The sequence below is a fragment of the Garra rufa genome, chromosome 17 (genome assembly GCF_049309525.1).
Source record: "Garra rufa chromosome 17, GarRuf1.0, whole genome shotgun sequence".
NCBI classification, from domain to species: Eukaryota; Metazoa; Chordata; class Actinopteri; order Cypriniformes; family Cyprinidae; genus Garra; species Garra rufa.
Window position 1 is genome coordinate 22,625,465 of NC_133377.1, and position 72,089 is coordinate 22,697,553.

Sequence of the window (72,089 nt, forward strand, 5' to 3'; positions counted from 1 at the left end):
TCACGCATACACACAAACACAAAGGCTTTATCATTCTCATTTAAAAAACCCATCTCCTCTATTTTTTATTTTTTGACTCTTAACATCTCATCAGGACCATGAAATGTGTCATGGATGAAATGCATATGAAGTCAGAGCAGGCTGGCGTTCACGATTCCGTAATATATCACAAGCTGTTTCAAAGACACCGTGCATCACTGTCCGCACACAGAATGCGCGTTCCTATGTGGTTGAGGAGGGATTCCTGGCTTAGAAGCATCATGTAATAGATGTGGATCAGTAGTGGCACACCATCGTTCCCCAGGGGCAGCGGCACACACGCTGGAACTGTGCACTCAGCAGAAGGAGAAATAAAGCATTAAATAAATCCTGCATCTCTGCTCTGTTCTCTCGGGCCAGATCAAGCGCTCCATCAGGGGAAATGTGAGAGGAGCAATATTGTAATAGGCTCCATTTTACACTAACCTGAGGAGACAAAAGTCATGGCAAAGGGAAGAGGTGGAGGCAGGCATGCATTACTTCTGCTGCTTCCCTAAAGCGCTCATGATTCACTCGGAGTGAGCCACTCACCCACCTCTTAGTCTGCAGTCGTACACTTAATGCCGCAGAACAGGTGCACACCAGCCTGGAAGAGATGGATTTAGACATGCAAACATGCAACATATGGATTTGCAAAACAGACAATATTAAAAAAGAGAAATGGTAACTTTTAGCAGATAGCAATGTGTCAGATCAACAGTGGGTAGGAAGACATAATGTAGATGTTTCCAAAACTCAGAACCCTTACAAGAAAATAATATAGTGTTATATAAATAAATGTAACTTTAAGTGTAATATCTACAGAAGGCAAAATCTGCAGGCTAATTTTGAATCTTATCAGTGCTCCACCAATTCTGTTTATTATTAAGTACCTGCTGTGGCTCATTTATCAAGCAGCTCAATAAGAAAAGTCAAGCCAAAAATAATCTCTCCATAGTCCTGCATCTCTCCACAAAGGTACAAAATAACGCTTGATATAAAAGCAGCCCATTATCCAGGCTGACTTCAAACTCGCCCTAAGGGATATCAGACAATAGCTCACTAAAACTTTATAGAATATATGTCCACATAACAGGCTTTTACATCCCATTACCTTGAGTAGAAACCATTGTTTTGAAAAGTTTGTGTTCACATTTCGGTTGATTTACTAAGCAGTTCTCTTTGGTTTGTTCTGGGACGAAATCCAATTTAGTTTTGTATTTTGTCTCAGTGAAGGTAAGAGAATTACAGTCACTTAAGTCAGTTAAGCCAAAATGACATTTCTGTCACCAATTTCCTACTGCAGAACACAAAAGAAGATATTTTGAGTCAGTAGGGTCCAAACAACATAACAACATTGATGTTCAATATATGAACAAAAAACAGACTTTTATAAACTTTAAAATATCTTCTTTCTACAAACAAAAGAAAGTCATACAGATTTGGAATGACATGAGGGTGTGTAAATGATGACAGAAAGTAAATTTTTCACACAAAAATGCACTTTGTATTATTTTTTTGTGGGATATAAAAGGAGAAATTTTACAGAATTGTACTTACTTTTTTTTTCTCATGCCAAAATGTACTAATCTAAGAAAAACAAAGCTATTACATGCATACAGAATATAGCATACTGGCCATATAGACCAGTTTTATTACAATATTATTATTTGTGGGGTCATTTTTAAGCCTTAAAAGTCTTCCTGATCATTGTAATTGCATGGAAGAGTAACCAGCACATTTCTTAAAATTTCTTTTTTATGTAATTGCAATTTAAATGTATTGAGGAGGCAAAGTCTTCAAAGTTTTTTTCATTAATTTACTTTTTAAATCAAATGTAAATTAATGTCCCAGTCACAGTTAAATAAACATTCCTTACACTATCAGAAAAAAAATATATATAACAATAAAATTTAATTCTATATCTATGTAATCAATATTTAGTTTATTAAAGCCAAGTATGAAATATTAAGAATTAAGTTAGTGTTTTGAAGCATTTTACATTTACAAACAAACAAACAAAAGAATTCCAGGAAGTAACAATTTAAATAATATATTTTATTCGTGAACTTAACCATTTTTTAATTTTTTCATCAAATTTTTTCATCATTCATTGTCATCAAAGCTGAGTAAATATTGGTCACACAGCATTTACTTAAAATTTCACCAAGCTTATTACTCACTAAAAACTCCAGATCATGTTTTCATGCCATTTTAAGTCTTATTTTAAGGTAACAAAGTGGTAATCTAAATGTTTCTTTACTTTGTTTATTTACTATTTAAATGTGTCTTCCTATTAACGCCATTAATTTGTTTATTCAGACCGATTCACAAACCTAAAACGCACACAAACACAAGAAGCAGGATTTATCGCATGAACCATTCACAGCAGAACATAACCAGTCATATCCAATCATATCGCATTGAAGGCAATTACCCCTCACCTAACTCACTGCACACTTTAGGGGGTCTGTTAAAACTCAATGGGCTCAGGGGAAGCAAAATAGACAAACTCCTGCTGTATATATACAGTATATAGTATTTTACATCAATTAGATTTTTAAACAGTATAGGATAGATTAAAATCACTGTGCGTGTGTGTGTGTGTGTGTATGTGTATGTGTGTGTGTGTGTACTTCATTATCACTATCCAAGACTTCAAAGGAACAGCACATCTGTGTATGAAAGAACGGTGAGTGGATGTGTTTTCCCAGAGAGCAGAGTACATGCAATGCTTTTTCATGTGATCACTTCAGTCAGGTGACAGGCTGATCCCTCCACCCCCACACCTCAGGCTCCACGAACAAGTGAGAAATGATAAAACGTGATAGAAAGCGAAATAGACCACAGTTCCTTTTTAAAACAGAACAGCAGGAGGTATAAACTGCACATTACAGTTCAATCTTCCTGCAGCACCATGGCATTTCTCCCATCATTACAGTAACATGTCTCTGTTACTCTGTGCTTGCCACAATAAATCAAAGCTAAAGGCACTCTTCTCGCACCACGTAAAGCTACACAAACCTAATCAGGTTCAATATCAGGATGCATGCAGACAGAGCTGCTCATTGTCCTGCTGAGATGATGCAAACATTTTTTTAGGCAGTTTAAAACGTGGAGTAACAAAAAGATGCAAACGTTCTTGGCATTCAAAGTCCACAGAAGTCATTAATCTGAGCTAAACTCATCGTTTACACCCGCAAAATGACTAGTTTTATGCCAACTCACTTGACCTTTCTCACCAACTCCAGTCATCAGGGGTTTAAATGTCACAGGCGAGCTGCTACAAAGGATCTAGCACGAGAGCAGCAGAAAACAGCCACTCTGACATGGATTCACATGTCTGTACAGCAGCATGATACACGTTATCAGATTAAAATCTGAACAGGGGGGATAAAAACAGAAGAAAGATAAAAAATTAAATGGGGCACAACAAAGAAAACACATGCAAAATGGGAAAAAAACACAGTCTAAAACTCATTTATAGTGAATTTTTAAGTCTTCCTAAAGTTCAAATCATTTTGGGGGTGACAGACATGCACTTAAATACACAAATAAGATTTATATAATTGTATAATTTTTATACGTATTTTAACAAATAATAAATTACGTCAACTAAATTTTTATATTTATTTATTTACTGACATACTGTATGTCATAAGTTACTTTATATAATGAGTAACACAATATTGTAACATGTTACTTTTAAATATATTCAAATAGAAAATATATAATATACATTTTATTAAACGGAACCCGGGTATTAAGAATTGTATGGCCTAAAATATCGTAAATGGTGTATCTTACTGAAATACGTAGTAGAAAACCCATGAAAGATTTATATCATTTTAAAAAATCCATTGTTTTATACATATTTTGGACTATAGTGAGGCGCCATTATTTTGCAGACATGAAATGGTTGCATTTGGTAAGCTACTGGCGCTGCCTGTTACTATTTTTAGGGCAACACAACTCTTAAAATAAAATAATGATACGATGCCACATTGTGTGGCTTTTGGTTGCAATTTTCAGTCAAAGGGCAACTGGAGAATGGATATAATTCTTCACAGTTTTCCTAGCGATAAGAAGAGAACAATGGGAAGATGCCTGTGGATGAATCAAACTTCCTAAAGACCCATGTCTTTGCACTGACCACTTTAGACCTGATGCCATTTGGCTTTTTAGTAGATCACAGCTACTGAAAGAGCTTGCAAACGGCAGAAACAAGAAACGCTAGATACCATCCTGGCAGGATGTAAACATTCTGAAGCTTGTCATGATGCTGCAGCCACTGAAGGAGTTTCTCAGCGCAGATTTAACTCGATATCCAGAGGCGTTTAGACTCCTTGTGAGGAAATATCGACAGTACAGCATTTGGTTGAAGCCGACACTTATATCCATCACCACTTGTAAGTTCTTTCAGGTCACTGTATCAGTATTTTATTTTTCAAGTTGTGTTGTAATAATAATAGCAACAAGTAGCGGCAGTAGCTCACCGAGTGCAACTATTTCACATCATCGTAATAATGGTGCCCCCCATAGTCCAAAATATGTATAAAACGATGTGGATTTAATTTTTTTTTTTTTAATCTTTCATGGATTTTCTACTACATATTATACTGCCCTCCAAAGGCAAAGCGCAGTAACTACAGTACACATTTGGTCAAAATTTAGTTAAGGCTTAAAATGGACTTTGTGACAACTGTTTTGTCTTGTGGCAAAGTCTCCTGGTTCAATTTTGTCCCGCTTCAGAGAAACGTTCAGAGAAACGAGAGTGTCAACATGTATGACTAGCTGTTGTAAAAACTTTAAAGGCATTTTTCTCCGTTTTAGTGTTCGCATAGTTACTGCACTTTGCCTTTGGAGGGCTAGTAAGAGACATAATTAATGTTATTTTAAGACATACAAGTCCCCTCTGGGCCTCCTCATTAAGGGGTCACACTTGGCTCCCTCGCGGTCAAAAGTGACCGAAGCCTTAAAAAGTAACTTTTTTTTTTCTTCAGGAAAATCAATTAAATATATTTTTGTTCAATAATATTTTGTCATTATTATTTAGAATTTTGAGCATTTTTTATGAATCTATGCAATATTTATACAGTTTTAATGAGCAATTTTTTCCCAGTAGATTTATATTTTATATTATATTTTTTAATTAATTATGTATTTATTATTTTTCAATAAATACAACATTTCACATTAAAATAGAGTAAAAGCATTTAAAATCCATTTTTTTAAAGTGAAAATTGCACCATCTAGTGGCATAAAAAATAAAAACTTGTGTAATGCCATGTAAACTCCTGTATCTCCCTATATACATATACACAGGGGCTTTGGGATTCCTATTGTTTTTTTTCTTTTTATTGTTTCTTCATTTTATTAGGCTTTGCATTTAGAAATATATTCAGACATTCTAAAAGATACATTTTGGCAAGGTTTAGATATTTTTTTGATTGGATAAATATCAGGTTTTGCATTTTTCTGCTTATTTCTGTGTGTCTGTGTGTGTGTCTGTGTGTGTGTGTGTGTGTGCGCGTGTGTGTGCGTGTGTGTGTCAGTTCTGTACTTTTGTTATTTTAGAGTGTCAGTCCTTGCTTGCTGAACACTTCTTTTCAGCACAGTTGCTCATTTGTAGCTTGTATTACCAAAAGATTATCTGATTTTATCACATTTTTTCGTATTTCCCATTCATTTCCTATGTCGGTCATTTTTGACCGCAAAGGAGCCAAGTGTGACTATTTTTTTTTTGACCCTTTAACATATCCGAATCATGTCACTGATTTTTTTTTGTACTCACATAGCTAATGCAACAAAAGTCACCAAGTGTCATCTCATTCTGATGAAGCTACGATTTTTAAAAATTCAAAACATAAAATTTTTCGGTCAAAAATGACCGAAGAGGCCCAGAGGGTTAAAGGGTTAGTTCACACAAAAATGAAAATTAGCTCATGATTTACTCACCCTCCAGGCATCCCAGGTGTATATGACTTCCTTCTTTCAAACGAATCCAACCGGAGTTATATTAAAAATGGTCCTTGCACTTCCAAGCTTTACAATTGCATAGGTGGGTGTTTCTCTTCATCAGTCCAAAACAAGTCCAATAAAGTGCATCCATCCATAATAAAAAGTTCCTCACAAGGCACACTGAATAAAGGCCTCCTGTAGCGAATCAATGCATTTTTATAAGAAAAATATCCATATTTAAAACGTAAGAATCACTTTAATCTTGTGCAAACTGGCCATGCCTGGAAACAACTTGTCAGAGGATTTTGATATAAACTTTGCTCCTGTAAACAAATGTTAGTTTTCACGAGACTCACAGGCGCATGTGCAATGTCGACATCCTACGTCAATTGCCTGTAACTGCTTCTGGGTATGACCAGTTGACGCAAGCTAGATTAAAATGAATATTAGGTTTTAAATATAAATATTTTTCCTACCAAAACACCTTGATTCGCTACAGGAGGCTTTTATTCACCCCCGGAGCCATGTGAGCGACTTCTAATTATGGATGGATGCACTTTATTTGACTTTTTTTGGACTGATGAAGAGAACCCCACTTATGCCATTCTAAAGCTTGAAAGTGCCAGGATAATTTTTAACACTACTCATTTAAGAGAAGAAAGTCATGTACACCTAGGATGCCTGGAGTGTGAGTAAATTGTGGGCTAATTTTCATTTTTGGGTGAACTAACTCTTTAATACCCAGGGTATATACAAATGCAGTTATTAGTGGTCTAATTTGTGATTAAATTAAATGTAAAACACTCAAATTTTACTTTTAAAGCAAATGGCAAATATAACCTGATTATTGCAAATAGAAGTAAAATGACTGAAATTAATTTCCCATTCTTTCTTTTTCTCCCTCACGTTATTTCTTCTTTCTGCAAATTAATCCATCTCATTTTTTTCTCTACATTAGCAGTGTCAAAGCAGTCTCATGTTAATCGGCTCTTTCTCTCAGTATTTTCTTCTCTTGGCCACATGGGTACCTGAGCCCATCGGGCTGGAACAGCAGTCTGACCGCGGTCACGCCCAGGGGAAGCGGCGACGGCACGGAACCATCTCTCACTGCACACCTGTCATGTGTTTCCCACCACTGGAGACAAAGAGACAGAGACAGAAAGACACCGGCTGATAGAGGGAGCAAAAATTGTTCGGAAAGAATAATATTGCAGTAGCTAATGCCAAAGCCAAAAGGGAGAGTAACATATTACATTAATAAAACAGAGGCAGGCTATATTACAACAAGAGGGTTTTCCTATTAATTTAGCAGAATTAATTGTGTTTTCAGATTCGCAAGGGTCTATATTAAGCAGTGTTCCAATATTTACAGTCCATTGTAAGTTAAACTAAAATGACAAATTAAATGACGAGATTATTTGAGCTGTACAACTCATTAATTCTTTGTTAGGTTAATCATCTGATATTAGACGTGGCTGTACAGCGTTCTGCATTTGGCTTAAAAAAACACACACTAGACACCTGAAAACAATGTGAACCGTAACAAATTCTACAGACAACTGGAACAAATGGGCTTTTCGCTTAAAAGGATATTTTAATGCCACAGGCTCTCTCTGTTTTTCTTTTTTCCTCTCTCAGATGGTCCATACACAGACATACTGGCTTGGTGACAAAGTGAGCTCATTTTCCAGGCTTCCTGGGAATGGCGGTGGATCCTGTTAGGAAAGGGCACTGGGCATCACGTATGAGCACAAGACATAATCTCCCAACGCCTGTGACCTGAATCACATCATGCTTATGTTGGCTGTGTGCACCTCACTTCACTACAGCAATCAGAGAGCTGGAAATCAAATGGTGGAAAATGGAAATTGCAAATGGGCTTTTTTTGCTGCAGTGTCGTTATGAATAAAAGATCAGGGAATTATTCAGTCTTATGAAGGTTTATATATGTTTCATGTGAGTCTCTGTATTTGTTAGCATGCGTGTAAGAGCATGTGGGTGTGTAAATAGCGGGAAGCAGGAGCCATTTTATTCAGTTTGTTCAGATATTCAGTTTATTTCAACAGACTGGTGCAAAAAAGATTCAATTTAAATGTGTATCACTCATTCGGGTCTTAGAACTCCCTGCAGAAGATTTTATGAAGTGAGATTTTATTGTTTGTTTTAAAGAAATTAGTACTTTTATTCAGCAAGGGCTAATTAATTTGATCAAAAATGACAGTGAAGACTTTCATAATGTTACAAAGGATTTCTGTTTTTAAATATAAGGGGAAAAAAATCTGAAACAGAAATAATGATCAGCACCAAATCAGTATTCTCGTAGCTTCATAAATTTAATGTTGAACTACTGATGTCACATGGACTATTTTAATGATGTCCTTACTACCTTTCTGGGCCTTGAACATGTCAGTTGCATTGCTGTCTATGCAGCTCTCAGATTTCATCAAAAATATCTTAATTTGTGTCCAAGGATGAACAAGGGTCTTACAGGTTTGGAACATGATTGGTGAGTAATTAATCACAGAATTTTCTTTTTTGTGTGAACTATCCCTTTAATGTACAGTAGTGGCCAAATGTTTTGAGAATGACACAAATATTAGTTTTCACAAAGTTTGCTGCTAAACTGCTTTTAGATCTTTGTTTCAGTTGTTTCTGTGATGTACTGAAATATAATTACAAGCACTTCATACGTTTCAAAAGCTTTTATCGACAATTACATGACATTTATGCAAAGAGTCAGTATTTGCAGTGTTGGCCCTTCTTTTTCAGGACCTCTGCAATTCGACTGGGCATGCTCTCAATCAACTTCTGGGCCAAATCCTGACTGATAGCAACCCATTCTTTCATAATCACTTCTTGGAGTTTGTCAGAATTAGTGGGTTTTTGTTTGTCCACCCGCCTCTTGAGGATTGACCACAAGTTCTCAATGGGATTAAGATCTGGGGAGTTTCCAGGCCATGGACCCAAAATTTCAACGTTTTGGTCCCCGAGCCACTTAGTTATCACTTTTGCCTTATGACACGGTGCTCCATCATGCTGGAAAATGCATTGTTCTTCACCAAACTGTTGTTGGATTGTTGGAAGAAGTTGCTATTGGAGGGTGTTTTGGTACCATTCTTTATTCATGGCTGTGTTTTTGGGCAAAATTGTGAGTGAGCCCACTCCCTTGGATGAGAAGCAACCCCACACATGAATGGTCTCAGGATGCTTTACTGTTGGCATGACACAGGACTGATGGTAGCGCTCACCTTTTCTTCTCCGGACAAGCCTTTTTCCAGATGCCCCAAACAATCGGAAAGAGGCTTCATCAGAGAATATGAGTTTGCCCCAGTCCTCAGCAGTCCATTCGCCATACTTTTTGCAGAAGATCAATCTGTCCCTGATGGTTTTTTTTTTTTTTTGGAGAGAAGTGGCTTCTTTGCTGCCCTTCTTGACACCAGGTCATCTTCCAAAAGTCTTCGCCTCACTGTGCTTGCAGATGCGCTCACACCTGCCTGCTGCCATTCCTGAACAGGCTCTGCACTGGTGGCACTCCGATCCCACAGCTGAATCCTCTTTAGGAGAGGATCCTGGTGCTTGCTGGACTTTCTTGGACGCCCTGAAGCCTTCTTAACAAGAATTGAACCTCTTTCCTTGAAGTGCTTGATGATCCTATAAATAGATGATTTAGGTGTAATCTTAGTAGCCACAATATCCTTGCCTGTGAAGCCATTTTTATGCAACGCAATGGTGGCTGCACGCGTTTCTTTGCAGGTCACCATGGTTAACAATGGAAGAACAATGATTTCAAGCATCACCCTCCTTTTAACATGTCAAGTCTGCCATTCTAACCCAATCAGCCTGACATAATGATCTCCAGCCTTGTGCTCGTCAACATTCTCACTTGAGTTAACAAGACGATTACTGAAATGATCTCAGCAGGTCCTTTAATGACAGCAATGAAATGCAGTGGAAAGTTTTTTTCGGGATTAAGTTCATTTTCATGGCAAAGAAGGACTATGCAATTCATCTGATCACTCTTCATAACATTCTGGAGTATATGCAATTTGCTATTATAAAAACTTAAGCAGCAACTTTTTCCAATTTCCAATATTTATGTAATTCTCAAAACTTTTGGCCATGACTGTATATTATACAGACTTTAATGCTGCCACACTAAATATTGGATGCTATCAGCAGACATTAAATACAGAGAGAAAAAGTATAGAAGACTTAAAGAACAGAAAACAAAGAGGAGATCATTTTGATTTGGAAAAGTATTTTCAGTCTAAAGACCTCTGGCATAGTAGGAAGAGATAGAGACAGAACTATAAGGGATCCAGAAGGATGACACTAAGGACCTGCAGAGGGAGGCATTATGTAAAGTGGATAATAAAAGAGTTATATGAACAGCTGAGTAGGTCTGATGTTTTTAAACGCACCATCTGAGGCCTCTTAGCATGAAAACACACACATACGCTATGTCTAGTTTATGAGCACGCTCACAGCGGCAGTCAGCCGTAACATATCTCACACAGAATGCATAAATCTCGCTCACCTAAAGCATGAACGGTTGGACATATCCTTATTCATCGATCGGATGCCATGCATACATAATTTATACTATAGTACATGGATAATAGAGCCAGAGTAAGCAGTGCAGACCCCTGCTATAGACTATACAACATACAAATCTCATAAAGAAGCTGAATTAAAGAAGAACGAGACACGGACTGATGCTATTTTCAATAGTTAAATTTGCTTTCATTCGTTTACTCCTGTCAAATTCAGTCCTTGAAAGGGATCAAGATAAAATCTTGAAGAGCAGCACACTCAAAAGAATGACACATATTGAACTTCTCCTCATTTAAATACATTCTTATGAGCGAGCAGAATTGTCTGTAGATTACACAGTCTTAATATGGAAATCTCAAGGTAAACCTTTTGGGTTAAGCTCTTTTCTTCATTTATGGAAATGTAGATTGGATGAACCCACATCAAAAAATGTATGTTTTGATCTGGAGATCAGGTCTGTACTGGAGTATTTGATAATTTTCAAACCAAAGCTGAATGTTGACCAAAAATATCATAGTGGAATACGCTTTACAAGAAAATAACATATCAGTCTTTCTACTTCTAAATTTCATGTTTGAATTAGTGCATTGCTGTTTCTGTGTAATTAATTGTGGAATCTACAAGCAATCTCTAAATGAAAAAGGTCAATCAGGGTCAGAAATGAACTTTTCCATTAATATTTGCCCCCTGGAATTGATTTCCAGGAGCATTTTTTTTTACATTTGTAAGGGCAATTTTTTTATAATTATAAAAACCTTATTATTATAAAAACATCCTAAGTTGTCTTTAATGTCAACTACTTACATTTATCCAATCAATATTTTCAACTATTTTAAAACTGTATCCAAATTATACATGTAGGCCTAAAAACAGAAGCTCATAGGGCTGCAATATTATGACAAAAATCATTATTGTAGTTATTGCTCTTTATTTAGTAATAATGATTATTAATATTGATATAGAAAACAATATAAAATGTTTTGTGCACGTCACATTCTAGCTTTACAGACAAACATGTTCATGACGTTAGTCTAGTACAATTTATGCAAAACCTTTCATTATAATCACTGAAGCTACAAAATGAATCTTTTATCTACATCAAATCTGTACTGTGTTGTTTATGATGAAGAAAATTCAACAATCGCTCCAACGTTTTCAACTAATCTAGGCGCCTCTGATTGGTGCGTTTTCAGCTCTGACTAATCTAAGTGTGTCTGATTGGCCAATGCATTCCTAAGCTCAACAAAAATGCGTTTGACTGGTTATAAGGCTCAACACTGCACAAAACGCAGTGTAAAAGCAATCTGATGCAGAATAAGCCAATCTAAACTTTGAAAGAAACTTTTTCATTAATATTTGCCCCCTGGAATTGATTTCCAGGAGCATTTTTTTTTCTTACATTTGTAAGGGCAATTTTTTATAATTATAAAACCTTATTATTATTATTAAAAAAAACATCATATGTTGTCTTTAATGTCAAATACTTACATTTATCCAATCAATATTTTCAACTGTTTTAAAACTGTATCCAAATTATACATGTAGACCTAAAAACAGCTCATAGGGCTGCAGTATTATGACAAAAATCATTATTGTAGATTATTGCTCTTTATATTGAAATAACGATTATTAATATTGATATAGAAATCAATATAAAATGTTTTTGTTTTGGGCATGTCACATTCTGGCTTTACAGACAAACATGTCAGTTCATGACGTTAGTCTACTCTAGTACAAGTTATGCAAAACCTCCCATTATAATCACTGAAGCTACAAAATTCATCTTTTATTTATATTGAATCTGCACTGTGTTGTTTATGAAGAAGAAATTCAACAACCGCTCTGACGTTTTCAACTAATCTAGGCACCTCTCATTGGTGCGTTTTCAGCTCTGACTAATCTAAGCATGTCTGATTGGCCAGTGAATTCCTAAGTTTAACTGAAATGCGTTTGATTGGTTATAAGGCTGAACACTGCACAAAACGCAATGTAAAAGCAATCTGATGCTGAGTGAGCCAATCTAAACTTTTCATCCACTTTCACATTTCATTTTAATCGCAGCCATAATACATTGTTAGCCCTTGTTGTTAACACTCATTAATTTCTGACCCTGTTGTCAATATGAAAAGTTCATAAATTACACAAACAACATTGAGTTTCTATTTAGTGCTGACTAACCTAAGTGCCTCTGATTGGCTCGTTTTCAGTGCTGACTAATCTACTGTAAATGCGTCTGATTGGACAATGCATTCCTAAGTTCAACAGGAACGCGTTTGATTGGTTATAAGGCTCAATGCTGCACAAAACATCACACACAAGCAATCTGATGGAGTGTGAGCAAATCTAAATGTATATATTATTTCATTTTAAACGCGACAGCTGTAATACGTTGTTAGCCCTTGTTCTTCGCACTCATTAATTTCCAGCCCTGATGTGAATGTGTTTTATAAATTATACAAACAACAGCACACTGAGTTTCTATTTTGGACCAAAACAGTGATTTGAGGGTAACATCATTCCTGTTGACCCATTTCAAGGGTTCAAAATGAGCATATTTTAAATTGTAACACATTTTGTTTGATATAATTATTCTTACATCTGTCACTGTCAGTCACAGGATTTTCTAGGTCTGTGTTCTTCCATGGAATGGAATGTTTCCCAATGAAAAAAAAAAAAAACGGACATGATATTTCATGGTATATAATTGGTGAGCGACAGATGGGATGGATTCACGCAACATCACACTTGTTCTCCTCAAGTTCAACATAATACAAAACAAACACGAACGCCACTTGACAAGACAAGTGTATTACAGCACATCCAGAACAATTGACGAGAAATACTAAAGCAAACACATCCGTCTATCACTCCCTACAGCCGTGTCAGATGGGGAACATGCATCAAGTTCATTTAAAAAGTCACCCAAGCCTTTGTGCCAACAGTTTGAGCAGTCAGCAGTTTTATTCTTTGAAGTGCTGCAGCTTTTTTGGAGCATATTGTTTACTGTCATTTGCATCCAAATAATTACCCCATCAGGACAACGGGAACAGTATCACAGCCTGGTTTAATTATTCTCTGTCAAGCCCAGCTCAGAATTTAAATTACAGATTTAGGATTCTCTTGTTTGCATCTGTAGAAAGCTTTGACATGCATTAAGTTTACATTACACACTTGTACAGCCTTCTGTCTATTCTCAGATGTCAACTTCTGTTTGTTAGATGACAGTCCCATCTCTGCTTAATATTCAAATATAAACATGATCATTTTGTTTTCCCAAAATCTAAGTGCTTTACGTTTCTAGTTTTATGCACATAATCATCTGTAATTTTCATATTCATCGTGATAGAATAATTAGCATCCGCTTTTCTGTTTGTGTGCTTTGCGAATGCATTGCTTAAATTGCAGTACTTATGTTAGATTCTTTTTCCACATGTTTTTGTCTCAGTTCACTTTCTTACAAAAAAAAAGACTTGCTTAAGTGTTATGACGATGGTTATCTACTGGTAAAGTAAGCTATTTTTGCTCTCCAGCCGTTTGTGGTCTTTATTCATGGCTTGTACGCGTTGTAAGTGCTTCATTTTGCAGATGCACTTCACAGTGTCCTCATGTTCCACAAAGCCAAAACCAATCACAGAATGCAGAGCTGAAACACAGGATTTATCCAAATGCTCAAATTCCACTGAGGCACTAACAAGCCAAATCACAATATGCAAAAATTGAGGCTCAGATGTAATGTAGTAATGTAGAAAGAGGTTACGATAATCTACAGTGTCTGGGAAACAACAATTACAGCTAAGAAACACTTTACAATGTTAGTTAAAGAAGTTGTTCACTTCTAGAACAAAAGTTTACAGATAAATTACTCACCCCCTTGTCATCCAAGATGTTCATGTCTTTCTTTTTTCAGTCGTATAAAGAATTTATGTTTTTTGAGGAAAACATTTTAGGATTTCTCTCCATATAGTGGACTTCATGGTGCCCACGAGTTTGAACTTCCAAAATGCAGTTTCAATGCCGCTTTAAAGGGCTCTAAACAATCCCAGCCAAGAAGGGTCTTATCTAGTGAAACAATCGGTAATTTTCTTAAATAAATTAATATTTATACACTTTTTAACCTTAAATTCTCACCTTGTCTAGCTCTGCATGTACTCTGTGTGTTCCGGTTTAAGGCAGTTAGGTTGGGTCAAAAACTCCTATCTCATTTTCTTCTTCAACTTCAAACAAAATCATCCTACATCGCTGTTTTACCTTTTTTTGTAAAGGCCGTTTGATCTTCTTTGCATGTTCACTTTGTAAACACTGGGTCGGTACTTCTGCAGCGATGTAGGGTGATTTTGAAGTTGGAGGAGAAAATGAGATGAGAGTTTTTCGACATAACTGTCTTGAACTGGAATATACAGTGTTCGCGCAGAGCTAGACAAGATTAACAGTTGATGTTAAAATGTACATAAATTATTATTATTATTATTATTATTATTATTTATTTTTATTTTTATTTTTTTAGAAAATAACCGATCTGTTTAGTAGATAAGACCCTTCTTCCTCGGCTGGGATTGTTTAGAGCCCTTTAAAGCGGCATTGAAACTGCATTTTGGAAGTTCAAACTAGTGTGCACCATTGAAGTCATAAAGCCAAAAAACATAATTTCTTTACAACTGAAGAAAGAAAGACATGAACATCTTGGATGACAAGGGGGTGAGTAAATTTTCTGTAAGTTTTGGTTCTGGAAGTGAACTTCTCCTTTAAAGGGGACATTGGATGCCCATTTTCCACAAGTTCATATGATTCTTTAGGGTCTTAATGAAAAGTCTATAATATACTTTGGTTAAAAATTATCAATAGTAGTTTAAAAAACACCCTTTTACCTTGTCAAAATCAGCTCTGCAAAAAAATCAACTAATTTTATTGCATGGTCCTTTAAATGCAAATAAGCTCTGCTCGCCCCGCCCCTCTCTGCCTGGGATGATGAGCCGTAATGTTTACTTTTGCCGCGTTTAGCCGCATTTAGCCGCATTTAGTGAAACTTGCCAACAAGCACATTATTAAGAAAGGCCATTTGCAAAGATGCATAAAAAACCCCTTATACTCACTTCTGCTGTGGGTGAAGCTGCATCAGGAACGATTCACACAAACATAGACGCATATGTAGATCGGGATCGGCGCTTTTCTTTAAAAAAAAAAAAAAGAAAGTAACGTTATCCTCTGCATCTTCAGCAGCTCAGATGTCAGGAGTAAATGACTATTGCTATGTTCATTATTACATCCAACAACAGAACACCTCAATCGGAGATATTCTCATCTTCCCCTGCACCTGAGTCGACACAATGGCGATCGGAATCAAACTGTTTCAGCTTGGTGAGGGCGAGTCTAAGCTAAGCCTCTGTCAGTGTGCCGTCACACCGGCAAGAAGAATGACCTGGTTTAGACCCTGGACCACAAAACCAATCATGAGGGTCAATTTTTGAAAATCTAGAATCTGGGGGTGCAAAAAAATCAAAACTCGCCCCTAAAGTCATCTAAATGAAGGTCTTAGCAATGCATATTACTAATTAAAAATTAAGTTTTGATATATTTACGGTATAAAATTTACAAAATATCTTCATGAAACATGATCTTTACTTAATATCCTAATGATTTTGACCCATACAATGTATTTTTGGCTATTGCTACAAATATACCAGTGTTACTTACGTGTGGTGTTTAGACAGCAAGATCTAAACACCACACAAACCTTAAGTCGTCAACTAGAAAATCACTGAAAAAAAAAAAAGAAAAAGGAAAATTAGTTCAAAGTGACAGGGTGTTGCGGAGTGCCTGACAGCCCCACTAGAGGGCACTCCAATGTGGACTGTTTGTTATGTGTTCAATCAACCCACCATGCTTTGTCCTTATGTGTCATGTTCTCATTGGTCCCTCTGTTCCATGTGTCTGTTCCCCATTGGTTGCTTCTGTCATGTGACCCCTAGTGTTTGGTAAAGCCTTCCCTTCCCCCTCTGTCTGTACGGATCGTTGTTTAGTTGTATATTCCCCTTGTTTTGCGTTATCTAGTTTCTCTGTGTTTTGACCCTTGGATTGTTTTTGTATTTTTGATTCTTGCCGCCTGCCCCTGACCATTTTTGCATGTCTGTTGGATTAATCTCTGGATTATCTTCGTTGTTGTTGCTTGCCGGTGTTCGACCCTGTTTGTTCGACCTCGTCTTAATAAAGCTTTGCATATGGATCCGCTCGCCTCTCGCTTCTCACTCCCTGTTACAGAACGATCCGTCAACCAGGATCCAGCAGCTTTATCTCACCAGCAGCATCACAACATGGACCCAATCGACCAGCTTCTAATCCTCCGACAAAGAAACCTCCCCATCAAGGAATATGTTCACCGTTTCTGTGAGTTATTGCATAAGGTACCATTTTTTGATGAAGTTTACTTTAAGGACACATTTCGTTTGGGATTAGATGAGCCAATCAAGTCGATGTTGCCAGGAGGGAAATTCAAATGCTCATTAAAGGATTTTATGGACTATGCATTAATTTTAAGCGGTTCTGCATTCACTGTGGAGGTCACTGAGGAACATTGCACCACACTAGAGCTTTGTCACAAGCCTCATGTCATGTCTGCTAGCCCAGAGCCACAGCCCAAGATGTCTGCTAGCCCAGAGCCACAGCAAAAGATGTCTGCCAGCCCAGAGCCACAGCCCAAGATGTCTGCTAGCCCAGAGCCACAGCACAAGATGTCTGCCAACCCAGAGCCACAGCCCAAGATGTCTGCTAGCCCAGAGCCACAGCACAAGATGTCTGCCAGCCCAGAGCCACAGCGCAGAATGTCTGCCAACCCAGAGCCCCTTCACAAGATGGCCGCCATCTCAAAGCATGTTCATAAGATGGCCGCCCTTCCTGAGTCTGTTCACAAGATGGCCACCCTTCCCGAGTCCGTTCACAAAATGGCCTCCGTTCCTGAGTTCCCGGTCAAGATGGCCACCACGCCAGAGCTACTGCACAAGATGGCCGCCACGCCAGAGTCTGCACTCAAGATGGCCGCCACGCCAGAGTCTGCACTCAAGATGGCTGCCGCCACGCCAGAGCCTGTCGCAAAGATGGCCGCCACGCCAGAGCCTGTTGCAAAGATGGTCGCCACACCGGACCCACGCCAAGCCATAATCCTGATGCCAGCACCAGCCTACACGAGTCTGCTCCTCCAGAACCAGTTCACGCTAACACCACGTCAGCCGAGCCAGCGACTGCTAATGTCACGTCTGCCAAACCAGCACTCGCTAATGTCACGTCTGCCAAGCCAGCGCCCGCTAATGTCACGTCTGTCAAGCCAACGCCCGCTAACGTCACATCTGCCAAGCCAGAGCCCGCTCACGTCACATCAATCAAACCACAGCCTGTTCATGTCATGTCTACTGCTCCTGTACAGTCAAGTCACGTCACAGCTGCTGTTTCTGCCATGCCAAGTCAAGCCACAGCTGTTCCACTAAAGCCAAGTCAAGTCACAGTTGTTCCTTCAAGGTCAAGCAAGGTGACACATTCGCCCAAGCATCCTGAGCCACGCCGCGCCTCATCTGAACTGCCAAGGCCTTGGCAGGTTTTGATTGCCAATATCATGGACCCTCCTCTAATGTCAGTGCGGGCTGTGGGCAAACCCGCAGAGCCTACGCTCTCAAGCCACGCAGAGCCAACGCTCCCAAGCCACATGCTCACAAACCCGTTGGGCCTCCCACTAACCACTGCATTTCCTGTGATGGCAATTGCCATTTTGAGTGTGTGGGCCGCACACTGCGTTTCAGAGGCCTTATCCGTCCACATGTCCGCTGCGCCTATACCTCTTTTGGAGGTGGCGTGCATAGCGGAATTCCCTGCTCCACCAGCTCCGCTAAGGCTCCCTGCTCAGCCTGCACCGCCAAGGCTCCCTGCTCTGCCTGCACCGCCAAGGTTCCCTGCTCTGCCTGCTCCGCCAAGGCTCCCTGCTCTGCCTGCACCACCTAGGCTCCCTGTCTGCCCTGTCATGGCTATGGAGGCCGTCTTTGAAGTACTCGTCTGCCTAGTCATGGCACAGGAGGCGGCGTTCTCCCATGAACTCTCTGCTTCTCTCCTTGCTCTGCCTGCCTCCTCTGTCTCTGCTCTCCCCAGGTCCCAGTCCATGAGGCGTCTGCCTGTTCCGCCCTGGAGGGCTCCTGCGCCTCCTGTTCCGCCCTGGAGGGCTCCTGCACCTCCTGCTCCGCCCTGGAGGGCTCCTGCTCCACTCTGGAGGATTTCGGTCTGGCTCTGGTGGTCATCTGCTCCACCGTGGATACCCTCGCTCCCACATGTCCTGCTGCGGGGGGCCTCAGCTCTCTCTGATCTGCCGGTCCTGCCTCAGCCACTAGGTCCTCCACCGCCACATGGACCAGGCCCTCCTTCGTTCCCCTGCTCCACCTCTGCCCCCCCCCCCCCCCCCCCCCAACCGCCCCAGGACTGTTTTTTCTAAGACTTTTTGGAGCGTCTGGAAGCCGCTCTTTGGGAGGGGGCTATGTTACGGAGTGCCTGACAGCCCCACTAGAGGGCACTCCAATGTGGACTGTTTGTTATGTGTTCAATCAACCCACCATGCTTTGTCTTTATGTGTCATGTTCTCATTGGTCCCTCTGTTCCATGTGTCTGTTCCCCATTGGTTGTTTCTGTCATGTGACCCCTAGTGTTTGGTATAAAGCCTTCCCTTCCCCCTCTGTCTGTATGGATCGTTGTTTAGTTGTATATTCCCCTTGTTTTGCGTTATCTAGTTTCTCTTTGTTTTGACCCTTGGATTGTTTTTGTATTTTTGATTCTTGCCGCCTGCCCCTGACCATTTTTGCATGTCTGTTGGATTACTCTCTGGATTATCTTCGTTGTTGTTGCTTGCCGGTGTTCGACCCTGTTTGTTCGACCTCGTCTTAATAAAGCTTTGCATATGGATCCGCTCGCCTCTCGCCTCTCACTCGCTGTTACAACAGGGTATACTAAGTGACAGGGACAAAAACAGACTAAACCAAATGGTGGTTTATTTTCTGTGGTGCAAAAATATTTACAATAAATAATATCTTTTCTTTAGCTTCAAACTATAAAAACAATTTCTGTAATTCTTCTGTAAATAATCCATCAAAGTAACTATGAATAGCAAAGCAATTTCTCAGAAATTAAACAGATGGCCATGGTATGCATTATTAATAAAAGAAAAACTTGCAAAATATGTTATACTTTTTTTATTATTAGTAGTATTTTTTTTTTTTAAATCAAGCTATACCGTACTGTATAATAGTGCAGTGGCTCCAAGGACACAAGGTACTTCTTGTGTTTGATGAAGCTGGTTCTTTTTTAATAACAATTTTAACACCTTTAGGTTTTTTTTTTTTTGCTGCCAAAATCATTTGAGAACAAATTGAGAAATATCTCTCGTCTCTTTGACCATACAAAGAAAGTCAGCGGGGTCTAATGCTGTTTTGAAACTCATTGACTTTCGTTGAATAGACAGTGAAACAGGTGAAACATTCTTCTAGGGTGATTAATTAGGAAAATGAAACCTAGATATTTTAGACATTTAATTTAGGAAATCACAAGCCAGAACATGTCTGGGAATAAGAAGACGAAAAAGAGAAAGTAAGTTATTCAGGTTTTGAACAAAAAGACATGTTCTCAAATTAAGACAACATTTTCATTTTAGGTTGAACTATCCATATTTTAGGCTTCCAGTTATACTGAGGTAAGAAATACAATTATAAAATCAGGGGCCTCATTTATAAAACTTTCTTACGCACTGATTTGATCTTAGAGTGTTCGTACGATCAAATCCACGTCAAAGTACAGATTTATAAAAACCGTCTTTGACGTGGAAAAGTACTTATCTCCACGTCAGATTCCAGCTTGGCGTACGACCGTTTCCTTGTGGTAATGCCTGGTATTGCAGATAGTTCAGCCTCACTATAATTTGATTTCTTGCGCTCCTTTTTACTTGCCATTGTCACAGAGTTTTTGCTTTAGGAATGAGCTCATTTTATATGTTAATTAATTAAGCAGGGGAGTTTCGACGGCGGAACATTCAGCTGCACACAATTCCACGATCATTTGTGATTTATAACCGAATGACTGGCATACGCATGGATTTCGTGGTACGTTCGTTTTCTCTGAATCGCTCTTACGATCAAATCAGAAAAGTTCTTAGATAAAATCAAGGATGGTTTCTACGCAAGTCTTTATAAATGAGGCCCCAGAACTTCAGTGTGAAATCAAAACATTGTCTTTGTATCCGTCAGTTGTCAAACTGTGCATGCAAAGGTGTTCACAAGATTTTTTAATTTGATTATCATTCTCTCTATCCTTGTAAAAACACAATGCAATGCATGCAGACATGCAAGCTAAATTAAATCAAGCTTTGACCTGTACATCAACAAGCCTAATTGCTGTGATGTGACACTCACACACGCATGTGCACTTACATACAATGTACTTATAATCCTCAAACAATCATTTCTGGTCCCAGGGCTTCTGAAACCCACCCAGCATCTTTAGATTGATCATAATGGCTGTGTTTAGAAATAAAAGGGCCCAATTAGCCATTCAGCAACTCTTGCCCCCTTTGTGCACATTACACTTGCAAATAATCCTATTATCACAACGACACAGAGTAATACAGAAAGGCTCCTGAATATCAATAACACAGCAAATAAACAATGCGTTATTATTAATTTAATCAAGATCTGTCAATTGCGATAAACTCAGAGAGTGTGCGGTTTTTAAATTGCATGCAATTTATCCGGGGAGACAGAGTTTAACATGTTGTAATTATGCAACAATTAGTGAAAAAAGGCGACAGAACAAGATAACTGTGAAACAAAAGAAATCAAAACAAAAAAGCGGAATTAATTTGTTGACCCATCAACAATGTGTCCTGCATAAATCAATTTTGACTTATTCTAATGTGTATTCAATGTTGTTGTCTCCCACAATAATGTCATTTGACAAATTCTATTAAATTCATGTAATTACTTCAATTGATAAACTGAATCAATAGTCTGCCCTTAAACATTTTATTTGGTGACCCATTTGATTACAAGTAAATCAAAGGTTAAAGTGATTAATAGTCATGTAGGAAACATTGGTTTTGTATCATCAAAATCCATTCATACTGGTGACTTGATGTCCAGTGTGCAGTCAGGTGAGAACAACATGACTGTCAGTTTATATACAGAAGAAAAATAAACGGAAATCTTTTGTTTAACAGTATGGAGAAATAACTAATTGCACCAGCCGGTGACATTTTATCTGTACAAAAAACACACACATATCTGTCAGTACACGCCGTGTGAAGTTCTGGGATGTATTGACATACCAGGATTGGACAGCTGGGTATTCTCTGTGGCGTATGTCACACCTGCTCCCCAAACAAGAGTTTCCAGCATCTGGACAGGTCAGCGCACACGGCCCGCTGACAGGACTGCTAACAAGCTTAGTTCCACAACAGTCCCAGAGCCCGAGATGATGACAAGACTCACTACAGCCACATGACATACTACTCTACACTTTACAGTTTGTTTCATGTGATTGTTTTTCTGAATCAAAGGGGGTCTACAGAACCTGCAGAAAGCTATCTGCTAGCATTCCCATTCACCTCAATGACACAGTCTGGCTGGTGCAGGAACCCCTGAAGTATGTTATTTGAAATCTGTCAGTGTAGCTCATGGGCTTGGACGTTCTGACCTGTAAAAAGAAGAAGAAGAAAAAAAAAAAACTATGACAAACTTAATCAGAATCCTCTTCACATTTTGGCATTATGAGCTCTGCCATAGAACTGAGCTGTTTACGAAACTGTTCAGAGTTAAATCTTAGAGTTGTCATCTTATAATTGTAGTAATTATTAGGGATGCACTAAAATGAAAATTCTTGGCTGAAGCCAAACAAAATTAAACACTGGGCCGAAGGCCGATTATCGAACTTGGTTTTTCATGCTTTTCCCCCCATTTTGCCATTTTTTTTTGACCATTGCATAAATTAAATAGCCAAAGTGTGCTTTTTACAGTTTTATCTTGCTTTTCAAAAAAAAAAAATCTATTACTAAAAAAACAATTTGAAAATATTTACTTAACACTGAACATTTTGAACATTCTAGCCTACCAACAAAGCACAATTTAACTTTAATAAGTTAAAGTAATATTCCTTGGCCATTTTTAAGATCCCCTTTTTGAATCAGGTATGTGTTTTTTAATGTACAAATAAATGCAGCCTTACTGAGCAAAGGAGAATGTTATAATTAATGTATTAATAGAGCTGTTGTAATGATTGTTATCATTATTTCTGTCTTACTTTTTTATTTTATTTTACAGAACGACAGTAAAATTACAATGCTAACATTAATGAATGTTGACTTTTATTTTGGCGAAAAACCACAAAAAGACCTCAGTACTACTTTTTGCTGACAGCAGCAGATTTATGTATGATTGTCATTACGCTGTTTCAGTGCAGATTTTCCTCACGCTTTGGACTTTGAACCTTGGCTAAGGAGCTTGTGCAGTGCTGTCAGAATACATACAATTTGTGAGTGTATTAGACAACATAACGTTCTGTAGTTTATTTACTAATGGTTTAAGGCCAGTCATCATACAGTAACCAGCAACAACCACTCCTTTCTCTTCTCATCGAAGACATGCGATGCAGTTCTAAACAGTCTCTCGCTGTTGGTGCTTGTAATGATTTTTGCGTCTTTCTCAGACAGTTTTAAATGCTTTCACACTGTCGGCATGTTTGCTGCATTAGTGCACACCTCTATTTGATCACGTAATTTTTCGGCCTTTCCGCTTATTCGGCCAAACACCAAACATTTTTTTTTTTGCTATTTTCAGCCAAATAATTTCGGTTGCTGAACATTTGGTGCATCCCTAGTAATTATAACTCAAATTGAACACTGCATAATTACTCTTGAGCCACAGGAAAATTACATAATGATAATAATGATTGGCTGACGCACCAAAAGAATGCAAGAACTAGAGACTTAAAGGGAAAGTTCACCCAAAAATGACAATTTACTCACCCTCAAGCCATCCTATGTGAACATGACTTCTTTCAGACAAATACAGTCGGAGTTATAGTAAAAAAAAAAAATTCCTGGTTCTTCCAAGCTTTATAATGGCAGTGAATGGGTGTTGAATTTTTGAAGTTCAATAAACTGCATTAATCCATCACAAAAAAAGTACTCTAAATGACTCAGAGGGTTAATAAAGGCCTTCTAAAGTAAATTGATGCATTTGTGCCAGAAAAATATCCATATTTAACTTTAGAAACTGTAATCTCTAGCTTCCGTTAACTGTCGTACATGTGTTAACAAGAGAATGATGTTACAGAGGATGACATGGCGTAGGCGTAACATAATCTCCGGCAGGAAGTGATGAATGCGGAAGCGCAGAGGAGAAAGCAAAACAAAACCGTCACAAATTAGAAGTATAAAACGAGGATTTGTAAAGGAAAATGTTGGAGGATTTTGATATAAGCCAGGAGGAGACTGGTTTTCCTTTGCTGTAAACAAAACTTGTTTCCCGAAAGACTAGGAAAGGAAAGGACGTGTGTATGGTGTTCCATGCTCGGAATTTGTGCTCTGCATTTCACCCATCCAAGTGCACACACACAGCAGTGTGTAGTAAACAAACACACACACACACACACACACACATGTTGGGTTTACATGTTTTATGGGGACATTCCATAGGCGTAATGGTTTTTATACTGTACAAACCGTACTTTCTATGGCCCTACACCTACACTGTAAAACTTTTCCCTGTAAATTTACAGTACAATACTGGCAGCTGGGTTGCCAGCCACATTCTGTTTTTTTACAGAAGTACAACTGTAAACTACATTTACAGTATTGTACTGTAGTTGCGAGATACAGTATCATGCTGTAATTTAATTTTTGTTTACAGTGTATACTGTAAAATGTTTCCCTGTAAATTTACAGTACAGCACTGGCAGCTAGGTTGCCAGCCACATTCTGTTTTTTTACAGAACCACAACTGTAAACTACATTTCAATTTCCATTCTGCCAGCATGACTTAAGTACTGTATTATACTGTTATGCCACTTAATTTTACAATATTGTGTAATGTGTTATTTGTCTTATACATTGCATTGAATTTATTGCACAGAATATAAGTTTCCTTAAAACAAGAAAAAATGTTTACTTTTTTTCTCCATATCAGTTGTCTCAAATGAAAACAAAAGTCTCAGAATTTAACATGTTTATTTCTCAAAAGCAAAGGCCAGAAAATGTCCTTATATAAACATGTTGGCTGTAATGTCAGCTGTATGAAATAAACTCACTTAACAGTTAACAGTACATTACCAAGTACTGTCCACAAATTAACTTCCAATGAATGGAAAGGTTTTTAATTATTTTAAAATTGTGCAAAAAAAAACAAATAAAGTCAGGAAGGAAAAAACGCATTATATAAACATGTTGGTAGAAATGCCAGCTGTGCTTCTGTATTGCAATTAACAGTTAACAGCATTATTAACCATGCAGGAACCTTACTTCCCTTTTCAGTCCAATTACGGTGGATAGTGGAAGTGTCTAAACAAAATTCCATTCAAAGTCTGTAAGTTTTCTCAGAAGAGAGGAAACCTGTGGGTTCACAGTAGTGTTCTTTTTTTGCACAATTTGGCCAGTCGTCTTTGAAGTAACTTTCCCTTTCTTGGCTTTAGATCCACGCTCTGGGTTGATGTCGAGAAAGCATCTACAAGGCAGAAAACAAACAAAAATTAGTATTGTGTTTATGCCTATTTTTATATCTCGCTCTTAACGAGATGTCTTTCAAGAATTTGTTTGGATATAGTTATATAGTTACACCAAAATTAAAATTTTATGCTACAGTCTTTGCACTTTACTGAAAAAACATGGATCAATCAAAAGTTTCTATTTTGTCTACTCTAACCATATTCTGCTATAAATATAAATCACATACTTCTGTGTACTCCCAGTTGCTTAACCAAGGCTGAATAATGTGAATGAAAGTTATGCATAATACAGGTATGTGCCAAAAAATGAGAATATCGAGGGAAAGTCCATTCATTTCAATAATTTGTTTCAAAAAGTGAAACTTGTATGTTATATTAGTTCACTACACACAAAGTGAAATATTTCAAGCCTTTATTTGTTCAAGGTGCGTGGCATGGAGGCGATAAGTCTTTGACACAGTTGAGGTGTTATGGTAGCCCAAGTTGCTTTGATTTTAGCCTTCAGCTTGTCTGCATTTCGGGGTCTCTGTTCCCTCATCTTCCTTTTGACAATACCCCATAGATTTTCAATGGGGTTTAAGTCAGGCCAATCAAGTACAGTTATTCCATGACTATTAAACCAGGTACTGGTAGTTTTGGCTTTGTTGGCAGGTGCCAAATCCTGCTGGAAAATAAAATCATCTCCAAAAAGCATGAAGTGCTCTAAAATTTCCTGGTAGACAGCTGCGTTGACTGTGGACTTGATAAAAGACAATGGACCCACAGCAGCAGATGACATGCTCCCCAAACCATCACTGACTTTTGTGCCTCTCCAGTCTTACTCCGGACTCTGGGACCCTGATTTCCAAATCAAATGCAAAATTTGCTTTCATCTGAAAACAGGACTTGGGACCACTGGGCAACAGATCAGTACTTTTTCTCCTTAGCCCAGCACAGATGCTTCTGACATTGTTTTTGGTTCAGGAGTGGCTTGACGCATAATCAAGATTTTTGGAGATGATTTTAATTTCCAGCAGGATTTGGCACCTGCCCACAAAGCCAAAACTACCAGTACCTGGTTTAATAGCCATGGAATAACTGTACTTGATTGGCCTGACTTAAACCCCATTGAAAATCTATGGGTTTTGTTTGGATTTGTTTTTTTTTTTTGTCTTTAGTCCATAATCATTAAAATCGAAACAAATAAAGGTTTGAAATATTTCACCTTATGTGTAGTGAACTAATATAACATACAAATGTCACTTTTTGAGACAAATTATTGAAATAAATAGACTTTCCCTTGATATTCTAATTTTTTTGCATACCTGCATTGTTATTTTACACAGTTATTTTGAAAAACAAATAAATATTACAAATAAATAATAGTAGTAATAGTGCAACTGAACTGTATTATTAGGTGTCAACAATTGTTAACTGGGGAAGATCAACATTCTATAAAAAAAAAAAAAACTTTGTTCAAAATTGAAATCTGAAACATTAAAATGGTTTCGGTGTAATTTTTTATATTTAATGTCCTGAAAAACATATGTATTTTAAAATGTTCTAAAGGACATTACTAAATAATAAAATATATAAACAAAACAATATACATCATTTTCAGAAATTCCAAGTGTACTTAATTTTTCACTTACCCTGTGTAGCAAATGAGACTGGCTAATATCATGGTTGTCCTGCTGCCCCTGAATTACCGACTGAATTACAGATGATGGGAGAATGTGCTTTACCTGCAATTTGAGATAAAACAGAGCCATATTCTTCAAAAAAGTGATTTGTTTGCATTATCTGCCAATAGTGCAATATCCAACTGCTCTTCACCATCACCACAATACATAAACAAATCACACAGTGCATTTGAGTCTTCAGCCACATTGCATTCCTCACCATGTGGTCTCTGCACTAAAAAGTTCAAATGTAGTATATTATGATGAAGCCTATCTGCTGAGGAGTTGCGGTGATACCTGGATATATGTGAGGTCTGTGTTGATGCAAAAGAAAAGCTTTTATTTCACTTAAATGGCCTTTGATATGAGACTTCAGGGGCCTCATTTATAAAGATTTGCGTAAAAACCATCCTTGATTTTATCTAAGAACTTTTCTGATTTGATCGTAAGAGCGATTCAGAGAAAACGAACGTACCACGAAATCCATGCGTACGCCAGTCATTCGGTTATAAATCACAAATGATCGTGGAATTGTGTGCAGCTGAATGTTCCGCCGTCGAAACGCCCCTGCTTTATTAATTAACATATAAAATGAGCTAATTCCTAAATCAAAAACTCTGTGAAAATGGCAAGTAAAAAGAAGCGCAAGAAATCAAATTATAGTGAGGCTGAACTATCTGCAATACCAGGCATTACCACAAGGAAACGGTCGTACGCCAAGCTGGAATCTGACGTGGAGATAAGTACTTTTCCACGTCAAAGACGGTTTTTATAAATCTGTACTTTGACGTGGATTTGATCGTACGAACACTCTAAGATCAAATCAGTGCGTAAGAAAGTTTTATAAATGAGGCCCCAGGTGTAAAATGAAGTTTCTCAAATCACTACATCTTTCCTGACAGATACCAATGTCACAGACTAAAGTGTACGCATTACCTATTAATTGCTCAGCAGACGTCTGTGTGTCCCTCTTTTTGTGATCCCTCAACATATGAGCCTTAAAAGCTGCTAACTTTTTGAATCTTCTGGGGCAAACAGGAATAAGTTACCACATTTAAAACTAGCATTAGGAACATGACTATGCATTTCCATGTGCTGACAGTATGATAAGACCGATTCAAATGCACTATCACAGAACTGACACCACATTATTTTTATGAACAAGTTAATTATAACTGTAAGGGTATGATAAACTTACCTTAGCGCTCCGTTGATCTTCATCAGATTACTCAGCCTGAAATAAAAAATGAATCGAAAATCAAACACAGGTCGTGCAAATGGCATGATAAATGTTTACATTTTAAATGATATATCAAAGTTAATTGCTGAATAACGTCAGTTGACAACAGACTGAACTGTTTACCCGAGGTTTATCCTACGTGTACAGGCTAATTCACAACGAGCTGACCAAAGAGGAATGTATACCACGTCACATTATGTGTAACGTTACAGGCTAAACTACGTAAATCACAACGCTTATTTCGGCCATTATAATTTTGATGTAACGTAGGTGTCTAATCGTCAAAAACGACATGATTAAAACACCGATCCAAAAACAATTCCACTCGTGCAAACAGTTCAGAAGAATGCAATCGAATAAAACAGCAGTGTCTTACCGTGTCGATGCTCAGGCAAACAATTATTCATCTGCGACCAACTTCATTTCTTCTTCGTCATAGACAAAATGTATTCTCCCCGTCTTTTTGCTGCATTATCCTCTAATTTTTAGCTGCGCCCGTAAATTCACAGGCAGATTAAACGGCACATTTTAAACCTTTAAAACTATAAACTTTAAAACTAACTTAAACTACTAGCATGTCCGGTTTTCACACAGTATGTAACGTTGTTCCTATTTTGTTCGTATGAATATCCAACTAACAAATTAACTGCTTCAGTGGCACTTCACTGGCTCTGCTCACATTTTAAAAGAAAATGAGCGCGAATCAATCCCATAATGCAACATTTACAGCCTGATACTGTATTACGAATTTTGCCTGTTGAAAACAGAAAAATACTGTACATTTACAGCCTGTTAAATATACAGTCTGATACTGCTATATAAAAATACAGTACAATACTGTTAGAAATTGCCTGTAAATTTACAGTAAAGTTTTACAGTGTACCCTACACCTAAACCTAGCCCTCACAGGAGATTGTGCACACTTTTACTTCATCAAAAAAACTCATTGTGCATGATTTATAAGCCTGTTTCCTCATGGGGACCTGAGAAATGTCCCCACAAGGTCAAAATCTACTGGTATTCCTATCCTTGTGGGGACATTTGGTCCCCATAACGTGATGAATACCAGGTGCACACACACACACACACACACACACACACACACACACCGTTAACACACACCCGGAGCAGTGCCGAATGCTGTGGTGCCTGGGGGTAAGTTGGGGGTTCAAGGGTTTCACCTCAGTCGTAGTATTGAAGGTGAAAGAGAGCGATGGTTATTCACTCCCTCCACTGAGACTTGAACCCGCACCCTTTTTTTCAGAAGGCCTTTATTAACCCCCCGAACCTGTGTGGAGTACTTTTTATGATAGATGGATGCACTTTATTTTGCTTCAAAATCTTGACTCCCATTCACTGCCATTATAAAGCTTGGATGAGCCAGGACATTTTTTAAATAGAACTCCAACTGTATTCATCTGAAAGACGGAAGTCATATACATCTAGGAAGGCCTAAGGGTGAGTAAATCATCGGATAATAAATATCGGTGACAACAATGATAGAAAACAGAGACAAATATGGTGTAAGTCTGTTTCTGGCTTTTCAGTGTGACATGATCCTTCAGCAAACAAACATGCTGATTTCAGTAGCTCACAGGAAGAAAACACATGGAGGAGAATATATATTTAATGATGGAGCTTGAGCCGCTATTAATATGCAGGGCATTGAATCTGCCGTTTTGAATACACTATAACTTTTTACTTTCACTTTTGAGATTTCTGAGTACAGACACCAACCCATCCCTGCACTTAACATCTCCTGCACAACCTGGAACCTAACAGTTATTTCCGTGATCTACTATTTTCGCTATTGTCCTAGCTTTGTTTTTTTTCACAATAGCTTACCCGCAGAACTTCTGATGATTCGGCTATGCAAATGTTGGGGGCGTGACTAGTAATGATATCTTATGTTGGAATTGCCCTCTTTTTCAGTGGTCTTTTGCAAACACCAGATTTATATAAGAAGGAGGAAATTATGGTGTTTGAGACTCACGGTATGTCATGTCCACGTACAGAACTGTTATTATTCAACTATGCCAAGGTAAATACAGTTTTGCATTTTATGGCACCTTTAAAAAACTTTTGAACTTGTATAACAACTTTTGGATGGGCATCAATGGATAAATATGTTCTTATCACAATAAAGCCCAACATGTTAGTTAGCCCAACATGGGCTAACTATTGGTCAGATCTTAAGCCCTTCGTCTAACTGTGTATAGTGCAGAATTTTAACTTCAGTTGTCACTGGCACAACAGTAAAAGTAGGCTAAGCAGATGAAGGAAAACATGTCAGAAGGCTGCATTCCACCAACTTTTCATCTTTTCACAAGAAAAGAAAAGAAGACCCACACACTTTCAGTGAGTGACACTTGGCTTGTGTGCCATCCTGAATTGTAATAAGGCAACAGAAGCACTGACACCTCTCTGTGGAGTCAAATGCTGCCTCCAGGAGGCTTTAGGTGCTTCATGTCCTTTAGAGGTATAATAGTCTATGCTGGATTGGATGCATGTGAGATATTTTGCTCTAATTCCATCTTAATATGTGACCCTGGAACACAAAAGTCACACAGGTATATTTGTAGCAGTAATCAACGACACATTGTATAGTTCAAAATGATTGATTTTTCTTTTATGCCAAAAATCATTAGGAAGTAAAGATTTTTCTCAATATTTAGATTTTTTTACACCTGCAGATTCCAGATTTTCAAATAGTTGTATCTCAGCCAAATATTGTCCTGTCCTAACAAACCATACATCAATGAAAAGCTTATTTATTTATAAATCTCAATTTAAAAAATGGACCCTAAATACTGGTTTTGTGGTCACATACGTTAACCTGAAGATGTCATTTACTCACTCATATGTCATTCGAAACCACAAAAGCACCAAAAATGTATCATAGTCCGTATGACTTTTGCAGTATATTTTTATGGCAATTTCTGGTCATTTGAGAAGTTGACAACCTTTTTATTGTATTGAAATGTATGGTCGTTCTTTTCCCATCGTTTTGAATTTGAAGGCCATTTACATGATCATTCACATGGAATGTGGCACTGTCCTGTAACACATGAGCAATGCCGTGGAGACACTTCCAGAACCATGTGGCGGCTCACTTCATGATCTGGACCAAAATGAGCCAACAGTCAACCGTGGATAAGCGTAGAGTCGGAAAAGGCCTGTAGTGCAACATATCTATCCAATTTCAAGGTCATGTGCTTGTAACCAGCAAATACCATTTTAAAATTGGATTTGTGAGTTTGGTAAACTGCACGGGATACACTGCCCAAAGGGAGTCACAGACTGTGTTTTATTTTTCTATTTTTACATTTTTTCTCTCTCTCCCCTCTCAATTTCATGCACACCAATTTCACGCAGACAGTGTGGAGACTGGGAACTCACCCAATATGGACTGGGAACAGAAGATTAAATATAATCATACAGTGTGCATGCAAAGGCCGAGACTGTCAGGGTGACACAATGCACATATTTGTATTTGCAAAAAGGGACTGCATTAGATAATAAAATTGTTGTTGTGCATTGCTTTAAAAAAGAGCAATCTGCCAGCATTTGTTTGCAGATGCCAGCATTTGGTTTGATATTTTGATTTTAGATTTTAGTGCAATGACAATCACACATTATAAGTGTGACAGAGTCGTCCAAATACTTTGGGGCCACTGAATAATTAATATAATATAGTTTTAACTATGTGGTGGATATAAGTTCAATAGATAAAACAGTCCACTTTTAAAGGAATAGTTCACCAAAAAAAAAAAAAAAAATACTGTCATTAATTACCCACCCTCATGTCGTTCCAAACCCGTAAGACCTTCGTTCATCTTCGTAACACAAATTAAGATATTTTTGATGAAATCCGAGAGCTTTCTTACCCTGCATAGACAGAAATGCAGTTAGTAAGGACATCATTATCAAAAAGCTCTTGAATTTCATGAACAAAGTTCTCACAGGTTTGAAATGAAATGAGGGTGAGTAATTATTGACAGAATTTTCATTTTTGGGTGAACTAACCCTAAGATAATGGGGGATCTTTACTGAATGACTGCCTCTAAAACTATGGGAAACAAATGTTTATGTAAACTCAGTAGATGTCAGTACTAGTGGCCTTTTTGTTGCTGAAAAAGCTGAGCTTGTGATTGTGGGGGTTGGTTCTCTCTCTCTTTCTCTCTCTCTCTCTCTCTCATTCACAGAAGAGGGGAATGATTTTGCGAGCAGGGTGTTATAGAAAGCGGTGTGCACACACACACATAGAGACACACAAAATGACACACACCAGGGCAGGGTGCTCTATTCTGCTGTGATGTTCTCAAAATGATTTCCTAGCAGATATCATTTCAGTAGCTGACTGAATCGAGGCGGAGCGGGCAGAGGGAGGGTGTTAAGGTGCAGGAGGTGTCTCAGGTGCACTACAGGAAATGAAAAATGAAAAATGAAAAGGAAAAAAAATGAAAGGAATGTTTGTCAAGGGGTGCCGTCTGGCATGCCTCATGGAAAATTAATAATGTATTTTTGCAAATTTGCAATGTTATTTTGCCAGATCAGGGGAGCAGGGCAGGAAGCCAGTGTGTGGAAGAGGACGGGGCCCAGAGAAGAATGCTGATTAAACCTCAGCAGAACGAAGCCAACTGAGATCAATGCTGGAATGCATGCAATATGTCTTAATAATGAGCCCGGTGCATTCCTGCAGGTCCGCATACCTACACGTATGCGAGCATGTCTCAGTGCATTTGCTTTTCAGAAGCAAGAGAAAATCCTCAGCACTAAAATAAAATGAAACAAATTTGATGTAATATGAACTATATATATATATTCCACTAATTTGAATGTGAGAGCAGTAATGGCCAAGGTAAAGGATATTATATATGAGATAACGTAATTGGCTGTGATTGCGATAATGTGAAATCATGCTTGCAAATTGATCTAATGGCAAACTGGTGAAAATGAACAAACTAATTTCAAAGTAAACAACTGACCAAATCAAACATCACCACTTTCAGTTACTCTTTTCCCGCCATTGACAACATTTTCCATCAATTGCAGTTACCATACAAAAGAGAGAAAAACAAAAATGCAAATATACAATCATTTTTTTGCTTGAAATGGACTGTTTTGACTCAAAATGCAATTTTCTCCCGACCATTTGTTCAAAATGTTTTTGATGGAACTCTTGGAACATTTGAGTGCTGATAAAAAAATAATGAATGAAGCTTTTTTGTTTTGTTTGTTTAAAATCAAAGGCTTTGTTCTTCTCAGAATTTGGTGAGCATTCGACGCAATCCAACATGGCGGTGCTTTCAAGCGAGAGATGTTTGTGTTCAGTCTTCAAAATAAGTGCTTTAAACTCTAATAACACTTTTGATGGTCTGGATGAGCCACTGATACCTACACCTGTGGGTAGAAAACGCTGACTAGACAAAGAAAATCACAAAAAAGAAGGTTTGCCACTCAGGCCCTGTATACACTAGTGCGTTTTCGTTTTAAAACAGCGTTTTAAAATGAAAACGATCCTCGTCTACACTAGCCTGTAGCGTGTATAGGTAGATTCCCTATTGTTTAGATGGAGGACGTGCTTGGAGCGGTCGAAAGGGGAATCTACTTATACATATCTTTGGGTACAGCAACAAGCATGATGTTAATGTTTACATGGTCGTCAAGGATACGCAGAGAAAAATGTGGGCAGCCACACCATCATTTTTCAAAAGTCTCAGTTTTGGTCCGTTTACAATGAAATGCAACCCCAGAGTTTTGTAGCGTTTTGAAAAAAAACTTTGAATTTATAATCGACAATATCGTTGTTTTATTTAACAATCATTGTTTAACATGTTCAGACTGAGCCATCAGACCTTTTTAACAGGATAAATTGAATATTAACAAAATGTATGGGTCTAGGTAAAAATAAGTAATTTTCATGAAAACTATTAAAATGGATTCATAGCATTTTGGAAAAGAGCTCCTCATTTGCAAATATGGTTAAAAATGCTTGTGGTGGCTGACAACTTAAAATTAATACTTTTAAAAGGACATCAGATGCAAATTTTCCAAGTTGGCATTATTCTTTAGGGTCTTAATGAAATGCCTGTACATACATTGGTTAATATTCCTCAATGGTCGTGTAAAACAACACCCTTTTTACCTACTGTTCACTCTACCCCTCTCTTCTGTTTTTTGCAAATTTGGTGGTGCGTTACCATCAAAAACAAAACTAATCCACTGCGTCCTCAATGGCTCTGATGTCGGGAGAAAATGAAGATTCTTATGTTCACTTTTCCATCCAACTACAAAACACCTGCATTGCTTACAAGACATTGTTGTTGCTACAGCAGCTCAAGCGCAGAAAAAATATCAGACAGCGTACAACTGGGTCAGGGCAGAAATATGCTAATACAGGACAGTCCGTCAGTGATTGTGGACGGGGCCAGTCCATTATGTCATCATACTGCTCAGAAAATCAAAACGACTTGATAATTGAGACTGTTTAGAGTTTTGGGGGATTAAAAAAAAATTTGAATGGATTTTTATCATTGTAAGATGATTGTATCCACACACAGCTAAGACACATTTGTATGCAAACAGCATGTAAAAATGAATTTTGCATCTGATGTCCTCTTCAAGTTCCCCCTTGGCAATACAGTATCCAAATCTATATATGCCTTGTTTTTCTACAATAGAGCAGATTCCAGTGTGAATAAAAACCACAATCCAAAGCACTCTGCCATAAAATCTGAGCCATCATGCATGAAATGAATGTGTAAAGTAAAATATAGTGTGTAAAATCACTTAAAAATGCACAAATCATACTGTTTAGACTGCGAGAAAACAACACCTACATGTTTGCTAAACAGAGACAGACAGTAAGAGCGGCTTATTGTTGCCCATTACTTAAGCCTGTGATTTAAATCTTGCTCAATGTCATGCAGCAGTGGCTTGGCTAACAGGAAGGCTACTTCTCATTGCTTCAGTAATATCCTGTAGTCTTTTCCCTTAAAGACAAGTGCAACACTCAAAAGCCCAGATCAATTTCATGGCTGGATTCATCTCAGACATTTACCACACGCATCAGCCTGGCACACTAATCACACCCGCAGATCAGGCATCTGTACAATATGCTGCCAAAGTAATAAATAAATAAATAAATAAAAACCCTTTCTTAATCAATATTGTTGTCTTGTTTCAAGTGAAAGCATCTGAACGTCTTTGAAACAAAATATACTCACTGAGAAAATATGACTTATTGTCAGAAAATATTTTTTAAAGTTTGTTTTTCTTACCCCAGAAGCGATTCTTAGATTTCAGTATGTGGGGGGTTCAATCTCCCAAATTGAACATGAGATGATGGGGCTCAGAGGAATATTTCTTGCCTGGAGTAAGATGCATCATAAGTTTAAATCTAAAAAGTTTATAAATAAACAAATAAAATAGCATATATTAGTCTGTAGATACACTATCATTTCAAAGTCTGAGATCAGTAAGAAACTGAATATTTTTTTATTCAGCAAGAACACATGAAACTGATCAAAAGTGAAAAACGTATAATGTTACAAAAAATATATTTCAAATAAACGCAGTTCTTTCAAACTTTCGATTTTGTAGATCATGGTTTCACCAAAATAAGCAGTCTGAACTGTTTTCAACATTGATAACAATAAGAAATTAAATCAAAAAGACATCTGTAAAACAGTCCATGTGACATCAGTGGTTCAACTGAAATTTTACAAAGCTACGAGAATCATTTTTGTGCACAAAGAAAACACAAATTACAACTTTATTCAACAATTCTTCTGCTTCACAACACATTTTTATGATATTTAAATATTTTAACAATGTCTTTACTACGTTTCTGTGCCTTGATCGTGGTAGTACCCTTGCTGTCTATGGAGGGTCAGAAAGCTCTCATTTCATCAAAAATATCTTAGTTTGTGTTCTGAAGATGAACAAAGGTCTTATGGGTTTGGAACGACACGAGGGTGAGTAATTAATGACAAAATTTTCATTTTTGGCTAAACTATTCCTTTAAAGATATAAAATGCCAATGAGTTAAGAAAAATACATTTAATTTAAGACATATAGCTTTTCCGGAAACAAGCCTTAATATTTCATGCAGTTTTGACTCTTGGTAAGTAAATTGATCTTGTTTTACAACTGTTTAGATGTTTTTCCTTGCAAAAAAGTAAAAAAACGACAAAAACTCTGATTAAGAAATTGCTATTGCATATGTGTCTGTGCTTGTCAAAGTACGACTGCAATAAAGTCCAATCCAGCTCCACACTAAGAGTTTTTTCCAAGAATAGCAGCATCATGATAGCATTTGCATCTTTAATATCAGCTAAATCAAACAGCGCTGCAGTTTGTGAGGTTTCTTTGATCGTCCTCTGAAATAAAGATCCTTTGAAGACCCTCGGTTCATTCTTCATGTAGTGAGAGAATAAAGAGCAGGCATTTTGCCCATGCTAAGAAAATGAGACTCACTGAGACACTCTCGCTCATCGCTCACTGTGATGGTCTGACACATGCTCTCCGAGGCCTCATAAAGTCGACGTCTCCCGTGTGACATCTGTTACCTGTGGGCTCATATAGAGCTTCCAGTATATAGATATATGATCAAAATGAGAGAACAGAGCCCACATAAATTAGCTTGTCAGGTTTCACAGTGACTTCAGCACAATATTCGATTCACTGTTTCTCTGTCAAACGAACCGCAAGTGCACTGATCAATGTGACATGTTATATTGTGAACAGAAATTCATTAAAATAGAAGTGAGAAGCTGGAAAGGCACACAAATACAGCCTAGTCAGAGAGAATAAGAGGTGTCAGAGCAAAAGGCCATGAATACTTGCAGCTTCACTTTCCAACTCTCTTAAACAGCCCTCATTAGAGGCTGATTCATTGATTCAGACTGACCTCTCAGAGCTAAGAATGCGTCACAGTGCTGGATGCTGGAAATTCTGTTACATTTGCAACTTGTATATTAGACATGTCAGGTATGTAGAGCCTCGCGGTCTCATGAGACTCTTTAGACTGTGGGGAGTTTATCCTGCAAATATGATCATAATGGAACTGTCACTTGAGCAAATGTCATTTACTGGAAGTCTTTGGGTCAAGTTCCTTTTGGGTGAGATTGATTTGAGACCTTTTCAGGGAGAAGGCGCACTTGAAGTTGTCATAGCAACACTTTAATGAGGGTCTTGTGGTGATTGGTGTTCAAGATCAGTGGTTCTCAACTGGTTTTGCTGTTTTACAATGGACATACAAGTAGCAACCAAGTACTAAGCTACTGTATACAAAAAATAAAGCACTAAAACATTACATTTATTTAAAATAAATACTATAAATATATAGAATAAAATACTGCTGATTAAAAAAATATTGAAAGCATAATATGTAATTTTCGCCAATAGAGGGCACATATTCAAAAAAAATAAGAAACAAAGGCATAGTTTGACGACACTGTGATTAACTGTGGATTCACGGGAATTGTCATTTTTATCCCCACAACTGATACAATCCGACGGGAATCAGTAAAGCAGCACTGTTTTATCATACTAGTGTAGATAGATTTAAGTGTGCTGAAAGTTCTGTTATAATGCTACTCTATGCATTAGTCACTTGTTTAATAAAACACATAACATAAAAAAGCGTCTTTGGTGTTTCCATGTTTTCTTCAAAATAAAGCCAGAAATCGAGGGTGTATGATGTCATTGGCTGGCAATCAAAGACTATAGAATACCCAAGACTTGTCACTCGTATAGTTTTGAATGGGGAAAAATGCAACGCTCATTATGGCCACGAAGCCCCGACTTCTTATTGAAAGAGCCAATGGTGGATTAGTAAAGTCAGCGCGTCACTGCAGCTGCCGTTAGAAGTCCTGGTTGCTATAGAAACAATCAGCGCTCTAAGACGTGCGCTCAATACTGTGCATGCGCACTGGCTCATTTTGCCGGAAAAATAAGTGTTTTTTTAATGCTATTGGAGCACAAGGGACCACATTTATAAGGCAGCTCTTGTTGGATTTATTTGGTGATTGCAAATATGAAATTTAATCATAAGCTTGGTGAACAGTTTCGGAGAATTTGATGTTTCCCCATTCAAAGAGATAGGAGCTTCAGTGACATGACTTGCCTTAAAGGGACTTTGCTGGCAATGCAATAACACGATCCATTACACCAGTTAAAATTCTTATTTCACTGGATTTATAGGTCAACTGACGTGTTTTGAAAAATGCAGCATTAGTCTATGTGTTGACATAATTTCTACTGAAACAGGAAGACAGGGTGAGACATATCAAAGAGCCCTGCCCAGTTTTTTAAATAGCCGATAGTGTGTTGTTTATTAATATTAATTCTGTAAAAAGTCATCATTTTTCAATCACAGCCTCAGCATCTATTCACAGTGTAGGGGGCATGACTTTTCGGATTCTAGAGAGCAATTGATTGGACAGAAAGTTTGACTTGACTAAGTTTTGAATACTTAAATCTTCTGAATGTGAATGTTGTCATTGTTTTGGAGCACACCATCTTATAGATAACCTTTAGGCTAACATATTCATACTAAAAGCCAAAAAACTTCAATTTTGATTTCATGGTGACTTTAAAGGAACCGTATGTAAGAAATTTATTTCAGTTAATCATAAAATGGCCCTGACATGTCACTAGACATTAAGAAATCATGTTCATTTCAAATACTTATATCACTGACAACAGTGGTCCGGCCAGGATATTGTCATTTAAAAATGAAAGTTGCAGACCACAACTGATGTTGATGTTGTCATTTTGTGTTTTGGTCTGAGGCTCCACCCTCCAGTTATCTACTAATCAGGAAGTCAGTAGAGTTTCGTCATCCGGGTTGCCAGCTCTGCTCTAGTTACAGCTGCAGCTACGAACATGTCAGATAAAACATGTATAACGTTACGAAACCTAAAAGACCTCGTTATGAATTCGAAATACGTCGTGACAAAGTCACGTGCTAAATGCGTTCATAAAAAGCTTTATATCGCACCACTAGCAGGATATGAAAACAATCTATGTTCCGACTGAAATGTGGTATTACAGTACATCTTTACAAAATATTTGGCTAATCGTCATTAGTAAATTTTTGCGATACATAATTACTTCGCAAAACATCTCTCGTGAAGCATAAAAATAATTAACAGAAGAAAAAAAATACTGTGTAGGACTCGTCACTTGCCATTGGAAGCTCCTTGTAGCAGCCTACATTCCTGCTGGATCCTGCAGCTTAGCTGGCAACCTCGAGTCAGGGGGGAGGGGATACACCGTTCTACAGTATTTTGAAAGTGATTGCAGTACCAGTTTTGGCCACAATCCTACATACGGTTCCTTTAAACATTCTTGGAAACATTTGGGATAAAGTCCAAAAGTTAACAAAATATAACACTATTTTAGTGGGTTTGGAATATTTTAATCTAAATACCTTACATTACTTGGAACTGCACAGGTTTAAAAATATGCAAAATAATAAAATGGCAAGCCAATTTCGAAAATGCATAACATCAAAAGGGTAAAATATCCATTAATGTAGTCTAATTTGTATTTCATTTAGATTTGTTTTTCAAAACAAAGGACTGTTGGCATTTGGCTAATTTGAATAAGTTCTATGAAGTGGCAGAAGAATTTCACATTAAAAAAGACTTTCACATTCACAATAACAACAAAGCTACACCTGTTAGAATACAAAGTGTTAAACCAGTCTAAGCTGGTTTGCTGGTCTTAGCTAGTCTCTCATCCTAGTTAAGCTAGTCTGTTGGTGGGTTTTAAAGGATTTTTAGGTTTGGTCACATATGCCAAATAAACGGATGACTTAAACCCTATCGATTTCTTTGGTGGCATAGGCATGCAAACTGGAAGGTTCAACAAATGACGCCCAAGAAAACCTGGGCAAAACAGATCAAGGCTGAGCTTAAAAAAAATGTCTTATCCTCTTTGATTCCAAATCTGAAGCTCTTAACTGTCAAGACTGGAAAACCATTGTATAAAATTTCTTTGAACCAGCAGCAGAGTATTGGCTCAATGATAAATCCTGTTCAAACATTTGCTGAAGGCTGAAGAAGAAGATGATTTGTGTTTAACATTGTTTTTAACATTGAAAATCACTTTGCTTTATTTTCACAATCGATTGTATCACAAGAGTATCACCTAGATGACTCAGTGCATTGAGTTTTTAAAAAATATATCAGTGACCTTGACAGCTTTAATACATGTAGGTTCAATAAGACAGAAAGTCTCTGCTGTGTTTCTTTCATTATTTACTTTGTCAGTAAATACATTGTGTGTTATTTCACACAGTATGTCACGCAATTATGGCTCCCTTTGATTAAAATAACAGTGCTTGTGACCTTGGTATAGTTTTTCCTTTGCTTTATGTTCTGTCTTCAAGGTTTGTGGAGAAAATTAATTGAACTGCAGACTTCTCTTATTGCATTCCAAAGCAGTATATCACCAAGGCTAATGACTAAACACAATGGGTCTCATTTGGTGTTTACCAGCCGGGTGGTTAAAGCTACTCAAATTAAGTCAACTGCGATACCAATACTAACTGAGCTTGCTTATTCCACTGGTTGCAGATTGGACGTGTGGCAAATGATAAAACTAAAGTCAAAACTGTTTTAGATGCTAAAATATTAAGACAAGATGAACATTTCTGTAGTTACATCAATGTTACAGGTTAAACTTGCCTGAGTAATGCAAGGTTGAACCAAAGGCTGCCAATTAACGTGATTACTCTATTTACTAATGTTTTACATCTCTGAGTAACCTATCATACAAATTTCAACAGCTCGGTATCTATGTGAGATGTTAAGGCCAGAACATTTTCTAACGTCAAACAACTGCAGATTTGCTTCAGCAAATAAAGTCATCTGCTAAGTTACAGAGGAGCATGTCAGACCCAATATAAATCTTTTTCTTTCTATCTGTGGAGCAAGTGCAAATCTTAAGAAATGAGAGAGAGCGAGAGTAACAGCAAGGTGGGGAGACCGGGAAAAGTCCTCCATATAATCCCTAGGGAGACGTGTCACTGTATGCGGAGAGAGGAAGAGGTGAAAATGACACAAATTAGGCTGGAGACAGCATGTATGTCCCCAGTCATGGAAAGTATTTCATCCTTCATGTGTGTGCCATGGAGTGTCACTCGACAGAGAAACAAGGAGAAGAAACCTCCATGATCCAACCAATGTGATGCCAAGGAGATGAGTTCTGCTAATCATCACATGACAGCTGGAAAAACTTTTCCTCCATAACATATGGAAGCAATGTGACTTATTTTTCTGTCATCTAACGTCTCTATATCTACAGCAGGGGCATTTCTTCCAAGGAAGCAAAGGAGGCAGTGTCTCCTCGAAAAAATTGGAGAAGAAAATAAGTCTGAATGAACAATATATAAGGCATAAATGGGAAGACTAATTTAAAAAAGTATGAAAACAACTCACACACTTTGATAAAAACCAATCTGCTATGTCAAAATAAGACTTGAAATGACCTGAAAACATGATCTGAGGGGGTTTCTATTTATCTATCTCATACAGTATAACAGCATTGTTTGATGAACAGAATGAAATTGAAGTAATTTCCTCTCTTCTTGTCCCTAAGGTAATCAGATCACAGTTATTCAAAATTTGCTGCATCAACATGCACAGAGCCAGGTTTGTTGTCATTGATTAGGACTGCAGAGGTTTTCACTGAATCATCTGAATTGAGGTGGCGCAGGATAAAGTCAACATTTTTCTTTTTGAGACTCCCCTGCTCAGAAACACAAGCATTAGTAAATTATAATACTGTACTGATCCAGTTTAACTGGAATGTGTGTAAGGTACAAAACCCAGCTGTGTTTTCTGTACTTAATTGCAATATTATCTGACACAAATTGCCCTAAATACAAGGAACAGTAAAAGTTAAACAGCTTAGAGAGCGATACAAATCAAAGAGGTAATGCTTCCTAACAAGATAAGAGAGCACTCATAGCCAAAACAAATTTACATTTGATAAATGAGATTTTCAGTGTGTGTGTACAACTTTGAGCTGCTTAATTAGTTTCACTTAACTTGCAGGCCTGGAAAGGCATTTCAGTACACATCTGCTCCACAAAATCACTGCTTTTTCTGAAAGAAATGTCAAGTATTGTTGTTTTCTTGGAGTTTACTTCTTTTTTTTCGAAGTTTGATCCCAGGGAAGACATGGCTCCAGCACAGTGTTAAGTAGTGTTAAACTCTTGGCCTCTTCCCTAATTTTGTCAATATCCCCGCTCCACGGGAGCCGCTTTTTGGCTGGCAGTGTGGGAGGCTGGAGAAATGGCTAACAGATGTGGATGATAGGGGTGTGTACAGAGCTCAGAGGCTTGACAACATCTTCTGAGACTTTACCAGCAAAGATCTGGATCAGAGAGCCAAATATGGCTGTCTGCTGATGTTGCTGCTACTGTAGTTTCTGGACAAAAAGCAGCACAGCCATAATGAACAACACAGCCATCTAGCAAAACCTAGTGTATAAAATCTGTAAGACCAACACAGTCTTTAGAATGAAGCTAGTTCACAGGGAAAACCTTCCTGGTTAAAAGGTTAATTCACCCAAAAATGAAAAAAATCCTATTATTTATTCACCCTCCAGGCATCCATGTATATGACTTCTTTAAGTCGAATTCAATCGGAGTTATATTAAAAATCTGTTCTGGCTCTTCCAAGCATTATCATGGCAGTGGGTGGGTGTTTCTCTTCATCAGTCCAAAACAAGTCCAATAAAGAGAATAAAAGTTTGTGTACTGTGTATATTCATATATATATAGTGATGCGTGGGTCGGGTTTTTTTTCAACCCGTGGGTCCCGCAATTATGAAATTATTTGGCCCGCCCCAGCCCGCCCCGCACCAGAACTTAACAAAATATGAAAATAGATATTCCCAAATATGTAATATAGGCTATAGGGAATTGCACGTAACATACATTGATTTTTTTAATTTTATTTTGTTTTTAATGACCCGCCCCAACCCACCCCGCAAATAAAGTGACAATTTCTTTACCCGCCCCAACCTGACCCGCGGGGCCCGCGGGTTATGAGACGACCCGCGCATCACTAATATATATATATATATATATATATATATATATATATAATGTGTAAACAAAATGATACCGTGTCAGTGCATGAATCTGTGAACACTTTTCCAGAAGAATACAAGTGGGAAGAGAATACCAGAGTCAGTGACATTCCGACATTCCTTCCCAGAGAGTTTGAATGGTGTTTTCTGCCAATGATGCAAGAGAGCAGAAGTTGGTGTTGGCTCTTGTCTGCTAAAACATTCTAACTAGGAGTACTTTGTCAAAAAATAGTGGAGTGGTGGAAAATGATGGAATGCCACTAAGCCGATCAAAGATTTCACTCTCCTGGACAAACTCAGGGGCTGTCACAGCAGAATGATATGAGTAAATGGAAACACATGAAAGAGAGAAATGACAACCCAGTGTGAATGGGAAGTAGCGAGCGAGTGGTGCAATGCACAGAAAGCAGGGTGATACAGAAAGAGACTGCTGCTGAGCAAATGTTATAGCACACCATCCTGCAGTATACTGAGATCACAAAGCGTACAGTACATACCCAAAAACTGGATCAGAATGAAAGAGCAGAACACAATAATGTATGAAAAATGAGAAGAAAAAGCCACAGAGAGGATGACAGGTGAGTCAAAGATGACGCACTCTAGGAAACTCAGAAAAACAGGGTGAGATGAGACGTGAATGTGGGAGAGATGAAAGGTTGCAGGAATCAGGCACTTCTCCTGCTGTTTCTCGTCTTTTTTGTTGCCTGTCAACGCAAGACGAGACAGGACAGCAAAGCAAGACAATGAATCTTGTCAAAGTAAAGTACTTAAATGTTTGTGCTTGTCAGAAAAATTAGATAGCTTCAATTTAGGGCTTTTTTTTTATTCCCACCTTCAACAACAGTATGATTAATGGAAGCCAAAGAGGGGATGAGACAGCTAAATACAAAACAACAGGAAAAAGTTACCTATTAGACTTGTCTTAATGGATCTGAGTCATAAAATCAACCAATACCTGTGTGGATTACTGACTCACCGTCTACAGTCAACGCTATGTTCCAGATGCTCAGGCAGATGTTTAGGAAAGCATTCCATATTTTTATTTCTTTCTTTCTGACAACTGATTGGGTATGTTTTTGCAGCAGACATGCTGCCTTAGTGGCATCACAGCATTAGATTGATGGAATCTATCAACATGCATTACTTTAACTTCTTTACTATCTTTATTATTCACAGAACACACTTGTAGTTAAAGGTGAGTCAATAACCACTAGTGGCAACAACTACAATTGCAAAAATAATGTCCAAGTTTTCATTCATGTATCTTCATTCATGTGACTTTTTCTGTTTAAATGCTATAATCGGGTCCCCAGTGCATCTACAAACCCAGAAAACATTAAAAAAGGACAACCCAGTAAATTCTGCAAGCACGTGAAAAAACTTGCATGTCAGAATTCACTCCCTCTGTGACTTAGACAGAAGATTTTATTATAATTTTACCACCCCTCAATCTGCACTTTGCACCCACGGCGCCGTTATTTTGTTTTCGAAACTGACGACGGTGAACCAGTTATAATGCCATGGAAAAAGTTTGAGGAAAGCATGCTAACTGTTCTGTAGTTGGCTGCACACTGAACACTATTTAGAGTCCTGGCCTCAGAGAAGACAAGAGAGCTCAGAGGAGACAAGAGAGCAGTGGATTTATTGATTTATTTACTGTATATTACACTGCATGTTTATATTAGATATCTGTGACAGCAATTACTTTCCCAGCTGCTTACCTTCATAGACATAACCGACTGTTTTTGTAACTCCTGTGTGTTTTTAACATAAACTTAAAAATTAGCATTTAACAGTTTAAGCGCAATAAGACAAGAAAGAGAAAGCTCAGAAAACTGTTTAAAACTGATATGGCTTAAAAACGCATGGTTTCACCACAATATACAGTCAAGCCTGAAATTATTCATACCCCTGGCAAATTCTGACATAAAGTTACTTTTATTCAACCAGCAAGTTTTTTTTTTTTGTTTTTTTTTTTTTATTAGAAATGACACAGATGTCTCCCAGAAGATAGTAAGAGGATGTACAAGAGGCATCATTGTGAGAAAAAAAATATAACTAATCTTTTATTTACATTTGAACAAAAAGTGGCACGTCCAAAATTATTCATACCCTTCTCAATAATCAATAGAAAAGCCTTTGTTGGCTATCACAGCAATCAAATGCTTCCTATAATTTCTGACCAGCTTTTTGCATGTCTCCACTAGTATTTTTGCCCCTTCAACTTTAGCGATGAGCTCCAACTCCTTCAGGTTGGAGGATCTCCTTGCCATCACCCTGATCTTTAGCTCCCTCCACATATTCTCAATTGGTCAAAAGTCCACATAAGTCAGGACTCTGGCTGGGCAACTGCAAAACGTTAATGTTTTGTCTGCTAACCATCTCTTCACCACTTTTGTTGTGTGTTTTGGGTCGTTGTCATGCTGAAATGTCCACTGGTGCCCAAGGCCAAGTATCTCTGCAGACTGCCTGATGTTGTTGTTGAGAATCTTGATGTATTGCTCCTTTTTCATGGTGCCGTTTACTGTGATTAGGTTCCCTGGTCCACCGGCTGAAAAACACCCCGAAAACATTAGGTTAACCCCACCATGTTTGACAGTGGGGATGGTGTTCTTAGGGTTGAAGGCTTCTCCTTTTTTACGTTCAATGAAGTCTACATCATTGATGCCAAACAATTCAATTTTTGTTTAATCTGACCATAAAACAGAAGACCAGAAGTCTTCTTCTTTGTCCAGATGAGCATTTGCAAAGACCAAGCGGGCTTTTGTGTGCCTTACCTGGAGAAGTGGTGTCCTCCTTGGTCTGTGTCCGTGGAACCCAGAGGTGTGCAGTGTCTGTTGGACTGTCTGCCTTGAGATGTTGCCACCAGCAGAGCCCAGATTCATCAGGATGGCTTTGGTGGTGGTCCTTGGATTTTTTTTTTTACCTCTCTCATTATCCTCCTGGTCAGCACAGGTGACACTTTTGGTTTCCGACCACGTCCTCTGAGATTTTTCACAGTGCGGAACTTCTTGCATTTTTTAATAATACTTTGCACTGTAGACACTGGAACTTAGATATGGTCTTATAGCCCTTTCCTGACTTGTGAGCAGCCACAATGCGCAGCCGCAGGTCCTCAGTGAGCTCCTTAGTCTTAGCCATGACTGTCCACCAACCAACAGCAGAGAGCTTCTGCTTTTCACCTGTTGAGTTGATTAAAACAACTGTTCCCAATGAATCAGGGTAATTAGGATGCTTTAGAACAGCTTGGACTACTTGGAATGGTATAGAACTTTGGATTTCCGCATAGACTGTGACAGTTTGCAAAGGGTATGAATAATTTTGGACATGCCACTTTTTGTTCAAATGTAAATAAAAGCTGAGAAATATTTTTTTTCAACCATGATGCCTCTTGTACATTAACTAATTATCCTTTGGGAAAAGGCGGTGTCATTTCCGGTCAAAAAAAAAAAAAAAAAAAAAACTTGCTGGTTGAATAAAAGTAACTTTAAGTCAGAATTTGCCAGGGGTATGAATATTTTGACTTGACTGTACATAATAATCAAAACCAAACAGATGTTTCTTAGCAGCATATCCAAGGTATGAGTTGTAAAGGCACTATCTACATTATGTTAAAAATAACTGGATGAAATATATGTGACCCTGGACCAGTCATAAGGGTCAATTTGTTGAAATTAATATTTACACATCATCTGAAAGCTGAGTAAATACGCTTTCCATTAATGTATAGTTTGTTAGGATAGTACAATATTTGTCCGAGATACAACTATTTGAAAATCTGGAATCTGAGGTGCAAAAAAATCTAAATACTGAGAAAATCACCTTTAAAATGGTTAAAATGAAGTTCTTCAGAATCACATATGTTATTGATCTTTTTGTAAATAATACATCCATGCATGTCTCCCTGGTGGTGTATGTTAGATTTCTCCAATCATTTAGTCCACTTTCTTAGAATCGACTAGAAGCTTGCATTCAGCCAGTCTACTTCCATCCAGTCAATCCAACAAACAAACAAAACCAAGTCCTCACCCTTTTCTTCTTTTTCTTTTTCTTCTGTTTCACTTGGATATTCATCTCCATATGGTAGAAAAAATCTGTTGATACTTCTATTTCATCATGACTTTAACAAACACATAGTCCCACTCCAAACTCACTCTATTGTTTGGGTTAATCTTGTTGCGTCAGGTTGCTTAAACAAACAGCAGTGTTTTTAAAGTGTCACATAACCACTCTCTTTACATTTAATATAACTTTTCAAAAAACTCACTTATAGTCTTTTCAATTTAAAATGAAACAGAAGAAAATATTTCAACTGAAAAAAAAAAACAACAATCTTTAAGACTTTTTATGCTCCAGGCTAGAAAAAAAAAATAAAACCCTGACAAAAGTAAAAACCTCTAAAATAAAATGTAATTTGGTCCTAGGTATTTCAAACTACATGTTTAAAACGAAGCAATCTCAGTTCATATTTAATTTTTCTTCTCACTTCAGATTCGTGCCACATTGAATAACTGTCAAAAATAATAAAGTAGCACCCAGCTGTCAGCAGCATGGACCTTGAATTTGAGGTTATCTGCAAATTTGTGACAGAGTGAGACAAAAAGAAAGAGCTGGAATCTAAAAGTGTGTCTGAATATTGATGCAAGGTCTTGACAGTTGGCTCTGCCTGAGGAGACAAAGAGAAAAAGACCAACAGACAATAAAGAAACAGGTAGTCATTAAAGCATTCAGTCTGATTTCTTTTGATTTTTTTGATTTTTGCCATTAAGTACTGCCTCAACCATCTTGTTCTTTCCGTTATCACTTTGATTGGTGCTATACGTTTGATCACATACTCATCATTAATTATCTTCGAGTGTTAAGATGATGCTCTTCTTATTAAAGAAGGCACATCACGATCCCCAGTGGCAGCTGTTATGAGTGTGAAAAGCATCCAAGAGCACTTGCAGACCAGCCCACATAAGCAGATAATTGACATAGTCCTCTCAGGTTGTCCCTGTGATGAAAAGCCTCCCTTGTTCCATGTCCTGCTACAGCTGTCATTTACAGAGTGTGTCACCTATTCACCCAGAGAGAGACAAAGCAATTAAAGGCTTGCCTGTGTTTTAAAAACCTTTATAGTTGACAGCTGCAATCTATCATTATGTATTACAATGCAGCTCACCTGCCACTAACGTTATGCTTTTAGTATAATTACAATTCTTATTTTTTTTTTGCAGTGCAAGAATCCAAAATAACACAGACTGATTGAGATCAATAAATAATGAGCATGTTTACATGTATTTCTGATCTGTATTCAATTGATTTTGATCAAATAAATGCCGACTTAATGAGCTTGGTGAGTTTATTTAAATAGCACTTTTCACAATACGTACTGCTTCAAAGCAGATTTAGAGAAAATGCATATTTCAGTTTTATAAGTAATGTTAAAAGATACTGAATGTTACTGAAAGATACAGTGACTGTTTCACTGGAGATCTAGCTGAGCATTTGGAAACCAGAAGCTGACTGATCTGTAATGATGAAGCATGGAAATGACAAAAAGAGAGGTGGGAGAGGGAAAGGATGAGAGAAAGAGGGGAGAAAGGGAGCAAGAAGTGCTTCAGAAGTGCTTTAGCCATCTATACTTTTCTCTGAGAGACTGAAGAGAAAGCTTATTTACTGTTCTTTCAAACTTCAAATGTGTTTACACTTCCTGCGACCTCAGAGGTGTCGGTGACAGGTTCACACCAAATCATCTCCTCTCAATGACAACAAAAAGTTAGGTATGTCTTTGAACCCTAAACACATCTTTTCGTCAACATAACTTGCACTATAAAAGGAGTCCATGAGCAGTGAAGCAGTTGGGTTTTAATCTAAAAGATATTAGTGGTGAATCTAATATGAACGTGAGTGTTCTCTCTCTCAGCTCTAGCTGTCTGATCACATCTCCTGCAGCTCTCACACACGGATCAATATCCACCAATGTTACATCTGAGAACATTGATTTGCTGCTTGCTATACTCCGCTACTTTCACTGTTCTGATCATCTCTACCACCATGAACCTTGAGTCCATGAGTCTTTATCATTTCAGGTTTTAAACACACTTAGTCAGTCTTACACATCTGCAAAGGCCTTTTTGGTGCACTGGTGTCATTCTAGCCCAAATATGTAGGGCTGGGAAAAAATATTGATCTCTTATTTTTATGAAATTATATTGATTCTTTAAATCCCAAGAATCGATTAGTCTAGCCTGTTTTCAGTTAATGAATGGAAAATTGTTGCACACCTCCCATCCAATAAATCACAATAAGCTTTGTGCTTTGTTACTTTTGATATGAAACAAAGTCTCAGATTTCAAAATATGTCCATTTTATTACAATATTCAAATTCACTGTGACAATAAATAATGTGGTATGAAAGATCGCTGTAGCGCCTTAGTTCAAGAGAAGCGGACGTGAACTGATTATCTTCACTTTAATACCAGTTTCAGCACAAAATGAACTCTAGAGAGGAGCATTTCGCTAAATATATGCACTACATATCATATTCATTATATATTTTACTGTTCTTCAATGTTTAATTTGTGTTTGAGTAAAGGAACACTCCACTTTTTTTGGAAATAGGCTCATTCTCCAACTTAATAAGTTAATAAGTTGAGTTTTACCTTTTTGAAATCCATTCAGCCATTCTCCTGTTCTGGCGATATCACTTTTAGCATAGCTTTGCATAGATCATTGAATCCTATGAGACCAATAGCATCGCTTTTAAAAATGACCAACGAGTTTCGATATTTGTCCTATTTAAAACTTGACTCTTCTTCAGTTATATCGTGTACTAAGACCGGCGGAAAATGTAAAGATGCGATTTTCTAGGCCGATAAGATTAGGAACTACACTCCCATTCCAGTGAAATAGTCAAGGAAGTTTGCTGCCGTAACATGGATGCAGCAGGCGCAGTAATATCACGCAGAGCCTGAAATTAGTTCCGAGCTAGGTAACTTCCAACGAGCACCTGCTTTGGCCATGTTACGGCAGCAAACTTCCTTGACTATTACGCCGGAATGGGAGTGTAGTTCCTAATCTTATCGGCCTAGAAAATTGCATCTTTACATTTTCCGCTGGTCTTAGTATACGATATAACTGCAGAAGAGTCAAGTTTTAAATTGGACAAATATCAAAACTCGTTGGATTTCAAATGGTAAAAATCAACTTATTAACTTGGGGGGAGTTGGAGAATGAGCCTATTTTCAAAAAAAGTGGAGTGTTCCTTTAAATCTGTCAACAGCCACCATTTAGATGTTTATATTTCAAAATAGAGTCAAAATAAATATGTAACTGTAACTTTATTATTATAAAATCATAATTGTAATGTAATCATTTGAAATATTATTACAATTTAAAATGACTGTTTTCTACTTTAAAATATTTAATAATGTTATTTATTCCTGTGGCAGGAAAGCTGAATTTTTAGCAGCTATTATTGATTTTGTGCTCAAGAAACAATAATTATTAGCAATGTTGAAAACAGTCCAACATTTCTGTGAAAAATGCAAACCACTGTGGTCACATGGACTATTTTATCAATGTCCTTACTACCTTTCTCGTGGTACATCGTGGTACCATTGCTGTCTATGCAGGGCCAGAAAGCTCTCTGATTTTATCAAAAATATCTTAATTTGTGTCAGATACAGTATAATATCGTGCTAGCCACACTAAGCCATTTGTGTAAACATCAGTGTGTGATTCCTTGTCTAGTCTGTGCTATTTAAAAGAAGCAATCAATGCTAAATGCATTTACTTTCCACAAGCTGTTTAAAAGTTTGTTAAAATAACAATACATCAAGGGTATTTCTTATTAACTACAACTACTGATTTTTCTTTCAGGCCTAAATAGAAATGGAAAAGACATAAGATACCTCAACGGAACAGTCCTAAGTACTATCATTGTTTCTTTTTTCCTGAAATGTAAGAGGCTTTACAGTGACAATGGCACATAGTGAAAGAAAAGATTGATTTTCTATGCTAACTGAATGTTTACATGCCACTAATGAATATAAGCCATGGTGTCACTGTACTGCAATGGTTAATCATCTGGAAGACATGGAAAACTAAAACATAGGCCAACTCCAGCCATTGTATAAAAGAGCTTTAATGGTTCATGGGGTGCGGAAATTTCTTTAGTCATACCATACTTGGATTCTGTGAAACTGCTGCTTCTCGAAATGCTGTTTCTGGGGAAACCAAAGAAGATGTATAGACAGAACAGTCGACAGAGAATTTCTTTAAGAGCCAGTTTAATGAATGCAATTACAGTGCGGAAAATCAAGAACTATTAGCAGCTAAACTGGCACTTCAAAGTAATGCTTCTATAATTAACTAAACTATAAATTATATAATTATAGTTATATAATTATAGGCTATAATTTACTGTAATTAATTAATCATGAGAACCTTGAACTTTGAGAACCTCCAAACACCCTAGCATACCGTATTCAATCTGCCACAACGTCTATTTTTGGCTGAACTTTTCTTTTAAGTGCACAATAGACTTGATAGAAATCAGATAACAGTGGACTTTGGAATAATTTCAGGGAAGGTTCTTCCTCATTGTGATGAAGATTAACCTCATCCCATTCTCAAGAGACAATAATGACATATAGATTTTAAAAGATGTCACCATATCCAAAGACTTTAGCACCATCTTAATACTCATTGACCTGCTGTCTGGTTGTACAGCCATGTACAGAGATTGAAAAAAAAAAGTAATTTCCAGCACTGCAGGACATCAAAGGTATACAATTTGCATCATATACCTGGAAAACTCTTTGCAGACTATTGCAAATCAATGTTACATTCACTTCTAGCTAGAAATGCTATTCATTGGACTAAGAGAAAATCAAGATATTGGATGCTATTGGAGATCAAACGGACCAGCTTTCTGGATTCTCAGTGCAGAAACAGAAGCATGTATTATCTTCAGTGGGTGAGAGGAACATTCTTTTTGGATCCTGCTTTTACTGCTGAATTCAACTGAAACTACCCTGATCTTTTCTTTAATGATAAATCAACATATTAGAATAAAGAAGACTGAACAGAAAACAAAAGTTACCCTGAATTGTAATAATATGTCACAATATCACTGGTTTTACTGTTAATAAATGCATTATTAGTGAGTGATTCTTTCATTAAAAATAGTTGATATACTATTGAGGCATATCAAACATGCGTCACCCCTTCATAAGACTGTAGCATATATTTTTTCTTCAGTCCTGAGCTTTAAACCACTGTTGAGATCATACATTTTATCATTGCCGGCCCTCCTCCTGCAAACCTTTTCTTTGCTGATTTGTCAGCTTTTCTTAGACTTTACCCTTACAGGTGTTCTCCTGACCTTTTACATGCTGAGCAGTTGGTCGCAATGCCTCCCAGGGAGCTCTGTGGTTTCTTTATATGCCAAGCCTTGACAGACTGCACATGGCATTGAACAATAAAGGAGCAGTTCACTCAAAAACAAAAATTGTCTTGTACTCACCCTCATGTTGTTTCAAACCTGCATGACTTCACTTCTGTGTTAACAGAAGGAGAAGTTACAAAGAATGCTCATGATGCTCTATTTCATACAATGAAAGTGGATGGGGCCACTGTTTGTGAAGCTTCATAAAAAGCACAATAAAAACAGCATAACATTTATTTTGCAGTATATTCTTCAGAGCCATACACACTGAAGACTAACAGGGAAGAGAAGAAATTGTTGAATAAAGTCAATTTAACAATGTCCTTTTTCTTGGTCTTGAACATTGTAGTCTTTCTATGCAGGGTCTTGGATTTCATCAAAAATATCTTAATTTGTTTTCCGAAGATGAATAAATGTCTTACAGGTTTGTAACGTCATGAGGGTGATTAATTAATGACAGAATATTTATTTTTAAATAAACTAACCCTTTAAGTTAAACCCTGAAATTTAAACAAATCATCTACAAATTCAGCTTGACAGTTGTGGTCAATCTCCACTTTTTACTGCATGGTTTAAAAGACACTCAATATTTGGTAATATTATCAGTTGTGAATGAGAACAAAACTAAATTCAACTAGATAGTGACTATTGTCATTTGAAAATTAGCATCATGCTTCAAATTTGTTGCTGCACAATATAAAAAATGGTTTCTTCTATCAACATAAAATCCATAACAATTTGTCAGAACAGTCTGAAGATGATATGACTCGAACTCGGTGAAAATCAGACAAATGGTCTAGGAGGAGTATGAAAAAGTAGGCTTTTAACTGAATCAAAATGTTGAACAGGCTGTTTGGCTGACGATGGCATAATTTGTATCTATGTTCTCGACATGACCCATGACCCAGTTTCATTACAATAGGCTAATGTTATCAAAGGTTATTAGCATTTTTTGAAATTCCATTATTAACGGTTAATAAATGATTTATGACTTTTGACCAATAGTTGGTGCTGTTACCAAATTGATGTGCATGGTCGGTGTTAGGTGACAATGGCCAAACAAAGTTTGGTGTCAATATGTCAAAGCGTAGCAAATATACAGCCTCAGATGCAGTTTGACATAATTCCAACAAATTTGTTGGTGCTTTAAATGCTAACCATTTTGTTTATCGACACAAAATCCATAAATTTTTGACAGCATGGTCTTACGATAATCTGAGTTTGATGAAATTTGATGAAAATCAGACCAACGGTCTAGGGGGAGTTCGAAAAAGTAGATTTTCAACATATATTGAAATAGCGGACAGGACGTTAGGCCAATTATGGCATAATTGATATCGATGTTCTCTGCACCGAATCCACCGAGACCAGTTTTGTGATTTTTGGCTAAACCATTCAGAAGGCACACTTAAAAAAATGCCAGGTTATTTTTTTTTACCTAAATGCTAGGTTCAGCCTGCTTGGTCATTTTATTGGGTTGTTTATAATATTTTTTTTACCCAGGTGCTAGGTAGTTTGTATACATTATATTTCATTTATAAAGTTACTGTGCTGTAAATGATATAATTTTACACAACGCAACTTACAAGGACGAAAAAGTCAGTCAGCACAGCAGCGTGCTAGCATGCTCTGAAGATGATCTAAGCCAATTTTGGTGATAATGAGACAAACAGTCTGATTAAGAGTTGCAAATGATTTATAAGTACTTTACCACAACCTTATGTAGAGCTGCATATAGCTGAATTGAACTGATTTGATAATTTGATTAACTTAGCACTATTATTGAACTAAAGTGAATCAACACTGAACTGACTTGTTTAATGAATATTGAAAAACTTTATTCTTTATTCCATAATTGTCAATAATACTGTTATTTTTTTGTGTATTACTGTGAGGCTATTTTAAAACCTGCATTATATAAAGCGCTGCAGAATGTAAATAAATGTGACTCGACTTATGAAAAAAACAGGAACTTGCCGTTTTAATATCATATTAATATCTTTTGTGTGAAAGTGATGCCAGAATTTTCATTTCTAGGTGAACTTTTCCTTTAACCTTGCTGAGTGATAATAAATCATAGCCACTAATACCTTGTCCAAAGTGTCTATTCTAAGGTAACATAATTATTAGTAATATACACCATTAGACGACAAATTGCAACATGAGAGGTGACAGGACACAGTAAGAAAGATGAAAATGAAACAGAAATCTGTTTGAACCTTTCTTACTGCAGTAATACAAAAATAAAATTCCTTATGGGAAAGTGTCTTCAAGGTGATCAAAGGAAGGCAATATTATAGAGGATGAAAATAATAGTAAAAAAAAAAAAAAGAGAAGGATAAAAGATCTCTGTTTAGGAGGGCAGCGGTGAAATCCATTTCCCTCAGCGAGTAATCCTTTTTCTCCTCTGTCTCATAATCAGTGACAAATTCTCAGAGAATGAAAAGAATATGGAGTCAGCAAAATGTATTGCTCACTTTATATGGTCAAAGCTCAATATATATTCATATCTATTCACTCTTTCTGTGGCCCCCTGGCATGAAAACACCTCTGCAAGTGTGTGAATGTGTGTGTGTGTGTGTGTGTGTGTGTGTGTGTGTGTGTGTGTGTGTGTGTGTGTGTGTGTGTGTGTGTGTGTGTGTGTGTGTGTGTGTGTGTGTGTGTGTGTGTGTGTGTGTGTGTGTGTGTGTGTGTGTGTGCGTGTGAGTGTACCTGGTATTCATCACGTTGTGGGGACCAAATGTCCCCACAAGGATAGGAATACCAGTAGATTTTGACCTTGTGGGGACATTTCTCAGGTCCCCATGAGGAAACAGGCTTATAAATCATGCACAATGAGTTTTTTTGATGAAGTAAAAGTGTGCACAATCCCCTGTGAGGGCTAGGTTTAGGTGTAGGGTAGGTGTAGGGCGATAGAAAATACGGTTTGTACAGTATAAAAACCATTACGCCTATGGAATGTCCCCATAAAACATGTAAACCCAACATGTGTGTGAGTGTGTGTGTGTGTGTGTGTGTGTGTGTGTGTGTGTGTGTGTGTGTGTGTGTGTGTGTGTGTACTTGTGTGTGTGTGTGTGTGTACGTACACTCACACACACACACACACACACACACACACACACACACACACACACACACACACATTTAGTCCCCACAACGTGATGAATACCAGGTACACACGTGTGTGTGTGTGTGTGTGTGTGTGTGTGTGTGTGTGTGTGTGTGTGTGTGTGTGTGTACCTGGTATTCATCACGTTGTGGGGACCAAATGTCCCCACAAGGATAGGAATACCAGTAGATTTTCACCTTGTGGGGACATTTCTCAGATCCCCATGAGGAAACAGGCTTATAAATCATGCACAATGAGTTTTTTTGATGAAGTAAATGTGTGCACAATCTCCTGTGAGGGCTAGGTTTAGGTGTAGGGTAGGTGTAGGGCGATAGAAAGTACGGGTTGAACAGTATAAAAACCATTACGCCTATGGAATGTCCCCATAAAACATGTAAACCCAACATATGTGTGTGTGTACCTGGTATTCATCACGTTGTGGGGACCAAATGTCCCCACAAGGATAGGAATACCAGTAGATTTTGACCTTGTAGGGACATTTCTCAGGTCCCCATGAGGAAACAGGCTTATAAATCATGCACAATGAATTTTTTTGATGAAGTAAAAGTGTGCACAATCTCCTGTGAGGGCTAGGTTTAGGTGTAGGGTAGGTGTAGGGCCATAGAAAGTACGGTTTGTACAGTATAAAAACCATTACGCCTATGGAATGTCCCCATAAAACATGTCAACCCAACATGTGTGTGTGTGTGTGTTCTATATTCCTATTAGTGAAGTCACTGAGAGTTTAGGCCTCAATATTATTGAATTATACAGATGGAATGGGTCATAAATATAGATGTGGACGCAGTTTGTGCCTTTTGAATACAGAGAACACACCGAGGTGAGAGAAACGTGACGCATCTTCTCAGTTTGAGACGTAATGATGATGCAGGTCGCCTCCTCCGTCCCCATGTGCCCGTAAGCAACCACGTGTCCTCGCTCACCCCTTCTGCTCCATGCTGTTTGTGGAGGAAGGTGAATGAAAACACATTGTGAATCAATTTTTAAACAAGAGAGAGAAAGATTGAGATGTGATCTTATTTCTCCAGACTGCACGCTGGCACAGAGGAAAGTCCTGTGGGGAATGTGCGCCACCAATTTCCTGAGAGCAACAAGGGGAGGTCTGGCACAGAGGTTCAATCTGAACAGTGTCGGACAATTTATTGTAATGCGATGGCGCATTGGATGATGGGCAATCTTGGATGTAGTCGTAAAGAAAAAAAGCACAATAATTCTAAAAGGTGGTGATGAACAAATGGGAAGGGAAAGAGTGCGCAGTTTAAGGTATTACAAAACATAGCAATCTCCTTAAAGACTACAATTTACCTTCGCCAGCGGTTATGCAATTACCAGGGAGGGTAATGTAATTGCTAGGCCTGACTAGGATTGGCGATGGGAAGAAAGAATGACAACAGTAATGATTTCTCTGCACTACAAAATCACAAGGTATCTATTAGACCTTTCTGGCCTAGTAAACATGTCCCAAAGCTCTACAGAATAACTCAAGGCTGACCACATACTGAGTTCATGGCCCCCAACCTTATCACTGGCTCCTTTTCCTACATGAATTGGCTCAAGGGAGAAAAAAATAAATTAGTATTAGTCAGCTCGTGCTATGCACTGAGGGGGTAGAGCGGCACTATATGTATGGATCAAAATTCATTACAGCTTGGTCCACAAGAGTTTGACATAGCATTTTAATTTTGGATAATATAAAAAAAAGAAACAGAAAGAAAGAAAGAAAGAAAGAAAGAAAGAAAGAAAGAAAGAAAGAAAGAAAGAAAGAAAGAAAGAAAGAAAGAAAGAAAGAAAGAAAGAAAGAAAGAAAATACTAAATACAACAACAACTAAAATTATAAAGTAAAATGGCACAATAAAAAAAAATAAAAATAATAATAATAATAATAATAATAATAATAATAATTATTATTATTATTGTTAAATAAAATGAATAAATAATAAAAATAAATTGGTTTAGAGTTAAATGTTATGGTTAAATGTACATTTTTCAAGATGCTGGAAAAATCAATTAAAGCTTGGTCCACAAGAGTTTGACACAGCTTTTCAATTTTTGATATTATCAAAAGAAAGAAAGAAAGAAAGAAAGAAAAAACTAAATACAACTAATAAATATATAAAGTAAAATGGCAAAAAAATCTTTGATAAATAGAAAGTTCAAAGAAATTGTTTGAAATAGCATTTATGTGAATTGAATATCTTCTAGATATAACAATATATAAAAATATATATTTATTTTTATGGCATTAATGCTAAATAAACGTATACCTCTGTCTTGCTCTCCCTTGCTCTGATTGTATGTATGTATGGATGTACATATGGATGGATGGATAGAAAGATAGACCAAAAATAGTAACACAAAAATATTGAATAGGCTACCATGTATTTTTGCAACATGAATTCATGTTTTATTGGAAACCAATCTATCTATCGCTGGCTTACTGGGTAGAGCTGAAAAGTACCATCCAATCTTCAATAGCTACTTCTGTTTGAGAAAAAACATGAATATGAATGACTGTCTGCTGTGGTACTGAAACTCAACTATATAAGGTTGATGACGGTCATAGCCAGCCACTGTCAATAGATTGTGAACATTTAGCTGAGATGATGGTGCAATCAAAGACATCTCAGGAAACATCAACCTCCCGTTTATCACAAGTCCTTCAAGTGTACGTACATACACGAAGGAATGCACTTACTCAAACATTTTCCGCAGTCTGCAATGCATTTTATGGATGGATCTGTGATATTAATAATGAACATCCTCAATAGAGAAAAGCCAAGCACTCTGCTTTTTCAATCAGGGAACAAATCAAGACTGTTGGCACCTACATTAACACAAGACCCACCAAGCTCAATCCAGAAATCTCACATTGCTTATACAGTATTCCAAAAAGTGAGAGTAGTTTCTACTGTAGTACAATCCATTCCTATCCCAGTCTATTAGACATGGCTGAGAACTGTATTCCCCTGAGGAGAGTGTAATAAAAAGGTTAGATTCAATCCCAAAATAAGAAATGCACAAAATAATGTGGGGGAAATGATAGGGAATGGAATAATAATGAATTGCTGGGCGTTGTAAATTTCATCAGGGCAGAGTAGAAACCTGTCTCCTAGCAACATGCAGCTCCCCGCGTGTAGCTCTTTTCAGCATCCGTGAGGCCCAACTCACAAGGGCTTAATTAAAACCGAACAAATCAGTCTCAGGTTTACTGTAATTGTAAAGCTAAGAGATCTACCCTTTGACCTTTCATTCCAATCCTGGCAATTGTTATTGGTGCAACACAGAATGAAACAAGGCATTGTCTAATTTTTACCCAGCACTTTACTGACCTCAAGAACCATCAAGTCCTGAAGAGAGAAAATTATCTGGGACAATTGCTGCTGGTGTGATTATTTCAAAAGGCTCTGCGTATGAAACATTATTATTTTGTCTTGTATATTCCATATCAATCATTAAACTCAAAATAGACTTTATTCTAGTTTTAATTGTAGTTTCTTCCAGTAACATTCTAACTGCTTCTAATTTATAGAACAGTTCATTCTGGTCCTCGAATTTGATTGGCTGATAAATATGTGATATTCAAGCAATATCAGAACTCCAACCACTTCACCGTTTGTATCACTCCACTTGAGGTATTTCTCAAAGTGAGTGTTATGGCAAAAATCCAGTATAACTGTATATATAATACTGTTTTGTGTCACAGAATGTAGTTTAAGAGATTTTTAGGTGAGAATGTTCTTGTTTAGACTTCAAACATGCGGTTTGTTAATAAATATAACGTCTATTTGAAAATTTGCTTCAATGTTTTTAAAAATGTGAGCCTTTTTCAGTGCTCATGAACCCGCAGAGAGCAGCCTTAACTCAGCCAGATCTTCTGGAATTTGCCACTGGCTCTGATGTATCTATAGTGGTTAAACATGAGATATAATTATATTTGTTCCAGAGCAAATAGTTTTGTCTGAGAGCAAAATCTTATTATGTTATATTTTATGTAACTTCAATGTTTGGTTTGAGAGAACTGCCTTTGTACTTTTGACTGAATTGCCTAGTAATGTTTATGATGATTGATTATTGCTGCTGAAAATGGTATAATATTGTCATGTTGTGCACTGTACTAATCTGTCAGACTGGGAAAAACATTTGGTGTATGGAGGGTTTGCACTTACGTCACAATTTGATAAATTACCCAGATGCGCGGCCATATTGTCAATATCCGGATGTAAGGAACAACATGGATTACACAGATAATGCACTACTGAATACGTTGTTCTACTAATTTATGCTGTCTAAACCGTGGGGAAAAAAATGTATGGAAGCTGCTAAATCATATAGAGAAGGACTTAGTAAGCAGGAAAGGGCACAATATTTAGACAAACTAAAATGAATCAATGGTAAAGTACTTACAAGCAGTATTAAGATATTAGCCTGATATTTCTCCTACCTGACCAATAATGATAAGAACAAACACAAATGTTGTCCAGATTCTTGCTCTGGAAATCCTGGTTCAGTTTGTCCAACCACAATGCTTTTTGTTCCTCAGAAAGTTTTTTGCACTCTTTTTATTTCTATTTATTTTTTTATAACTTTTGGTTTATAGTTTATAGTACTCCAGTGTTTTCTCAGTCCGAGCGATTAGTACAGCCCAAAACATGGCAATAACTGACATTTTCAGCAGCAACAATCAGCAAAATATGCAATTTCATTTGGTTCAGTGGAATTGTTTATGTTCAGTGCCACCAATATGGCCGATTGATGACGCATCATGAAAACAGTCTATAGACTATAGACGTTATAACAAACCAAGGAAAAGAGTGTAAAAGAGGAAAGAAGGCATTTGTGGTTGGCCAGAATGAACCAGGATTTCCAGGGCAAGAATCTCGACATACAACTTATGATTTACGGTCAGGTAGGTGAAATATTAGGCTAATATCTTAATTAATACTGCTTGTACATATCTTTACCACCTATTAACTTTAGTTTGTCAAAATAGTGCGCACTTTCCTACTTACTAAATCCTTCTCTATATGATTTAGCAGCTTCCACATATTTTCCATGGTTTAGACAGCATAAATTAGCAGAACAATGCATTCAGTAGTACAATAACCGTGCAATCCATGCTGTTGTTTACATCTAAGTATCTCCAATATGGCCACGCATCTGACCAAACCATGACGTGCAATTTACGTTTTTAATTTCAACAACACCTTGTAAGACACAGCCAACAAATACACTAAGCAACAATGTCATTGGAAACCACCAGACTCCAGTGTGTTAGATCTAAGGTAGGTTATGTCATAGCAATAGAAGGTCAGCATAAAAAATAAATAAATAAATAAATAAATAAATGCTGCACACAAATTGAATCTTTTTTTTTCCCTTGAGTTTTTCCTTCCTCACCTCCACCAGCACTGTGAGCAACTGCCACTGTGATTACAAACACAGTGTAATTTCTCAGGGCACAGACTTCATAACCGCATTACTTTCCAGGCAGACACCCTTGCACAATTATGAACCATCAATTCCTCCGGCTCCAGTTTGTCAGCTTTTTTAATGAAACATTGCTTTCGCCGCCTCTCGGCTGATTAACTGAGAGTTCTATTCCATCTCCCCACCCCGTTCTGCCACAGCCCAAAATCAGCAGCATCTTGCGTGGTCTCATCAATGCCGTCTCCCCCCTCTCCATTGGCAAGCAGGTCAAAAGGCATAAGACCAAAGGCAGGGCATTAAGTAATGTTCTGTGACATTTGAGTTGTGTAAATTGAATATGCCTGTCTTTGCCCTTTTCTCATCCAGATTTCTAAATATAGGATGGAAATGGGACACCGTCAAATGCATGATAGCAAACGCACAGTATGACCTATTCACTATTACTCATCACAATTAGAGAGAGTGCAATTGAGTGGAAAAAATGACATGTATTTAAGCACAAGCAGTGCGCATACCAGTGTTTTGGCCCATGCTGACCTTTTCAATGCGGAATAAGTTATAAAAGAACATCTGCACACCAAAAGCAAGCACACTGAACTCTAAATGAGTTACAAAAACTAATATAATAAGTGTGACCAATTACATTACCAAGAAAATTACATTTACTGTAAGAGTGCCTGAGATAAAGGAATAATCTTACTGAAAAAAATGAAAATCTAGTTTAAAACACTTGCCAAGATTTTAGACATGTACTTTTCATGTTGGTTTCTACATCGTTTTGTATTTGCAAAAAAAGTTTATATTTTTATATATTTTAATGCATCGTTTTTCCTTCTGAAGCACCAGTGAGTGTTTGAACCTTCTAAAATAGAAGTGTGAAAAGATGGATCTCAAAATCATACAGCCGTGTCGGAAAGGGTTCAAATACACAAAAATGCTGAAAAAAACAAATAATTTTTCTAAGGAACAGTTTGACTGTACAGGACAAATAAGGGACTCATGAACAACTATCACTAAAAAAAACAACCGTAGATCTGTTTTTGTGGATCTGTATTAAAAGAATCAAGCGTGTGTAAACTTTTTTTTTTAAAGTAAAGTTGTGTTAAAATGCTTCTTGAATGAACGAATGAATGAATACAAAATAATTAAGCTTTTCTTTGCCATATTACTTTCTAAAAACAAATAGAATAATTAATTAATTAATCAAAAATTAATTTGAATTCAATTAAAAATATGTTCATTGCCGAAGAGGTGTATTCAAGTATTCAACTGTATATATGTATTTTTAATGCATCACTGAATAAATTAATAAATAAGATTAAAAACAGCATCATATTTTGCTGCAGTGCAACAGTGGAAGCTTAGAAGCGCTTTCCAAACTCAAGAAATCAGTATTTATTTTTGAATGTAACATGGCAGATACAAATCTGTCTCAATAAAGAAGAAAAGGGCAGGAACATGTTATTAGTACATGTCAATCATGTTAGTACACGTAGAGCTCTGTTGCGTTCCTTAACTGCCATCTCCGTAATAACACCCTACACGAGCCCAGCGCCCTCTCCGTCATATATTCAATTCAATGGCCTTTGTCATTTTTAATAACACGCTGAAAGCATCAGTGGCTAATGTGGCCTTCATTGTGAACACTTTCATTAGCTGTTCTCCTCTGGCATCTCCATCCCTCTTAAGCTCCGTAAGATCCGCTGAGGGACTTATCTCAAATCCGGCTCGCCGCGGGATCGTGCCAGGCATTAACGACTTCTCTCCCTGTCGTAAATCTGCCAGGTCATTTCAATTAACATTTGCTGAGGTGTCCCAGCGCCTCGTTCCCCGCCTAGAGAGGGCTACTCTTATCCCACTCTCTAAAGGTTGCATTTTCCGTGCTTGGCCGTAAGTGCCAGTTTCGGCCTCCATAAAGAGCTGTCTTTTTCTCAAATGCAGCATTCATCAGTCTGCATAAAATGAGTTATGGATGAAACGATTAGCACCATGCCCTTGACCAAATTCCTCAGATTTGTTTTCTAAAGTTTGCACTGTTCATTTTCGACGTTGACAAATCCAGTCATGCGTAAAATGAATGCAAATGTGCATTTGTTGTGGCAATCAATCGTGCTTTAGGCATGTATGGCACCAAAATGTTAATACACACTCCATTTTAATGGTTTTCTACTCTTAATAAAAGAAGTTCATATGGTTTGAATAATGGAAAAATATGCTATTTGTATGCATAGTTAAAATGTGTTGTGAAAGGAGAAACATTGCCAACATTGGTCTTGTCTTTGGTTTTTACTTTCAGACTGTTAAAGACACTGACACTGGTCCATTGTTGTTATTACTATTTGTGTGTTTTTATTTATTTATTTATTTAGTTATTTTTAATTTACATATACACTGCTCTCCACTATATGAGCAAAGGTGGCTATGAAAATAAATCTGCATTGTTTATCTTTTTTTATATATTTTTTCTTTAATTCAAACAAAATGTTAACCTTTCATTGATGTAAAATAGTTGAAAGTGGGAGAAACTTAACATATGAAATAAATGTTTCTGTCTAATGCATGTTGGCCACAATTATTGGCACCCCTAGAAATTCTAATGAGTATAATATATCTGAAGTATATTCCCATTATATTTCCCATATTTACATTTTAGTTTTAGCACACCAGGGTGACTAGGAGCATGAAATTGCCCAACCTGTTCCACAGGATTATAAATATGAGGAACACAAAGGCCAAATTCCTTTAAACATCCATCACAAAGAGTAAAACCAAAGAATATAATTCTGATGTGCAGAGAAAAATTGTTAAGCTTCACTAAACAGAAAGTGGCTGTGAGAAAATAGCTAAAGTTTAAAAACTTAACTAAAGATTTTGCAAATCTTCCTGGAAGAGGACGTGTGAGGACTCCAGCATATTTAGTTGTCAAACACGATTGGAATGTGTTTGGTTTAGAGACTGGGTTAGGGGTAGGCCATTCGTACAAATTCATATGAATTTTATAACTTTAGCAAAAATCATACAAATTACTATGAGTGAGGCCGTATGAATTTGTACGTATTAGCCACTTTGTAAAAATATGTACAAATTGCCATAAGATCAGGTTGGAACCATATAGAAAATGAGTAGGGTGAACTCCAATTTGTATGTATTTTACGAGGTGGCAAATTCATACAACTTCACTCGTACGATTTTGTATAATTTTTCTAGACTCCAGTGACAGGGAGGTTTAGGTACAGGGGTAGGGGTAGATAATTCATACAAATTCATACAAATTTTAGAACTTTAGCAAACAATTATACCAATTTCATATGAGTAAGGCCGTATGAATTTGTACGTATTAACCACTTCATAAAATATGTACGAATTGAATATGAATATGAATTGCCATTAGATGTAGTTGGAACCCTATAGAAAATGAGTTAGGTGAACTTCAAATCATACGTATTTTATGAGGTGGCTAATTCGTACAAATTCATACGGCTTCACTCGTATGATTTTGTAGGATTTATCTAAACCCCGGTGACAGGTAGGTTTAGGGGCAGGGTTAGGGGTAAGTCATTCGTATGAATTCATACAAATTGTAGAACTTTAGCAAAAAACATACAAATTCATACAAGTGAAACCGTATGAATTTGTATGAATTAGCCACCTCGTAAAATATGTACGAAATGCCATGAGATCAGGTTGGAACCCTATAGAAAATGAGTGGGGTGAACTCCAATTCATACGATTTTACAAAGTGCCTAATTCGCGTAAATTTGTACGACTTCACTCTTTGTCTAGACCCAGATTACAGGTAGGGCCGGGGTTGGGGTAGGTTATTTGTACAAATTCATATTGTAGAACTTTAGAAAAAAATCATACAAATTCATACGAGTGAGGGCGTATGAATTCGTACATATCAGCCACCTCATAAAATGAATTGCCATGAGATGTGGTTGGAACCCTATAGAAAATGAGTGGGGTGAACTGAAGAGGAGAAGCACCAATGGAGCTGGGAATCTGAAGGATTTGGAGAGATTCTGGATGAAGGAATGGACTCTGTTGCCAGATGTCTCTTGTCTCATCAGGCATTATAGGAAAAAACGTAGAACTGTTATCTTGGGAAAAGGATGTTGCAATAATTGGGTGCCAATAACTGTGGCCAACATTAACTAAAGAAAAACTTAATGGGAATTTTCTTTGGCAACTTTGTACATATTGAAGAATTTATTTCCTGAATGACAATATTTATACTCCAATAGACAGCCCTACAATATTGGACTTACATTGGACAATATACGATAAACACATTTTCTGATTCCTGGTTCAGTTTTTCCAATCATACAACTAACAAAGTCAAAAATAAGCATGCATCTGCCTTTCCATAATTTGCCAAAAATGTTGTTCGTGGTCCATGGATCTCTGTCTTTTTCACTACCTCATCTTCACAATCTAGCTATGACAGCATCCACTAAAACTTTGCAAAATGCTCACTAGCACCCTTTAGTGGACAAAAAATTAAGCCGTCACTAGGCTTGTAACAGCATTTCGTGTTCAGAATCAGAATCAATCCTGAATTTGTCAGAACTCTTTTCACACTTCCCTTTTATAAAAAAAAATCTTGAATCACCATAATACAACTTTCAACAGCCCTTTCAACACTCTGCTTGCTGTATATTCAGAGACGATTCCCCTAAAATGTGAAGCATCATAAATACACATCCTCTGCTTTCAGCCTAAGACAGAAAAAAGAGAAATTAAATATTAGTTGAACAGTCAAGAGGGTCATTGCTATTGGGGCCCAATTAACTTCCACCTGCATCATGTCCTGCAGTTACTGTGGTAACCATTTGCTTTCTAAAGTAAATCATTACCCAAAACCTCATGTGGAAGAAGTACAAGTAACCTTGTTTTACTGAACAATCTTTGTTTAAGCATTTCACATCTTAAAAGGTTCACATTTAATTAACGGTGAGCTAAATATTGCAGAGCTCAGTTTAGGGAGAAAAAACCAGCACCACAAGTAAGGTGTATTGATCGTTTAAGATTTATGACTGATTCAGTCAGATCAATAGAGAGAGTATTGCCATCGAGGTCAAATGAAAAGTGCAGCGCAGGTATCTAACTGAATGAACCTACATAAAACACACCTTTCAGTAGAAGAAAGAAAGCGGGTATAGAAATCCTTAGGAACACGACAGCACAGACACTGTAAGACGTAAAGCTTAACACCTCTATTTTTGTGCTGTTTACAAAAATGAAGTGTCCTGTCAAAACACTGACAACCACTTTTATGAGTTCCTATGAATTAGTCTGTCAATCAGACCATTAGGCCAGGCGGGTATAATTGCACGGCCTGGTGAACTAGCGTCTCCTCTGGTTCTTGATATCTTGCGGAGGCAATACAATTAAACAGCGAAATCTAATAACGCCAGAGTTTTCATACAGCATGTCATGCAGACAGGAAGCAATCAATGCTCACTGCCAACACAGACTGCGGTTTAAAGCACCACAATTCTTATTTATAATGACACAGCGTTTTCCTACTGGCAATTACAAGTCGTGTAGGACAGAGGGGGAAGAATAAAAGCCGATTTACATGGTATGCGGCAACCACGGTACCCTAGTACATTTTCAATAGAAGAGTTGGGGCACAATGGAGGCAGTGTGAACGAAAGCACAAGTCCCACCGTTTAGTCATGCACGCACTGTGGCAAATAAAAAAAATCTTTCCACACCTGCCATGCATACTTAACCTATAAGAAGCTATCTAAAAGCAATTAGCTTTTATACAGTCCAAGATCAGGGAAACATTACTCATTGTTGCTGATTTTCTGAGCTCTGTGACATTTTAAGAAATAAATTGCATTGGATTTTGTTAATTTTAACACTGTGGCATTTCAAAATGCATAGGGCATCACACATCTCCACACTTTTTTTTTGTTTGTTTTGCAATTTTTTCCCACCTTTTTACTGAGCAACACCATGATGGATTCTGACTTCAATTTGGGTGCTTGGTCTCCATAGAAATCCATGTTAAAAGGGGTAGAAAAGATTGATTGAATTTAAACTTTTTTAATATAGCTAAATATAACAATTGTGTGCAGGTTTAACGTTGTATAATTAATGTTATATTATGTTAATTTGACTAGAAATAACAGAGACTGGAAATCTAAAGCACCTTTAGTTTTTTTTTTTTTTTTTTTTTTTTTTGACCAGAAATGACACAGGCTTCTCCCAAAAGATAATAAAACGATGTACAAGAGGCATCATTGCGAGGAAAAAAAAATAAAAAATTCTCAGCTTTTTTACATTTGAACAAAAAGTGGTATATCCAAAATTATTCATACCCTTTGCAAACTGTCACAGTCTATGGGGAAATCCCAAGTTCTATACCATTCCAAATAGTCCAAGCTGTTCTAAAGCATCCTAATTACCACTTCTCCAGATAAGGCACACAAAAGCCCACTTGGCCTTTGCAAATGCTCATCTGGACAAAGAAGACGACTTCTGGTCTTCTGTTTCAAGGTCAGATGAAACAAAAATTGAATTGTTTGGCCACAATGATGTAGCCTTCATTTGGCGTAAAAAAAGGAGAAGCCGTCAACCCTAAGAACACCATCCCCACTGTCAAACATTGTGGTGGGAACCTAATGTTTTGGGGGTGTTTTTCAGCCGGTAGACCAAGGAACCTAATCACAGTAAATGGCACCATGAAAAAGGAGCAATACATCAAAATTCTCAACAACAACAACATCAGGGAGCTAAAGATCAGTGTGATGGCAAGGAGACCCTCCAACCTGAAAGAGTTGGAGCTCATCGCTAAAGATAATTTGTTATTTTTTTATTGTTATTTAAATGAACAAATTTGTACAATGTGGTAATTTTTCTTGCAAAACTTTAAGTATTAGTACTGACCCTTATGTCCCTTATGTCGTTCCAAACCCGTAAAACCTTTGTTCATATTCAGAACACAAATTAAGATATTTTTTAATGAAAACTGAAAGCATTCTGACCCTCCATAGGCAGCAACGGTACTACCACGTACAAGGCCCAGAAAGGTAGTAAAGACATAGTTAAAATAGTCCATGTAACATCAGTGGTTCTAATTTTATGAAGCTATGAGAATACTTTTTGTGCACAAAGAAAGCAAAAATAACCTTTTTTTTAAAACAATTTCCTGTCTTCAGTGGGAGTCTTTGATGCACATTCATGACAGAAAAGTCAGAAAGCTCTCAGATTTCATCAAAAATATCTTAATTTGTGTTTTGAAGATGAACAAAGGTCTTACGGGTTTGGACCAACATGAGGGTGAGTAATTATTGACAGATTTTATTTTATTTATTTATTTTTTTGGATGAACTATCCTTTTAAGATCAACCACTCTTTCCTTCTGTTAAAATCCTTCAGAACAGCCAGAAACAGCACATGGTTTTAAGATACAATCACCTCTGTGAAGTTAATAAGTCTTTAAAGTTCCAAATAAATATTTATTCACCTTAGTTTAATATAATTAACAAGCATTTCTAAAATCAGTCATTTCCAAAGCTATTCTAGAGTGTTTTACCTTTCCAAAGGCCTGTTTAAAAGCAAAACAAACAATATAGACCTATTAAATTGGCTCTGCCTTTCGTCTCAGGCAAATTCATCCACAGACATTCCTCTAGGCCAAATATTTTCATACTGATTATGTTCTTTGTAATATCAGAGTGTATCCACAAGCATTTCAAGCTTTAGACACCATATCCCACTGAAGATTCATTCCTTTATTCCTCACCGAGCCTAAAGCAAATAGAAGAGAAATGACAGGTGACTTACCTGTCCAAAATCGAGCCAATCCTGTCCAAAGTTATTGCTGCATGCCACTGTCAGGTCAACCTCAGGGCTGTGTAATCCAGGGCAATGCTTTAATTAAACACAGGTTTATTGGCTGTTTACACTGGCAGCAAAAGGGGGTGGATAAGCATATGCTTCTCTGACAGGCAGCCGGTGGGGAACTAGATTAGATAAAATGTTACATGAACAAGATTAAATTAGAGTGGAGGACAAAATCCCATGGACTCCGGGTACCTTCACGGCTCATAGCACATGCCAAAAGCCATGGAGGTGTCATAGAAGATGCATATTCTAGTTATCCTGTTTTGCCCTTGTCTTGTGAGCTATGCACATTTACCACAGTTCAAAAGCATCTTGTGAAACAAGGGGACATTAGGAGGTGAAGGGGTGAGACTTGTTTACTACCAAAAGCACATTTAAAACTGCACGGCCCTGGTCTGGACTAACAGATGTTCAATTTTTAATAGAAAGGCACATCCTAAAAATGAAAATTCTACCATAATTGAATGTCATTCCCCATCTGTGACTCATTTTCTTCTGTGGAACACAAAAGAATTCTGAAGAATGTACCATTCTTTCTTTTTTCAATAAACGAAGAAGATTCTTTAAAGATTTTTTAAAAGATAGTCCGATTCATGAACAATGATTTAGTTGATTTGGTTCATACAGCCAGTCTGAATAATTTAAAAACACAATGAGTCATGTGGACTATTTCTATGATACCATTTTGTTTTCCGCCAAAGACAAAGGTCTTCATCCCCTTGTTTTGGAACAACACAAGGGTAAGTAAAGGATGACAGAACTTTCCTTTGGGTGCAATATTCTTTTAAATGTAAGTCGAGACAAAAAGGCAACGGTCATTGTGTAGTGCTCGCCAGCAAAGTGGGATCCAGATCAAAGAGCAGAAGGTCTGGGAGGAAGTCTCCAAAGAGCGTCTAAATTCTTGACACCCAGGAACCTGACCACAGAGGGCTGACCGTAGTTCACTTCCAGTTGTTGTTGGCTACACTGGAGGGGTGAAGGGGCATTGACTTCCTGCAGGGATGGGAGGGAGGAAGCTCTTATAGAATTGCATGTGCTGAAAGCGTTTAGAGTTGTGGCAGTGAACTGGGCAGGTCATTCATCACGGACTGTAAACCTCCCTCTGCAGTCCACTGTTTTCTGTGAGCTTTGACAACACTAGAGTAACAGTGCTACAGCTGCATTTACTTGCACATGCTCTACGTGTACACTGTAAAAAAAAATCTCGTAAAAAAACGGTCAAATGACTGGCAGCTATGGCTGCCAAACAAAAACCGTAATATTACAGTAAAATATCTTAATTGAAATAAAGTGCAAAAACAATAATTTTACAGAAATTTTCATTAATGGTTTTACAGAAAAAAACATTATTTTACAGATTTTTCCTTGTTTCAATTACGATAATTTACTTTAATTTTACGGTTTTTGTTTGGCAGCCATAGCTGCCAGTCATTTGACTGTTTTTTTACAGGACTTTTTTTACAGTGTAAAACCCTTATTTTAATGATTTTTCCTTGTTTCAATTAGGATATTTTACTTTAATTTTACGGTTTTTGTTTGGCAGCTGTAGCTGCCAGTCATTTGACCGTTTTTTTACAGGACCTCTTTTACAGTGTAAAACCCTTATTTTACAGACTTTCCCCTTTTTTAGTTACAATATTTTACTTTAACTTTATGGTTTTTGTTTGGCAGCCGTAGCTGCCAGTCGTTTAACCATTTTTTTTACAGTGTAAAACCCTTATTTGACAAATTTTACCTAGATTATTACAATGAAAGCACTAAATGAAGTCGAAAAGAAATTAAAGTTTTTGAGGAAAAGATTTCAGGATTTTTCTCCATATAGTGGACTTCAGTGGGATTAAGGTCAAGGATAAAGGTTTCAAAATTTCAATACAGCTTTCAAATGGCTTTACAAGTTCCCAGTGACCCTTATTCCTTGGATGGGATGATGTAGAGCCCTTTGAAGCTGCATTGACAATTAATTTTTTTATTAATTAATTAATTTTGGACCTTCAACCCGTTGGCTCCCATCGAAATATGGAGAAAAATCCTGGAATGTTTTCCTCAAAAACCTTTTCGACAGAAAAAGAGACAGACACGAGCATCTTGAATGACACAGGGGTGAGTAAATTATCAGCAGGAAATATTTGTATCAGAATTGAACTAGTCCTTTAGAACTGAATAAATACAAAACCAGTACATCTACAAAATTGTCAAGATTAACAATTTTATTAGTTTCAGATCTAAATTTAGATTATAAAATTTTTCATAACCAGTTATTCAGAGCTCCAAGGAGAAACTAAACTAAAAATGCATTTCTATCTCATCCACATCATTTTATCTTAATCATTGAGCTCCATATACAGTGGTGTCCAAAATTATTAGAACATTAGTATTTTTACCAGCTAAAAATGATTTTAATTCAGTTATGTCTATCTTTTGCTGTATTGTTTCAATGGGTAATTTTATTTTATATTTCTAAACATTAATTTTGCCATTAAATGTAATAATCCAGTAAGATTTTTGTTTGACAACAGCCAGTGCTCCAAACAGAGATCTGATCTTATCATCATCCATTCTGCACAGAATGACATGAAGAAACAGAACAAACTGAGACAGATTAAATCTAGAAGAACTGTGGCAACATCTCCAAGATACTTCAAGAGACCCACCTGCAAACCTGAAAAACTATCCGCAAGTGCACCTAGTGCAAAAGCTGCTTTAAACACAAGATGATGGTCAAAAGAAGTTAATTGATAAAGAAAACATATAACATTTTTTGACATTTATGATATTTTTATCAACATTCTCATTTTACAGAATTTGTACACAAGTGCTTAAAACTTTTAACAGTACTGCTTTGCTGGTAGGTTTCTTTAAGCATCTTGGAGATGTTGCCACAGTTCTTCTGGATTTAGATGATGAGATTAGACCTCTGTGTGAAGCACTGTCTGTTTTCATACTCCTTGTGTCACTGA